The following is a 71,343-nucleotide window of genomic DNA, read 5'->3' on the forward strand; positions in this document are numbered from 1 at the left end:
AAGCTTTCCGGACCTTCATTTGCTGATGTGGCACGGCTCAAAATGAGAAGAAACAGCTGCAAAATCCATTAATAATCTGAACCTGGAATGTACAAAGTATGAATCCAGGAAAATTGGAAACCATCAGAAATTAAATGGAACAAACACATAAACATCAATATCCTAGGCATTAGAAAAAAAAAAATTTTTTTTTTAGGCATTAGTGAGCTGAAATTGACTGGTATTGGCCATTTTGAATGGGACAATCATATGGTCTATTATGCTGGGAACAACAACTTGAAGAGGAATGGTGTTGCATTCATCTTCAAAAAGAACATTTCAAGGTCTATCTTGTACAATGCTGCCAATGATAGGATAATATCCATATGCCTACAAGGAAGAACAGTTAATACGACTATTATTTAAGTTTACACAGCAACCACTGAGGCCAAACATGAAGAAACTGAAGATTTTTACCAACTTCTGCAGTCTGAAATCGATCAAACATGCAATCAGGATGCATTGATAATTACTGGTGATTGCAGTGTGAAAGTTGGAAACAAAGAAGGACCGGCAGTTGGAAAATATAGTCTTGGTGATAGAAACGATGCCAGAGATCACATGATAGAATTTTGCAAGACCAATGACTTCTTCATTGCAATTACCTTTTTTCACCAACATAAATGGTGACTATTTTTTTTTATACACATGGACCTCACCAGATGGAATATACAGGAATCAAATCGACTACATCTATGGCAAGAAACAATGGAAAAGCTCATCATCATCGGTTAGAACAAGGCTGGGGCAAACTGTGGAACAGACAATCAATTGCTCATATGCAAGTTTAAGCTAAAACTGAAGAAAATTAGAAGTCGATGAGAGCCAAAGTACAACCTTTGAGTATATCGTACTTGTATTTTGAGACCATCTCAAGAATAGACTTCACACTTTGAACACTAATAACCAAAGACCAGACAAGTTTTGGAATGACATCAAGGATATCGTACACGACAAAAGCAGGAGGTCATTAAACAGACACGGAAAGAAAGAAAAGACCAAAATGGACGTCAGAAGAGACTCTGAATGTCGAGTAGCTAAAGCAAAAGGAAGAAATGATGAAGTAAAAGAACTGGACAGAAGATTTCAAAGGGTGGCTCTAGAACACAAAGTACAGTATTCTAATGACATGTGCAAACAGTTGGAGATAGAAAACCATAAGGAAAGAACAAGCTCAGCATTTCTAAAGCTGAAAGAACTGAAGAAAAAATTCAAGCCTCAAGTTGCAATAGTGAATGTTTCCATGTGGAAAATATTAAACGACGCAGGAAACATCAAAAGAAGATGGAAGGAATACACAGAGTCATTATACCAAAAAGAATTGGTCGATGTTCAACCATTTCAGGAGATAGCATATGATCAGGAACTGATGGTACTGAAGGAAGAAGTCCAAGCTGCACTGAAGGCATTGGTGAAAAACAAGGCTCCAGGAATTGACTGAATATCAATTGAGATGTTCCAGCAAACGGATGCAGCACTGGAAGTGCTCACTTGGTCTACGCCAAGAAATTTGGAAGACAGCTACCTGGCCAACAGACTGGAAGAGATCCATGTTTATGCCCATCTCAGAGAAAGGTGATCCAACTGAATGCAGAAATTATAGAACAATATCATTAATATCACACTCAAGTAAAATTCTGCTGAAGATCATTCAAAAGCCACTGCAGCATTATATCAACAGGGAACTGCCAGAAATTCAAACTGGATTCAGAAGAGAACTTGGAACCAGGGATATCATTGTTGATGTCAGATGGATCCTGGCTAAAAACAGAGAATACCAGAAAGATGTTTACCTGTGTTTTATTGACTATGCAAAGCATTTGACTGTGTTGATCATAGCAAATTATGGATAACATTACGAAGAATGGGAATTCCAGAACACTTAATTGTGCTCATGAGGAACCTATACACAGATGAAGAGGCAATCATTTGAACAGAACAAAGGAATACTGCATGGTTTAAAGTCAGGAAAGGTATGCCAGGGTTGTATCCTTTTACCATACCTATTCAATCTGTATTAAAAAAAAGTATGCTGAGCAAATAATCTGAGAAAATGGACTCTATGAAGTCTCAGGGGTTCCACCAGTCTCTGTCAGACTAGTAATTCTCGTCTTATGAGTTTGAATTTTGTTCTACACTTCTCTCCCACCCGCTCTGTCCATGACCTACTATTGTGGCCCCAGTCAGAGCAGTTGGTAGTGGTAGCCAGGCACCATCTAGTTCATCTGGTCTCAGGCTAGTGAAGTCCAGTTCATCTGGTCTCAGGCTAGTGAAGTCCATGGTTCATGTGGCCCATTAGTCCTGTAGATTGCTTTGGGTAGTATTGTCATGTGAAGTCTTCCTATCCATGAGCATGGTATATTTCCCCATTTAGGCAAGTCTCTTTTGGTTTCTTTCAGCAGTAGTTCTTTTTTTTTTTTTTTTTTTTATGTTCCTAATTAGGTTTATTCCCCTATAGGTTTATTCCCCTATCTGAGCCGGGTCTTGTTTTTGTTGGGAGTTTTTTTTTTTTTTTTTTTTAATGATCTCTTCAATTTCTTCTTTTCTTCTGGGTCTGTTTAGATTTCCAGTTTGGTTTGTGTTAGTTTAGGTAGGTAGTGTGTTTCTAGAAATTTGTCCATTTCTTCTAAGTTTTCAAATTTGTTGGAGTACAATTTTTCATAATATTCTGTTATGATCTTTTTTTTTAATCTCAGTTGGATCTGTTGTAATATCATCCATCTCATTTATTTTGATTATTTGCACATAGTCATTCTTTTCCTTTGTAATTTGGCCAATAAAATCAATTTTATTGATTTTCTCAAAGAGCCAACTTTTAGTCTTGTTGATTCTTTCTATTGTTTTTCTATTTCATTCATTTCTGTCCTAATCTTTGTTATTTCCTTTTTTTCCTGGTGCCTGTGGGCTTTTACAGCTCCTTTTCTATTTGCTTGAGTTGATTTTGGTCCTTTCTTTTTTTTTTGATGTGTGTGTTTACTGCTGTGAATTCTCCTCTAAGCACTGCTTTTGCTGTGTTCCACAGGTTTTGGTATGTGTGTTTTCATTCTCAGTTTAGTCTAGGAATTTTTTTTTATTTCATTTTTAATTTCTTTTATTACCTTAGTGGTTTTTCAGTAAGGTGTTATTCAGTTTCCATGTATTTGATTTTTTTTTCCCCTGTTCTTCCTGTTGTTCATTTCTAGTTTTATATTGTTGTGGTCAGAGAAGATGCTTTGTATTTTTTTGATGTTTTTGAATTTACTGAGGCTTACTTTGTGGCCTAAGATATGGTCTATTCTGAAGAACGGTCCATGTATATTGGAGAAGAATGTATACTGTGCTGCTCTTGGGTGGAATGTTCTGTGTATGTCTATGAGGTCAAGTTAGTTAATTGTGTTGTTTAGATCTTCTTTATCTTTGTTTAATTTCTTTCTACTTGTTCTGTCCTTCAACAAAAGTGGCATGTTAAAGTCTCCTACTATTATTGTGAAACTGTCAATTTCTCTTTTCTATGCTGTTAGGGTTTGTTTTATATATTTTGGAGCTCTGTCACTGGATGCATAGATATTTATTATGGTTATGTCTTCTTGGTGGATTGTTCCTTTAATCATTATATGATGCCCCTCCTTGTCTCTTAGGATGAATTTTGACTTAAAGTCTACTTTTTCAGAGATTAATGTTGTCACTTCTGCTCTGTTTAGGTTATTGCTGGCTGATGTATTTTTTTCCATCCTTTGATTTTTAACCTATTTATGTCTTTGTGTCTAAGGTGTGTCTCTTAAAGGCAACATATTGATGGGTCATTTTTTTTTTTAAATCCATTCTGCCACTCTCTGGTGATTATTGATAGGGATGAATTTACTGTTGTAATTTTGTTATGCTTTTTGTCATAGTGTTACTGTTTTCTTTGTTCTGCTTAATTTTCTGTGCTGAGTTCTTTTTGTTTATGTATTTTCATTTCCTTCGTTATTGTTGATTTTGTGTTTACAGAGTCCTTATGGTTTTCTTCTTTATTTTGGTGAGTAGGTTTATTAACTTTCTTGGTAATTACTCTGATATTTACCTTTATCTTCCTAAATTTAAAACAGCCTGTCATTTTCTGATATCACCATGACTTCCTCTCTGTATGGAAATTCTGCATAGACACCATTTATTCCCCCTTTTTGTTTTGAGCCTGTTGTCACTTACATACTGACATCTCTGGTTCCCTATTTTTTGCTCTGTAGCTTTATTTTACTTTTGAGATTTCTCTATCTGGGTTGGCATCTTTGTGATGCTGTCTTGTGACTTGCTCTCAGGTTGTTGTCTGATGTCATTGATTCTCTATCCAAAGGACTCCTTTAATATTTCTTGTAAGGATGGTCTAGTTGTTACAAATTTCCTTAATTTCTGTTTATCTGATAATGTCCTATTTTTGCCATCATATTTGAGTGACAATTTTGCTGGGTGTATGATTCTTGTTGGCAATTCTTTTCTTTCAGGGTTTTCTATGTGTCATGTCATTGCCTTCTTGCCTACATGGTTTCTGCTGAGAAATCAGAGTTTAGCCTTACTGGAGTCCTTTTGTAGGTGATATTTCTTTTTTCCTGAACTGCTCTCAGAATTCTCTCTTTATCTTTGAACTTGGAAAATTTGATTATTATATGCCTTGGTAACTTTCTTTTGGGATCTATCCTGTATGGGATTTGTTGAGCGTCTTAGATGGAAATCTTTTTGTCTTTCGTAATACTAGGGAAGCTTTCTTCAAACAGATCTTCAGAAATTCTCTGTGTGCTTTTTTTTTTTTTTTTTTTTGTCTCTTACTGTTCTGGGATTCCAGTCACATGTAAATTATTCCTCTTCATAGTGTCCCACATAACTCTTAGGTTTTTTTCTTCTTCTTCTTCTTCTTTTTCATTCTTTTTTCTGATTGTTCCTAGAAAAAATTGATATCAAGAGACTTGTCATCTATTTCACTCATGCTTTCTTCCATTGTTTCAATTCTGTTTATATATCCTTTAATTATCTACTTCTGATATTTTATTGTTAATCTTCTGGATTTCTAGTTGCTGTTTTTGTGTGATTTCTAATCGTCTATTTAATCTGTCACTTCGTTCTTGTATTGCTTTTCTGGATTCTTCTAGGGTTCTGTCTGTGTTTTTCTTGATCTCTCTGAGGACCCCATATATAAGCCTTTTGAATTCCTTGTTAGGCAGTTCCATTACCATCTCTTCCTCAGGAAGATTTTCTGCCCTTTACTTTGGTCACTTGGTTGAGCCGTCTTGTCTTGTTTCTTTGTATGATTTGATATTGCCTGCTGTCTCTGAGGCATAAAGGTGTTATTTTATTTATTTATGTTTTTTTTGTTTTGTTTTGACATATCAGAATGGGTACTCTCTCCAGTGGGAGAGGGGCAGGTGGATGGCTGCAGTCACACAGGCTCTCTCGCCAGTGGGGTAGGGGTGGGACAGGCAACTGGGTCCATGCAGGTGCTTTCTTCAGCTTGGGAGTAGTGAGGCAAGCAACCAGGGATCATATAGGTGGTCTCTCCAGTGGGGGAGGTGTAGGCGACCAGGGGTCATGCAGGCACTCAGTCTGGCAAGGGAGGGGGTAGGCATACTGCTGGGGGCTGTGCCGGTGCTCTCTCCAGTGGGGAGGGTCAGGGTGGTCAGCTGGGGTGAGGCACAGGCTGTTTCTCCGACCAGGAAGGAGTGACGCAGGTGGCCGAGAGGTGTGCAGGCACTCTCTCAGGCAGGGGAGGAGTGGAGTGGGTGGCCAGGATAGGGGAGAGAAAAAGAAAAAAACAAACAAAAAAGGGGGTGGGGCTGGTCTATCCCACTGTGTTCGCCACCTGCCCTGTTGGTCACTGGAGAGTCTCCCTGTCTCTGGATCTTAACTTCCTCCCTGCTCTGTGTATGCCAAGATCCCTGAAGCTCTTGTCCTCCTTCCTGTACTTTCTCTCCTTAGCTCCAGCTCATGCCCTGTGTACCTTGCTTCATCCCAGGTATGTCTTTGCAGTTTCTCTGTCTCCTATGATGTTGTCTTCATATGTTGCCTTTGTCTCAAAACAGCCCTGCTATGCCGAACCAGCTGGCAGGGCACCTCCACTCCATATCTCTCCCTGTTTGGTGCTGTCATTTAGTTTCTTTCTCCAATTGGTGTTTGATCTAATTCTATACCCTTTCATTTGATGCTCAGGGTTCCAGAGTTGTCATCTGTATCTGTTACAATTTATTTCTTGGGTCTTTGCTATAGAGGGATGGCATGGTGCATCTGACTAGGCCGCCATCTTGAATAAAATCTTACCTTTCTTTCTTGTCGTCTCTTTTAAATGTTGCCATTTCAGGCTGAGGTCATGACTTTCTCACTAAGAGCTCTAATCAAATCCAGAAGGCAACGGGACTGAACAGAGAGTCTTCAGTACCTGGTTCCCAGACTAAGCATGCACAAACAAAGCTGATACTTGGGAATCCAGCCCTCAATGCCTGAGGCTGTGGGGCTGGCTGTGAATTTTAACTGGCTCCAGCCTGATTGTCTTTTTTTGGCGTTTGACATACTTGTCACTGGATTCTGGTAAAGCCAGTCTCCTTCTCTAGCACTGATTTCTATCCTCCCCCCTCCGCCCACCCACCCCACGGAAGGCCTAGAACTGTGGCCCAGGCAGTAGGTACACACTGAGCTGCTGATGTCACTGACTTCAGTGCAGTCCATTGAGTATTTTAGGAATGGCACTGAATCGCTGGCCAGCCTTGAGTGCAACATAAGCTTTATTCCCAGCCTTTTCCAGCTAGATCCACAAAGCACAGTTTCCCCTAACTCTGAATAATGCAATTAAGTTTTTGGAAACTGAACCAGGCTTTCATATTTAAATGTTGACTTTCAACTCCCAGGAAAGGTTGGCCAAATGCTGGAGTAACTAGATGATTCTGGCAAAGACATTAATTGGGATTTTCCATTTCAGAGAAGCTGCATGGGCTAATACACAGGTAATAATCCATCCTTGGGGGTTCCCATGGACCAAAGAGTAGGCGCAGCCTGAAACTGAAATCAATATGCCTCATAGGGAATCATTAGCATTCTTTAAAAAAATGTCAAATAGAGGCAAAATTGAACTGTTTCTACTTTTGAAACACATCACCTACCTCTCAGGGCTATTGTGAGGATGAAACTAGATGGCATATGAAAAGGCTAGCAGAGGGTCTTGCTCAGAGGAGTGTGCAATGAGTGTATTTCAGTTGTTAGTACTATGATGAGGGAAAAGGCACTTGCCTGAAGTCAAACGACACGATATTGAACCTCACTCTGCAGCTAACTAGCCTAAATGGTGCCTGCCCCCTTCTGGGTACCAATGTCCTCATCTTTCAAATTGGAATAATAATCCCTACCTACTTCACAGGGTCACAATGAACAGCAAATTAAAGAATGGCTGAGAAAGTTTTTTGCAAACTAGAAAGCTTTCTGGGTAGAATAAAACATCATTAGTTGTTTGCCCAATCTCTGTCATTGTTTGTTTGTTTTTTAATAACTAATTTTTTGTTGCTGGAAATGTACACAGCAAAACTTACACCAATTCAACAATTTCTACATGTACAATTCAGTGACATTGATTATATCCTTCAAATTGTGCAACTATTCTCAGCCTCTTTTCCAAGTTATTCCCCCACCCTTGACATAGACTCACTGCCCCTAAGTTTCTTCTCTAAACTTTCAAGTTGCTGTTGTCAAATTGATCCCATATAGGTAGTTCTTTAAAAGAGCACAATGCTCAAGGTAGCATGTATCATTTTTTAACTCTTCTTTCTATCTGAAATGACGTCCTTCCCAGCACAACCTCTCCTACCCTGCCTGATGAAGTTCTACCCCACATTCATAAAGCAGTAGAGTGTAATGGTTAACAGCAAAAACTTTAAAGCCAGATTAACCAACGAACCAACAAACCAGTTGCCATCAAGTTAGGTTCAAATCCTAGCTCTGTTAGCTGTTTGACCTTGGGTAATTTACCTAACCTTTCTTTGTTTTAGGTTTCTGTCTATAACATTGGAATAACAACAACAACTATTTTATCAGGTTGTGGTGAGGATTAAATAAGTTAATAAATGTAAAGTACAAAGAACAGTACATATCAAGTACCATATAAATGTTAGCTCTTATTATTTCAAGGATATGCTTATTGTTTTGGTGCCTATTATTTCAAATACATGTTTGTTACTTGATATCATTTTCTTTTTATGTTCAAACCCCACCCCTCCAAGAAACTTTCCTAGGTTATGTTAGTCAGAAGCAATCATGTGTCCATATGCAACCAGTGTATGTTGGTTGTAGGTCAGTAATAGCTCTTGTCATTACTTGTGTGTCTGTTTATATCTCTTTCCAACATGGCTGCAGAGACCCTGAGTGACAGAGACTTCCCCTTTTATCTCTGTAGACATTGTCAGTGAACATTAAATATTTGTTGGATTGAAGGTATGCAATCTATGCACATGAATAAACCTAAGTACGCTGGACAGTAGCTAATAAAGTTCTCTACATAATAACTGCATTCGAAAGAGTAGCTAATAACGTTCTCTACATAATAACTGTACTCTAAAGACTAAACAAAATTGCCACCGTTAGCACCATACTTGACACAATTGGATATGTTGAGTAAATGTGTTTGAGTGGAAAGATGGAAAGATAAAGAAAGGTGTATAAAATCTAATTAAAGGTCCCAGTCTATTCAGTTCCTCTCATTCAAAACATGTATTAGATGGGTAAGTTACTTTTCTTAGATGCTAGATTAAGATACCAAGGAGAAGAAAAAAGAGCTCCTGGCCTTCAGGCACTAACATTCAAGAGGATAGAGAGCCTTATTACTAAATAATTACGAGGGGACATGGGTGTGAAGCTGAGGAGGGTGGAGCTGCACAAGAATGGCCTCCAACAGCTCAGTAATCACTCTAAGACTTGGGCCTCCTTGGTATCAAATTGCCCAGGTGAATACAGGTGGGATACCTGTACCTTCTTTTCTAAAAGTAAGGAACCAGGGAGAATATTCCAAGTTGGCTAATAAAGAGGGGAGCAAGTAAGATATGAGGGTGTGGTGGTTTACATACAGCAGAGAAGAATATAAAATAAGAGAGGTGACACCAGGAGCCACATCTATAGAATTATATCTCACACAGAGGACTTATCAGTCTCAGCCATTCTGATGTCAAATGTCGAAAAAATATTCTAAAATATAAAAAGTACTAACCCAGGAAAACGGAGACCTGGGTCAGAGACCCAGTCTCCCACCAACTCTACTTCCATTAATGACCTCAATTCTTCAAGTCCCAATTTCACTATCAGTTGAGAAATGAGTTTGTACTAGGGCATTTCAAAGGACCATTCCACATTTAATGTTTTACAATTCTATTTTCTAACACCTGGCCTGATACAAAAGTCAATTCTTCATCCTACCTTCAAATACTACCTCTATTTTGATGAATACCAATTTCTCTCTCCAAACCAGACAGCTCTTTTGAATTCAGGTCTTGGATCTCTAACTGCCTGCCTACTTTGATATCTACCTCAGAGACATCTCAAACTTACCGTGTTCAAACTGACCTCTCGATTGCTAACAATTGTGCCCTTTACCCCCAAGATTCCCCTTTGCAATGTTTCTAACTCAGTAAATGGAAATACATCCATCCAGGTGCTCAAACTAGGAACTTGGATTCATTCTTGATACCTCTCTCTCCTTCATCACCTTCTTCCTTCTCAATCCAATCTATCTTTAAATCCTGCCAATTATACTTCCAAAGTACAGCCATGTGCTGCATAATGTTCATTAGAGCAATGTCTGACTGCATATATGTCCAGGTGTGCCATAAAGTAATAATACAGTTCAGAAATCCCAACTGGAGAATGGGACGGAGCAGACGCAACCAGACGTGAACACAACAGCTTCCTGATGGCTATTTAGTACACTACAGCATCCCATGTAGCTTTGCTAAGTACAGGCAGTTCTCGGGTTACAAACGTCTGACTTATGTATGACCCGTAGTTATGAACCTATTATATTAAAAATGTTAGGTACATACAATGGTACATAATAACAAACAGGTGCTACTTTGTGACACACATCAAAACATTATTACTGTATTATTATATTAAAATGTTTCTTTAATGTTTTTATGCACAGAAAGATACACTATATCCTATATATGAATACAAATATTTGAGTAACTGACATTAAACACAAACTGTACCTAACTGTTCTGATTCACATATAAATTTGACTTAAAGATAGGATTAGGAATGGAACTCATTCGTAATCTGGAGACTGGTAGTATATAATACATATTTGCACAATGTCCAATTCACATAACATCATATTTCACAGGACATATCATGGACGTTAATCGGCTCGTGGCTATATGTCTCAAACTTTTCCACATCTCCTCACTTACACCACCATCTCCCTAGTTTAAGCTACCACCAGATCTCCTACAACGGTCTCTTAAAGAATTTGCTATTGCCCCTTTCCAATTTATCATCCACAAGGTGATTTTCTTTCCTTTCCTCCTCTTTGTCTTTGATTTTTTTTTTACAGCTTTATTGAGGTGTAATTCACATACCATACAATTTACCCACTTAAAGTGTACAATTCAATGATTTTTAGTATATTCACAGAGGTATGTACGCAACCCTTACCACAGTCCATTTTATGACATTTTCATCACCGCAAAAATAAACCCCTATCCTTTAGCTACCATCCCCCTATCTTCCCATCCCACCAGCCCTAAGCAACCGTTACTCTGTCTCTATCTATAGATTTGCCCATTCTGGACATTTCATATAAATGGAATCATACACTTTGTGATCTTTTGTGTCTAGCTTCTTTCACTTAGCGTAGTGTTTTCAAAGTGCATCCATGTTGTAGCATGTATCAGTATATCATACATTTCCATGGACAATTATTATTCCATTATATAGACATAACACATTTTGTTTACCCATTCATCAGTTGATGAACGCTTCGGTTGTTTCCAAATTTTGGCTATTGTAAATAGTCATGCTATGAACTGGGGTGGTTTTCTTAAAACTTAAATCTGACCATGTCACTGTTCTACCTAAAAACTTTCAATGACTCTTTCTGCACTTAGAATAAACTCTGAATTCCTGACCATAGTCTAGAAAGGCCTCCTTGATCCCTGACTAACTCTTGAACTTCATCTTCTGCCACCCTCACTCTCTGTGTTCACACCATGCTGGCCTCTTTCACGTCTTTGAACCTCATTTAGGCCATGGTTTTATCTCTCTAGGGTTGTTTGACTTGTGTTCTCTCTGCTTGGCACAATTCCCCCTTATTCTTGGTCTGGCTAACCTATCCTTCTTTTTAAGATTTCATCTTAATGTCTGCTTCACAAAGAACCTTGTACACTTAGGTAAATTATGTCATTCCCCTGTCTCATAAGATCTTACTTATTTCCTGTAGCTCAGTTATTCTAAGTTATAATATATACTTATTTGTCAATTTACTTGTGTAATGCTTGTCTCCTCAACTAGAGTATAAGCTCCCCAGGAACAAAGCTGTATTGTACTTTGCATATGCAAAGTCTGGTCAAGTGCTTAAGTATAGAGCAGATAGGTCATAATTGGTAGCTAAATTTATGACTTCTGTGACTGCACAGTGATAAGACCTGGAAAGATGAACACGTGTGTTTATTCCATGGTAAAAGAAGTGCAATGAAATAGGTGATAAAATAAGGATATACAGCTGACTTTGTCCTGCTTCTCCCCTTTTTTGGCCCATAATCTCTAGACTCTTACAGTACACCTCCATTCTCTTACTGAACCTCCCCAGTTTTGACTTGAAAAGTGAGGTGTCTTGGCATTATGTTTCCATTGTTTTGCTCCCCCCGATGCATTTAGTGTTGTGCAGGAATATGGCTTCTACAAATATGGTCAGGTAAGAGATGTTGGGAACAGGAGGGTGTGAAAGGGAGAAAAAGGGAACCATACGGGGAGGTGTCTGCCCTTGATCATCTTGGACATGACCCAGGGTTCCTGGTTCCAGTCCCAGTTCACCCACTTTGGACTACATTTAAGGTTTCAGTTTTTATGCCACATAAGTCCTGTATTCTCTCCCTACCACCTCTGTGGTTGTTGTTGTGTGCCAGAATCCCAAAATAAAGGAGATATCAATCATAGGCCTGGTGCTAGCAAAACTGGCAAGTATGAGCAGGTTCCTGATTCTAGGAATTCTCTGTTGCTGCCATCAGCTACCACTCTTGGCCCCTTTGGAGGTTCTTAGGCACCTATTCTTCTTGAGTCCACTGAGTATTTCATTCCATTTAGGTATCTATATTTATAGACCACAGGAAGCAGGGTATGGGCTTTCGAGTAGCTTTTTAACTCTCACAAAAGTCTGTTGCTTCATCTGCTTGCTTGTTGTATGTTATTGTTCGCCATTTTGTCATCTGATGTGATTTTCCTGTGCGTTGTAAATCCTGCCTTTATGATGTTAATGAGGTGGGATTAGTGACAGTTATGTTAATAAGGCAGGACTCAGTCTACAAGATTAGGTTGCATTTTAAATCAACCTCTTTTGATTACTACATTACTACAGTGAAGCCCTTACTCCTACTCTGCAGAATTCATATCCGTATTTTCTTCCTTCCTCCTTATCAAGACCAACTTCCCAATAATTCCTGCTTATATTCACCTTGACATCATGGGGTCCATTCTGCATTTGTTGCAGAGATAAGAGAGATAGATTAGGGATTCTTTTAGTAGGATGGAGTTGGCCAGGGACCTTACTGTCATATAAGCCTTTAGTGGCAAGTTATCCTAACTCCTTGTTTTGGTAACTGTCTAGTGGTGCTTGCTGTAACAGAAATACTTCAAGTGGATGGTTTTAACAGAGAAAAATTTATTCTCTCACAGCCTAAGAGGCTAGAAGTCTGAATTCAGGGTGCCAGCTCTATGGAAAGTCTTTCTCTCTCTGTTGGCTCTGGGGGAAGGTCCCTGTCATTAATCTGCCCCTGTTGAGGAGCTTCTCAGAACAGGGACCCCAGGTCCAAAGGACGCACTACTCTCCTGGCTCTTGTTTCTTGGTGGTGTGAGGTCCCCGTGTCTCCCTGCTCACTTCTTTCTTTTATATCTCAAAAGAGGTTGATTTAAAATGCAACCTAATCTTGTAGATTGAGTCCTGCCTTATTAACATAACTGTCGCTAATCCCACCTCATTAACATCATAAAGGTAGGATTTACAACACATAGGAAAATCACATCAGATGACAAAATGGTGAACAATAACATAATAATGGGCATAATAGACTCACCAAGTTTACACATGTTCTTGGAGGACACAACTCAATCCATAACAGTAACTCACCTAGCAATTCAATTGCTAATTGAATCTTTAAAAAAAAAAAAAAAAATAGAGATATCCCCTTGTTGAACCTAGAAAACAATCCTGATAATTTTTTGCTTTCCTTTTATCTTTTTCTCAGACTGAAGTTAGTTCAAAACAACTGATTTTTTCCATTTGGGCGTAGGGGAAGACTGGGGAGGGGCTAAGGTAGAAAGAGGAGGAAGAAAGAGGAAGAAGGTACCAAAAAGGAGGATCTAATACTGGATTTCAGTTCCCACTACTGGGAAATGGTTCATTTCCAATTCTGCATTTCAAGAACAAAAAGGCTTTCTGACAATCTTTTTTATTCTCTTTGGATCGCTATGAATCTTTAGCAGTGACTTATGTCTTCCTGTACTTCAAGGGTTAAAAGATTTTGGGAAGTGAAATAACCATATTTATGGATGATCACAAAGTCAGGTTAAACCAAAAAAAAAAAATTGTAGAGTCGATTTGGACTCATAGCCACCCTATAGGACAGAGTAGAACTGCCCCATAGAGTTTCCAAGGAGCACCTGGCGGATTCCAACTGCCGACCCTTTGGTTAGCAGTTGCAGCACTTAACCACTACGCCACCAGGGTTTCCGAAGTTAGGTTAGGGTACTTCAAATACATTTTTCCCAGATGTAATCTGAGTCTCAGAATCTGTTACCTAATAACTTGATGTGATACCTAAATGTGATCATTCATTCATTGAACTTTCAACAAACATTTTGAACTACACCTTACACTTTTCAAAGGACTTTCAACCTCCATTGTCCTTGATTCTCATAACAATTTGTGATGTAGGTCCTTAACGGAAATCACCATTTTAGAGAACAAGAAACTGAGACCCACAGAAGTTAGTCAGTTGTGGAGCTTTAACTGGAAGCCAGATTCTCAACTTTTACATCTAATTCTTTCGGTTCTACCTGACCTTAATTTAATCAATATTTTCTAAGTAAGCACTATGTGTTGGACACAATTTTAAAAAGACAAAAATGACCATCATTATCATCATCATCCAATCTTTGCAATGTTGTTGTTGTTAGATACCGTCGAGTCGGTTCCGACTCATAGCAACCCTATACACAACAGAACGAAACAGTGCCCGGTCCTGAGCCACCCTTAAAATCGCTGTTATAAAAAAACCCTTAAAACCCTTAAAATCGCTGTTATGCGTGAGCTTATTGTTGCAGCCACTGTGTCAATCCACTTTGTTGAGGGTCTTCCTCTTTTCCGCTGACCCGGTACTCTGCCAAGCATGATGTGCTTCTCCAAGGACTGAGCCCTCCTGACAACATGTCCAAAGTATGTAAGACACAGTCTCGCCATCCTTGCTTCTAAGGAGCATTCAGGTTGTACTTCTCCCAAGACAGATTTGTTCGTTCTTCTGGCAGTCCATGGTATATTCAATATTCTTCACCAACACCACATTTCAAAGGCGTCAGTTCTTCTTCGGTCTTCCTTATTCATTGTCCAGCTTTGAAATATGCCTCCCCAAATTACAGTCTTTATTAATGTCATTATTAATCTTTTTCTGTCCCATTTTCTTTTGAGCATTTTGCTGGCATCTTAGTGACAGTGCTTCTAAAGGGTAAGGCTGGTCTTAACAACTTGATGTTTAAACGCTAAAAGCTGCTGGACTTCCAACTCATTGTAAGAGTGCTAAAATCTTGTCTAGTGGTATTATGCATGGGCCATTTTATCCAGGCTTCCTTGCCTGTCCACAGAAGGGAAGTGGTTATAACTCTCGGCAGATAGGGCCAACCCTGAGGCATTGGTGAGCATTGGTGACTAGGGTGCTGGGGGAATTGTACTGGATGCAGGGCTGGCACCTAGAGATATCACCTGACAGTTTATTACCCAAAGGGCTGGAGTACCCAAAGGGTTGGGGTGAACTTGGGCTTGGTTGAGCCAGCATCAAGATCTATGCCCAGTTCCTGTTAGGTATGCCGTTAGGTTCTGCTGCTCAGGTTGTGGGTATTACTTGAGGCTGTGTGCTTTGGAGTATCATGATGCTGGGTGATATCTTTGTTCATGGTAGAACCTGATGAATAGTAAGCAGAAAGATATCAAAATCAGGGTCCAGGGTCTCCAGGGAGGAGGCTGGAAAGAGCTAGACTTAGGACTGGAGACCAAGACGGAGCTCTAATATCACTGGAGGAATAGGCATGCTTAGCAGCTGTCCTAGTCATCTAGTGCTGCTATGACAGAAATAGCTTAAGTGGACAGGTTTAACAAAGACAAGCTTATTCTCTCACAGTCCACTAGCCTAGAAGTCCAAATTCAGGGCACTGGCTCTAGGAGAAGGCTTCCTCTCTCTGTTGGCTCTGAAGGAAGTTCTTGTAATGCAGTAGCCTTCCCTTGGTCTGGGAGCATCTCAGAGCAGGAACTTAGGTCCAAAGGACGCACTGTGCTCCTGCCGCTCCTTTCTTGGTGGTATGAAGTCCCCATGTCTCTCTGCTCACTTCTCTCTTTTATATCTCAGGAGAGATTGGCTTAAGACACTATCTAATCTTGTAGATCTCATGAATATAACTACTAACTACCGCTATTCCATCTTATTACACCATAGTGATAGGATTTACAACACATAAGGAAATCACATCAGATAATAAAATGGTAAACAGTCATACAATACTGGGAATCATGACCTAGCCAAGTTGACAGATATTATGGGGGGATACGAGTCAATCCATGACAGCAGCTGAGCTCTGGCCTACAGGCTGAGCCAACCTGGTGATGGTGGTGGTGAAGAAAGGTGAGGCTCTGTGTGTGCCTCAGGCTCTGTGGGTCTTCCTGCATGAGGTATTGGGTATTACTGGATGGTACATTGAGGTGGCTGGTGCTGGCAAATATTGGCAAGTATAAGTAGGTTCCCAATTCTAGGAGTTCTCTCTTGCTGCCATCACCAACCTCCCTTGGTCCGTTTGGAGGTTCTTATGTACCTATTCCTATCGAGTCCACTGGGTATTTTATTCCATTTGGTATCTCTACTTGCTCTACTCAAGACTAGATGAAAAACTCCAAGAGGTTGAATCTGCACAGTTAGGGAGTCAATGTCTCCCACTGATCCGGGAGTAGGGGGCTGGAGGCAGCATCTGAGAAGAAGCCATAGAGTTTTACTAGGCTCAGAACAAGGACATTTGTGTACCAGTTCTGGCTCAGGGGCTATTTTTTACATGACCTAAGGTAAGCTTCAGAACCTTTCTGGTTCTGGGCTTTTGTCTCCTCACTAGACTGTGAGCCTCCCAGATTCAGGGTCCCATGGTTTATTCATAATTGCTTCTCTAGCATCTGGCACAGTGTCTTCCCTACAAGGGCAGTCAATGAAATGTGTGTTGTTTGGGTGAGTCAATGAGTGAGCGAATAGAATGAGGTAAGCATGAGGAATTACATCAGTGGTTTAAGGGAAGTGGGACTTATCAGAGCCATGGTCTTTACCCTCACCTCAATAGATTCTGACACCCACCCCCATGCCCTTCTTTGAGAACCAGTGAAGCAAGTAATGGCATAGCTTTCAAAGTTCCTAACAGCTTTGTGGTTCTCTGATGAAAACCGTTGATATAGTTCATTTGTTTATTTTTTCCTCAGCACTTACTTAGCCATTCACATTATATGAATCAAAAACGTATCAGTTAAAGGATCAGAAGTATCCTGAAGAAGGTCTGTCTACCAAGAGAGCTCATGCATGCCCTCACAGAGTCAGCCTAGGAACCAGGAAACCCTTTGACATTTGCAAACGCTATTAAACAACAAACAAGATAATCGCATTAACACTAAGGGGGCGGGAGATAGATCAAAGACCTACAGGATCATCTTAATCTCGTTATGATCAATGTGCTCAGAATGGGTGGTGTTTTGTTAGAGTGGAGACAAAGCGTCTTCTAGAGTGAAGGGTCTTCTCTTGAAATGAGCGGGCAGGTCTCAGTTTTGCTGCAGACCCTAAAGGTGTAGGTGGCTCCAACTTTAAGAAAAATCCGTGTTCACAACGGAATTAGGGGATTAATTGTGTACATTAAAAAAGACTTTGCTTAGGGTTTTTCATGTCTTGAGTGTGTTTGTGAAAGAGATAGAAAGGAAGAAAGAAAAAAAGAGGAAAGAAAGAAATCAAACTAATATGTGAACAAATCAAACTAATACATAAAAATATTATTTTTAAACATAGTTGTGAATATACTACGTATTCATATATAAAACATATATATGTGCATATGCTACATCTTTTTTTCTTTACATGTTAATATAGCAAGTATTTTCTAATTTTTTAAAATTAGTCGTATTATAATTTACCTAACTGATCTTCCCCTAACACCCACCCAGGCATGACAGGACATGTAGATTGTTGGAATTTTTTGTTGTTGGATATAATGCTAAAAAATCAGGGTTCATATATTCACTCAAAGGTTTTTGTTTTTTTTCCCTGTATGCTGAATTATGACTTGAGGACAGATTCCTTGAAATGGAATTACTAGGTCAAAGGGCATGACTCTGTTATGATTCTTGATACATGTGACCAAAGAGATCTTTGAGAGTGTCATGCCAATCAGCTGTCTAGTATGATAGGACTTAGTCTCATTGCATTTCTCCAAGAATTATTTAAGGTCAGCTTCTGTGATGAATATAAGTATTGGTTAAAAGATCTTCCAGCTACTTGGCAGAGAGGATGATAGATGTGGGAAAAGGTGGAGGAGTGAGGGAAGGGACATTTAATACTCGCGTACAGCATTAGAACTAGAAGCCATTGACAAATGATTGGTTAGAAATTAATGAGGCATTTCTGAAACAATAATACAAATAAATGGGATAGCAGTCCTTGTTTTACTAAAGCAGAAACTGTAGCAAAATAAATGACTCAGGATGGACCGGTTGATGGGAAGCAACTCTACCACCAATTGTGGGGTGGTCTTTTGCAAGCCATTTCCCTCTCTGGACCTTCCTCAACTGTACTACTGATGGATTGAAAGGTGTGGAGGGAGGCTTTCAGAATTTAGATTGTGGGGTTATATCCAGATAATGAACACAAACTCATAGAGTTAAGAGGTCCTGTTCGTGGTTCTGCTCTAGAAATCCAGCATTCCAACCGTGGTGAGCTCAACAGTTCTATTGGGACTTGTGCAATAAAACAGCAGGTATTCCTGGGGCTTCTCTAACCTCATAGACAAATGCCCAATTTCTGTATGTTCTATACGGACTGATGGCAAGATCTTTTTTCCACATTGAGTTTCTATAGTAATGTGTTGAACGAGCGGATTGACGATGAGTCTCTTTATCACCATGATGACAATGATCTTTTGTGTATCTCTAGTCTTCTCCTGGAAACCCTGGTGGCATAGCAGTTAAGAGCTACAGCTGCTAACCAGAAGGTCACAGTTCGAATCCACCAGGCATTCCATGGAAACCCTGTGGGGGCAGTTCTACTCTGTCCTATAGGGTCACTATGAATAGGAATCAACTTGATGGCAGTGGGTTGTCTTCTCCTGACAGCTCTTTATCCAAATGGTGGCACCAGATATTAGCTAAATTGCTTTTAATTTAGTAAACTCAAAGAATAAATGCAGCTTCTGCCATTTCCCTGACTCTATTAGGGCATGATTGAGTTGGAAACAGGATCTCCCAGATTTCAGGAGGCCTAGGTCACTTTCATTTTTGGAGGTTTCTGGTGTTGGAAAAAATTAAGATATGCATATATGTATGTATAATTTTTATAACAATTATATATATGCATATAATTTAAGAATAATTATATATACTATCATTCAGATGGAAACCCTGGTGGCTTAGTGGTTAAGTACTATGGCTGCTAACCAAGAGGTCGGCAGTTCAGATCCACCAGGCACTCCCTGGAAACTCTATGGGGCAGTTCTACTCTGTCCTACAGGGTCGCTATGAGTTGGAATTGACTCGACGGCAACAGGTTTGGTTTTTGGCTTTTTAATCATACATATATATATAATTTTAGAATAATTTCAGATATACATAAAAATTGTAACTGTAGTACAGAGAGAATTCTCATATGCCACTAACCCAGTTTCCCTTATTAGTAGCCTTACATCAGTATGGTACATTTATAAAAATTAATGAAACAATATTGATGTATTATTATTAACTACAGTCTATATAGTTCTTTTAGATTTTCTTATTTTCCCTAATGTCCTTTTTCTGTCCTAGGACCCCACCCAGCATACTACATTATATTTAGTTGCCATGTCTCCTTAGGGCATCTTGGATGTGACTATTTCTCACACTTTCCTTGTTTTTAAGGACCTTGACAGTTTTGAGGAGTACTGGCCAAGTATTTTGTAGGAGGCTGCTGTATTGGAATTTGCCTGGTATTTTTCTCATGATTAGAGTGGGGTCATGGGAGGAAGATCACAGAGGTACAGTGACATTTCATCACATCCTATCAAGGGTACATGCTATCAACATGATTTATAAGTATTGATGTTAATCTCAATCACCTGCCTGAGTTAGTGTTGGGTTTCTCCACTGTAATTATTTTTTTCCCCTTTTTTCCATACTATAAGGAGCCCTGGTGGTGCAGTGGTTAAATGCTCGCTTGCTTCTCTTTCCATTTATCTCTTGTAACATAAAAGGTGGTGCAGGCCACACCCCAGGGAAACTGCCTTTATATTGGATCAGGGATGTGACCTTAGTAAGGCTGTTACAATCCCACCATAATCCTCTTTAACATAATCTAATATTGCCTCATTAACCACAGGTGGAGGTTAGAATTTACAACACATAGGAAAATTACAATCACGAAATGGAGAACAACCACACTATACTGGGAATCACGGCCTAACCAAGTTGACACATATTTTTGGGGGGCATAATTCAATCCATGAAACCATTTAATTGTACTATTCATAAGACATCCTTTGTTGTCCCCGTGGCCATCCAGTCTGTAACAACTCATAGTGAGCTATCCTGTGGGAGAGAATAGAACTGCCCCACAGGGTTTCTAGGGCTGGAATCTTTACGGAAGCCGACTGTCATATCTTTCTCCTGTGGAGCAGCTGATGGGGTTGAACCACTAGAAGCCAAGCACTTAACCAGTGCACCACTAGGGCTCCTTCATAAAACATAGATTTATTAATAAGATTAAATCACAATACCCTATGAGCCTGTGGACCTACACTGGAACTCACATGTAAAATTAGTGTGTGATGGTTGTCTTCTTTCAATCCTGTCAGTGTGCCTGTGGACTGATGTATATATCCTTAAAAAACAACAACAACAACAAAAAACCCGTTGTTGTCGATTCTGACTCGTAGTGACCCTATCGAACAGGGTAGAACCGCCTCTTAGGGTTTCCAGGGAGCACCCGGTGGATTCGAACTGCCGACTTGGTTAGCAGCCGTAGGTCTTAACCACTACACCACCAGGGTTTCCATATGTATCTTTAGTAGAGATAATGTCAGAAGTCTAAATCTGAGGCCTTCTCTGAATGAGGCCATAACAAACGGATCTTTCCCAGGGCTGCCCACCCCAACCCTCTTTCCATGATAAGCTGCAGAGAACGCATAGTGGACTTAGAACCACAGCATCAGAGTACGTGGCAGATGCATTCTCTCTGGGCCTCAGTTTCCAGGTATATAAAAGCAGGAGTGTTGGATTGGATAATTGTTATGGACCCTCCCAGTTCTAGCATACTATAACTTTACTTGATTTTACATTGAGGGAATACGGCTCCACCTATCTTCCTATGCAAGGCCTCAACATTCCAGAAAGTCAAAGCCCGTGGAGAGGTGATGGTGGCAGTGGGGAGACCACTGCTGACAAAGAGGAGCCGTGTTATTATTTCCTGAGGATGCCAAGATATATCATTTTGTCTCGACCATCAGGCCTGAGAAAATGTAGAACTTTCTTTTTTAAAAGAATGAAGATCAAAAAAGTGTAGGAAATATTGATGGAAAGTATTCTTTCATTGCTTTCAAGTTTGTTCTGGTAGAGCAAGGCTTTTTTTTTTTTGTAGGAGCAAACTTCTCATTTGTTATTTCCTCTGACTTCAAGTAACTACCTATAATACAGTGATTGTGGAACCATCTCTAAGTTTCTTACCAGGAATCTCTCTCTAGGTTTTTTTTTCTTTCTTTCTTTGTGAGTGTTATGACATATTTTTCACATCCACATGGGGCCTAGTGGCTTAAAGCCTGCCTAGCATACAAGTGTCATCTCCTTCCTATCATTGACTGGGACGGTTTCCAAACAGGAAAAAAAAGAAACAACTATAGGGCAGAGAAACACTTGGGAACTGTCACATCCGATTATGCATGCTAGAGATCAAAGGTACAAGGTCTTAGAACCTGTCTCCTCCAACTCTAACACCGAAAATTTTCAATTGGCTTTTGGACTCACTCAGCATGATCCCAGACTTTGGTCTATAACTGGTTAAAAATTGATAGAAGTGAGGATTCCAGGGCAGCGGCTTTACTTACAAGTTTACATTTTAACCCCTTCCCTCACTCCGGCCACACATACACACAAGGCTTCTTTCCAAGCTCCCCCCACCTTCGAGTTAGGTAAATATGCATTAGGTATAAAGGTACAGACTATAGAGCAGGTAGATATCCTGAGAATCATCTGGGTTATTTTTTTCACACAGTTGAGGAAATCAAGTCCTGACTAGGTCAAGGTCCCATAAGGAGTCCGAGGCAGGGCTGTAATTAGAAACCGCGGTTTTCTTGGCAACAAATCCAGTTTGTTTTTTTTTTCCCCCCCTTCTCCCTTACACGGTGCCCCGTGGAGTTACGTTTGCGTGTGCGTCTCCGCATGTACACGTTCCATAGACACTGACACGCAGGAAGCATGCACCCAGCATCTGTATTCTGACCTCGGGAACAGTTTCATGACTCGAATTTCAGGCAGCTGAAAGGTTTCTGCGGGTGGAGGTTGAAATAAATAAGAAAAGCCACTGAGGAGATGTGAATGGAAAAGTACCGAGAGCCCCCCCCGCCCCGCACATTCTTCCTCTCTCCAGCCTTTGCTGCCATCACGCCAGCTCCAGATAGGCTTCTGCGTGGTCAGGTGTGCAGAGGGCGGCGTGGAGAGGGAAGAAAAAATAATGCAGGCACAACACGCCAATCAAGTTTTTCCACTTCTAGCCTTAGGTAGTAAAGACAGCTAAACGCAGCAGTCAGGCCTTCGGGCGGGCGGGCGGGTGGGCCGGCCACCCTGAGTTTACAAACACTCAAGTACTTCTCTCAGCATTCTCTGTCAAGTCCAGCTGCTGCTTTCCCTCATACTAAAGGTTTCACAGGAAGTGAAAACCCTGCTATTCTGCTGTTCAAAACAGTGATCGAATGCAATCAACAAATGATGACGCCACTCCCCCAATCATCTCGTTATTTGATGCTCCCAAGATTTATTTCCATTTTAAATCAGCGAGAAAAGTGTAGAAAATCAGTGTTGCTTGGGAGGAGTGGGGGAGACTCTCCAGGCTGAAAGGGCTTCTAAAGAAAAAAAAAAAGTCTCAAAATAATACAGGCTTTCAGCCACCTATGGATCGAAATGATACGTTGACACTTCTTCGGGACGTGGTGGCTGAAAATTATCTTCTATTTTTTTTTTTTTTAAGTCTCAAAACTTTCTGCTCAGTGTTTCGAAAACATGTCAAAAAAAAGTCTTCCCTTCTCCAAGGATAATACAAGGAACTTGTTCACAATAGTTCTAAATGATGGATTTGAGATAATACAACTACCTAAAACTTAACATGTCAGGTAGATAACATCACCCATATTCACCAAAAGTAGTGTCAAGTACTGCAAAGCGGGTGACAAACACAACTAAACCCCAATGACAAGCAAAATCAGATACCCATCATGACTTGCTTGGAGTTTGTTCTGAGACCCAGTTCAGAGTTTACACAGAGCTCCACGCAGTCTTGCTTTCTTCCTCAATTCTGCTGGAAAACAAGATACCCACCTTCAAACCTCTAAGAAGGCATGGGACCATACCATTAAATCTCACAGATCCATTTTCAGCTGTGTTCCTGCGGTCACACACACCACTTGTGAAAGGCTAGCCTGTCCTCTTAAAAGAGGGAAGCCTGGAGGAGTTGAGTGATTGATTGGCAAGGTTCCTTCCAGTTCTAAAATCGATAATCTGGTGATGTGATAGCTGAAAGGCCTACCATGGTACCAGAAGCTCCTGATGGGTGAAACCAACTTCCTGTTTTGAGCCCCCTTGGAAAGAGGACAGGACAGTGTTTATTCCAAGGACAGGTTCCTTTTCGGCTATGACTGAATCGTGGGGAAGATTTTGGGAGGGGAACTGGATATGAAATCTGCTCTTTCCTTAAATAGATGTAATATTAGGATCAGGCTATTTTATTTTGTAATAAAGCTTATATTTACCCAGCAGCTGTGATCAGGGACCCACTAATGTTGCAAGAAGGCTGGGCTGGTCATCTATTCTGAGTATTAACAGCCAGTAACTATTAAATCATGGGACTAGTGGATATACAGTCCTCCCAAATCTGCAGGAATCAATCATAAAATGACCCCAAACCTGGAATAACTCTTCAGAGCTTCTTAAGGATGATTTAAAAGATTTTGAGTATATTCAAGCCAGTCCTTTCTTTAATCCTATAAAATAGCATTGCTGGAGTGAAGGAGGACCACAATTGATGTCAACTAGCTACTGATGGGGAGAGAAAAAGAGTGAGAGAAGGAAGGATATTCTGGGAGAAATTCAATTGTCCTAAAATTTGGTAGCAGCCTTGATGGCACAGTGGTTAAGAGCTGGTTAATCAAAAGGTCAGTAGTTTGAATCCATTAGCTGCTCCTTGGAAACCCTATGGGGCAGTTCTACTCTGGAGTACAGGTCTCTGAGTCAAAGTCAACTTGAAGGCAATGGGTTCGGTTGTTTGTTTTTTTTTTTTTTTTAATTTGTTAAGGCTACTTTCTTAGGAATTGAAAAAAAGGTTGAGAGGTAGATATAGTTTTCCTTACATTCATTTAGTGGAGAGAAACGGACCCACCTAAAAGTAAGTCTCATATCTTTAGAATATTTCCAATAATTCCCTTTTTGTCCCCTAAAGGGCTCCTTCTGTTCTGATCAATTTCTTTCAATGTAAACACATTGATTTGGCAAAAAACAGTAGTAGAAATGAGAGACTTTGGCCCTTAGTCCTGGAAATAATGTGCTGAGATGGTCTGAGGTCCCTGGTGGTGGGGTTATTCATCTCTAAACCAGGCCTGGTGGGCTCTCACGCTCCAGGAGCTCTCTGCAGGGAACTCAGAGGGCTGAGGTAGAAAGGGTGAATTTCTTCCCAGCCCCCACCTAGGCTGGCTGTACTGTGAGTGGAAGACGATTTCCCTTTGCTCGGCAGCGCCCCCATGGGGCTCCGACTGGAGTGGCAAAGGGGAAGCAGGAGGAACAGGCTGTGTGTGTGCCTGCGCGGGGGGGGGGGGGGGGGGGGAGGAGATACTATGGCAGCTTTGACAACAACAGTGACCAAAAAATCACAGAAGAAAACACATTATAGGACCAGTTATAGGTCAGAGTCAAACAATTCACTTTCCAAACCATATGGATACACCTGAGAAAACCTAAAGTTCTTATTGCTCACATAAAAGAGAAAACACACACACACACATATCAATACACAACGGAAATCATTTCAGCAAAAAACCAGGGTGTCAGGCTGAACCTCTTGGGATTCACTTACAATTCTTTGAAAGTGAGGGGGAAGGGGACACTCCTGAAAAAGCAGATAGCCGGCCTTCTGGCAAAATGGATCCCAGCATGACAATACCACCAGTCTTTGGGGGGTAAAATAAATGTTCATTTCAACAATAGTGGCAGGATTAGGCCTATGTGTATTTTCCCAAAATCCTTCACCAGACAGGCTTTTCTGCAGAGGCTGCAGTAATCCATCTGTCAATAAGTATTACAATATTCAGATTTCACAGTGACAGACACTTAGGCGTATTTCCTAAGCTCCGGCCCTTGGCGGAAAATAATCAACCCCTTTGGATCGCCCCTGGTTCTCAAACTGGAAACACAGCCTTTTAAACAAGGGGCTGCACCAATAAAAGCATTTTCAGAAAGAGGTCTCAACTTCTTATGGGACTGTCATGAAACAGAGCCCAAATATTCCAGAAAAGAGCCAGTTGTCTGTCATAACTCTGTGCACTCCTCCATTACAACCCCAAATTTGGGGTTGGGAGAGGTCGATTATTTTAGGAGATATCTTTATTGGAAATTAACTTGAGCACAAATTTTGTGGAATCTTTCAGAACTCATTTGTAATTGAATGAGTCGCCTGAAGGACTCCCATAGCCAAGTCTCAGAACAGCCTGACCTTTGAAAGCTGCTTCTGGTCCAAACATTTTGGGTTAATTCTTGAGGAATCTGAAATATTATTTTCCCCTCACACCCTTCTTTTAAAAGAGAGACATAAAAGAAACAAGAGTCTCCCTCATTCAGGGATGAGTAGGAGGGGAAAAAACCCCAACCAACATTTAAATAGGGAAACTGGCAGATCTGAACAAACAAACCAGGGCCCACAGTGAAATGATTCTGCACTACATTTGACTTTAAAAAGGAAAGAAGACAGAAAGGTCTCCCCTCTATTCCCCTTCCCCCAACTCAGCTAGAAAGCTAAGACGGTGCTGCGGGGCTAAGCGTTGTAGTTGTAGCCTAAAAAGTCCGTTCTAAATACACGCAGTATCTGTGATACGGGCACCACAGGCCTTTAGAATTCCCTCCAGCTGATCTCTTAAACACAAACGAAGAGATTTTTTACAACGACCTTGAAACGGGAGGGGGGGGGGCGAAGCATGGACTCAAAACCTTAAGAAAAGGCAAAACACAAACATCTACTGGGCTCACATAATTTTGTAGAACACACACGTACACACACTCAAATACACGTTTCTTGCAATAAGAAATATCCTAAGAGTCAATAATAACAGAAGGAGTAAACCCACCACTTGCTGTCCTGGACAGAAACAAACCAAAACAAATCCTTTGAATATTTTTTTCAAGGGCAGAAGAGCCTCCTTTCAGTAAAAGTCCAAGGGGAAAAAGAAAACTGCACCCACCCCTAAAAAAAAAAAGTGGGGGTTGGGATTGTTACATATGATTGAAAAAAACTGAAGCTTCTTTCAATACTATCAGTATTGAACTAACATATCTTCTTTAAGACGCTTCAGAGATTAGACAGGGAAAAAACGCAAAACAATCCAACGGACGCCGGATCCTATGATTTACATAACACCAGAAACTTGCAAAAGGAAGAATCAGAAGCAAAAATCCGAAAATCATGAAAAGACAACAAGAAGAAATCCCAGGTCACCACACCAAAGGGGGGGGGAACTACCCCAGATAAAAATACAGCAAATGAACCCACCGAAAACTGGCAAATATTTTGCTCGTGGAACTTAATATTCTAGCTGTAAAGAGCTGTTTATTGTCCGCCCCCCCTTACTCGCCTCTCTAGACCTACTATATAAATAACGTACTTTTTCCAGTGGTTCAAACCTCTTGTCTCCTTTTGTGCATTTAGCTCGAGGAGCTGATGGAGAAGAGGTTGAATTTGTGGGCAAGAGAGGAGGAATTAGCCCCAGACCCCGGGAAAGCAAAGCGCACTCCCCCTTCTTATGTCACCGAATAGCAAATTAGTTCTCAGAATTCCAGAGGCCGAGCATCGCTACAGCAAAGATGCCGACGTCACAGAGGAGGGGCCCACGTGACGGTGGCGGAGCAGGCTGTACCATTATTCCAAGCTCGGGGAGGGAGGGCCAGTTTCTGGCCCCTCTAGCCTTGAAAAGAAACCTCCAAATTTGAGACACCTAGCTTGTGAGGACCTCGAAATATACTGAAGGATAGGAAAACATTGTGGCTTTGAGGCCGTTTTAGGGGACAGAGCCGGCAAAAATCCCGGCGAGCTGACACCGAGTCCTCCCCTGCCACTCAGCAGTGGTAAAGTCCGCAGCTCAAATTCCGAGAATTGAGCTCTGTTGATTCTTAGAACTGGGGTTCTTAGAAGTGGTGATGCAAGAAGTTTCTAGGAAAGGCCGGACACCAGGTGATTATTGCTGTTGCTGTCGCCGCTGCTGCTGCTGCTGCTGCCGCCGCCGCTGCTGTTGCCGCTGGTGCCGCTGCCGCCGCCGCTGCTCATGATCATTATTTTACCTTTTAATTCTTTTTTTTTCCTGCTCTTGCCAATTGCTTTGGCTCCAAGTTTCCTATGTGTATCTATTGATATAAATGTATATATTTATTTATTCTAGCTGTCAGGTGTTAAAATAAATGCCGAAGATTAGTCCCACGTCTCTCCCACTCTAGGATATAGATTTTTATATATTTATTATTTTGGGGGGTGGTTGTTGTTGTCTTTGAGTGAATCGGCCGGTTTGGGGAGGCTTTTGCCACCCTCCCTTGTGTTGTTTTGGTTTTTGAAAAGGAGGTGGAGGAGAGGAAGGAGGGGAATTAGGGGACGGCCGGAGGAGAGAGGACGAGACAGGGTTTGGGGGGTGATTCGGGAAAGTCTGGGGGCTGTCTAGCCCCAGACGGCGGAGAGGACGCGCGCTCGCGCTCTAGCTCTTTCTGCTGCTGCTTGCGTACGGCTTGTGATCTCGCTGGATTCGTGCGGCTGTCTTTTTTTTTTTTTCCTTTCCCTCTTTTCTCGCTTGCAAACTGCCTTTCCTGCTCCCTCGCTCCTTCCTTCCCTTCACTCCCTCCCTCCTCCCTTCCCTCGCCGCTCCTTCCTTCCCTCTTCTGTCCTTGGTAACTCCGGGAGGCGAGGAGGGAGGCTGTCCGCTCGCTCGCCCCGCTGGCTCCCTTCCACCAGCCTCAGTCCTTTAGAATCTCTGCCTCTGAGCCGAGATTTGGGAGGAAAAATGCAAGCGAACTCCTCGGGTTTTTTTTTTGTTGTTGTTGTTAAGAACCTAGACAAAGTCTCGTGGCTACTATTTGCTTTCAGAGCTCTGCTCTACCTAACGAGGGACGAGTGTTTTGGTGCCCCGGTCCCCAGTGTTTTGGAGAGGTTTTAGCTTGCATGGGGGCGGAGATGTTGAACACTTAGAAAATTATTCTTTCTTGGTTGCAGTCGCGGGAGTCGGGAACCCCCGCGTGCTCCCTCTCCCCATCCTGAGAACGGCTGATGGCGGGACTGGGATATTGGGGGGGGGGCGGCTTGTGGAAAGGGGTGCGCATTTGCACCTGCGGTGCCGATCAGCCTGTGGGGACTTAGAGAGCCTTGACAGGACAGCCCAGCCGAGCGGGAAGGTGGCGGGATTTCTGGCGGTTGCGGTGTTTGTATTTTGGGCGCTTCGTGACTCGGTGTTGGCTCCCTATGGCTGTTTTCTGCCTTTTCCTAAATTTTATTGTATTTTTTTCCCCCTGGTGCAAGGTCTGTAAAAAGGCAGTTGCGGGCCTGAGGGTAGTCAACGCTGGGCTTCAGATTCCCGAGCTCCTTACACTGGACGACCGGTGAAACAAACAGCCCCAGCCCGGGTTCCTTACGTGGAAGACCGGGGAGCAGAGAAGGGCACTGTGGAGCCCAGACTGGGGGATCGGGCGCGGGAGGAAGGGACGCGGGCGCGAACCGGAGATCTTTGTGAGTGATTTTGCAAAATGGATTGCGAGGTTGGTTGGATTTGCAACCTGTGGCTCTCCTCGAGGGAGTAGGAATGGGGAAGGCAGCGGCGGCGGCAGCCCGGGGCGGGAGTGGGTAGGGAGTTGGAGCCTCGGAAGTCGGCTGCGCTCGAAGGCAGCGGGAGCGAGGGGCCACCCGCTGCCGGATGTAGTGGATGGAGTGACCGTGGCCAGTGTCTTGAGAACTGTGAATTGCGTTGCTTTTATGATACCTTGTTATTGAAACCCTGGCGAAAAATAGAACTAGTGTTGCAGTAATGAGTTTTAAAGCTCCCCCGTAGAAAATAAGAACAGAGCCCAATCGATAATAAGAAAGAAAAAAGACCCTCTCTACTGTGCCCCTTCCTGAAATGGTTAGGACATGGTGTGTTGTGGCGATGTGAGGGTGGGGGTGGGGTAGGGGACAGTCCTGACGGCAGAGCCGGGGAGGGGTGATCCCAAACCCGGTGCTGAAAGCCCAGAGCTGTTGCTTGGTCCCTGACCGCCCCCGAAAGGCCATCATTCCCCCCCTAGGAAACTGATTGAATTTTTTTTACGGATTTTTAAAAATCAGTTTATGGTTTCCAAGAGAAAAATCTTTTAACGCTTTTCTTTTTTTTTTTTTTAAGTGTCAGTAGATGCATTTTCTACTATCCGGAAAAAAAAAAAAAAAAAAGTGGGGCAGGAGAGAGGGAACCAGGGAAAGGGCTGTGTAGAAATACAGTTTGTGGCTCTGAGCCATGCCCGGGCTTCCTCTACGGAGATTGCCAGTTTCCCTTTTTCTTTGTAAGGTGTGTGTGTGGTTTTAATAAATAACTTAAAAAAATAAGAGGGGGGCCGGCAAGATCTATCAGGAGACAGGTATCTATTTTGCTCACTATTTACTACCAAGAGCCCTTGGCACTGGAACAAAACCTCATAAACCTGCAGCCCAAGTTGAAGTTCATCTGGCCCTAGTCCACACGCTATTCCTGGAGGTAGCAAACATGAGTTTAAAGGAGCAAGGTGAAGTCACATTCTAGCCTTTAAAAAAGTTTTTTTTTTTTTTTTTTTAAGAAGAAAAGGTATTTGTTTTGGGGGGAGGGGAGAGAGAGAGAGAGAGAGAGAAACACAGGGCATTCCCTTGCTAAAATGACAGAAGTTGAATCTTCAGGCCAAAATAGGAACCTGTAGATGGGAAATATCCCCCCCCCCCCCAGTTTATAAATAGAAGTTTCTAATATCCTATTTGGAAAACTTTCCAATACTGCAGGTCCAAGCCTTGGCTGATTTTTAGATTTTTTTGTTGATAGTCGTGATAAGGCCAGATGCTATTTGTGAAGACTGGGTGGTTTGAAGGAGCAGAGACAGCCAGAAGAAATGGAAATTCTCCAATTGGCTATTTCCCCTCCTGCTCAGTTTTGAGGGGTTTTGCCCTATCATTTCTTGAAAAGACTCTCCGGGTTATCCTGGGTTTGGTGGACTGGGATAGGACTCTGAACTCTTAGACTGTCGTTTGCTGAAGCCTTGAAGAGTTCCAGCTATTGATTGAGTAAAGAGTAGTCTTGACTAGATGTCAAAACCTTTCCTTCCCCCTGTCCCCTGACACACGCACAATCAACTTTGTTGTGAAAAACTTAAGAGAGTCAGAGGCGGTAGAGAAGCAGCGCCACCCCTCGGTGGGCGAAACTCTATCTGGTAAAGTCAAATATTTGAAAAATATTGTGAGATGACCTGATGAGACATTTTTTGGGGAGACATTTTTTTGGGGAGGAGGGGCTTTAAGGAAAGGATTTTCTAGCTGATCTCTCAAATGGGAAGGAAAGAAATTACTTTCCAACTAGGATGGTGTATGTCATACATAGGCTACGTGGTTCGAGTCATCTTACGGGGGGGGGGGCAGGCAAGGGGTGCCTGGTTGCCTTTAAGCAGGCGCTTTCTCCAAGCGAAGGTAGACCTCCTTCCCCTTCGACTTAACTTCTCAGGGCACCTGAATACCTCTGCCTGTCTGATGCTGAGATCGGAGGAATGTTTTAGTGTAAAAAAAAAAAAAAAAAGTGGCTGCAAAGCTTCGTTTTAGCGGTGGTGGTGGTGTTTGTGGGGGGGGGTGGAGAGGGTCTGGGGGAGTTTGGCAGATGGCGTGGGTTAGTGTTAGGCTGGTTTGTAGCTGGCTTTGGTGTCTTCTGGGAGTCCAAGTTGTGTGCCGCGTGCTGGTTTCCTGCACTGCGCAACAAGTGGGGCCGCCGCGAACCCAGCGAGGGTGCAGTGGGGTGGCAGAGCTGGCGGTTTCCCTTCGCGCCACTGGAAGCCAGGAACGGCTGCCCCCGACTCTCCCCGCCTCCCGAACCGAGACCAGTAGCCCCACCAAAAAACCCACACTTGTGCCTCGAGCCCCCGGCTTTGCTGAGCACAGTGAACCTGGGTGGTGCCTGGCCCCCAGGGCCGCTTTCTTCGTAGTGCGCGGGGATCAGGGGTTTATTTCCGACTCTATTTGCTGGCAGGCTAGTGTTGGCAGGAATCTCTGCTAATATTTCGAGTGCTCTTCTGCTTTTTGAAGACAAGTGCACCCTTTCTTTCCCTTCCCAATACTTCCAGACTTTTGGGCTGGAAAGATCAATGTATGAACGCAGTTCCAGATACCGCGCTGTGATTGCTAGCGGCGTGAGCAACGGGAAGAACGGAATCACATCCACTAAATTAAAAGTTTTCCAGCTTTGACTACGGAGGAACCTCCCCCCACCCCCCGCCTCCAGACAAAAAAGAGGGAGCCGGGTGGATAGCTGTAGTCTCGCTCACGGTGATTCTTGGAAGGGCTGAGTCCGCCACCTAGCGGTGGATTGTGGCCCAGTTCCTCGCTTTGGGCTGTGGGCCAACCTCGGGTCCTAGAGTATCCTGGCTGGTCGTTAAGGAAGCAATAAGTTAGATGCTAGGACTAGCAGAAGGAGGGCACCCTCCAGTAGGGATGCCATCCTACCTCTGAAGTTTTGCAAAACAGCTGCAAATTAGAAAGGCCTCGGATGCTCGCTCAGTCCGCGATTCCTTAGAGGTGTGTATCTGTCTCCACTAAGAGAGCCGTAATACAACCTGCTTTGAATACTGTATCTCCCTGTCGCTGTGGCCCTGCTACGGGGGAAGTCGTTAGTGGAAGGATGCCATCTAGGAGTTCAGAGGCTCCAGGACTTCCAACACCTTTTACAGTTGAGGAAAGAAGCCTGACGAAGGGGCCTGCAATGGAGAGTTAGCGGCGTAACCAACCGGATCATATTTTAAGCTTCCGAATTCCAGGTCAGCGATTTAAAGTCAAAGGAGAGTTTATCTCAGCTCCTTTGAAGTATCTAAGAGAAAGGTGAAGCAGACAGAGCCATGTTTTGACCTCCTTGGTCACCCTAGGGGCTGGATTGCCAGCGCACGTTGGAAAGGTTCCCAGCAGTCTTGGAGGAATTTGTTTATAAGTATGGACTAAGACTTTTGGTAACGGACTTTAAAAAGCTACTGTAGCGCAGGGGGTGGGGGAGGGGAGCATCCCAGAGCTCAAGGGTGTGCGTTTACGTTGGGAGGTGGCTAAGGCCTAGTCCCTAGACCTGCACCGGCTCGCTTCCTTGCAACCTGGGCTCACAGTTGAACCCCCAAATGACTCTCCCCCTCCTTCCATCTTTGCTTAGCGGCCTGCCTACTGGAAGTGGCTAAAGGCCTGGCGAGAGACCACGTGTGTGTGTGTACTGTATGGCTAGGCAGATTGTAATCCTTGCAGAGTTTGTGCCACACTAGCTTCTTAGCAAAGTTTTCTTTCCCTGAGCGCGTGACATAAGATGGCAAACGCGCGTCTGGCGAGCTGGCGGCCCCTAGCGGCGGCTGGCGCGCTCCAACCGCGGGCGACGCAGCCGTCTTCACCACCCAGGTCCGTGGAGATCGAGTTCAGCCTGTCCCACTGCAGGAGCGATCGGGGGCCGTGTTGGAGAAACGCGCCTCTGTTCTGGTTGGAAACGAATCTGGGGACGTGTTTGAAGCGCGGTCAAGTTTGACTCATCGCTTTCCAAGGACAGTTAGTGCCTTTCATCTTCATTAACGTGAATAAAGACCTTGGCTAACTTCTGTCCAGATCGGATTTTTAAAGGCATTGTTAGCTTGGGAGATCATGCCTCTCTCCTCCCCCGCCAGCCTTTTTGTGAAGGCCGAGCCCAGTCCAGCCAGGCTAACCCAGAGATCTCGGCCTGCAGACGTGGTTTGCTGGCATTGTCTGCGGCCCTTCTGGAAGGCTGTCGCGAGCCTGGCGCATGGGGAGCGTCCCTTCTGCAGATCCTCTTCAGATCTTGATGATAAAACACATCCCTCTATTTTATTGCATTTCCTAGAAGCTTGCAGGCTTACAACAGCGCTGTTGGCAGGAAACGTGATAGAAACGAAAGTCAGGACATAATGTCCCCAAACACCTCGGTCACCCAGAGCGGCTGCTGCGGCCACCGCGTTATCAAATTCGCTTTCATCTACTGCCGTCTCCCCACCCTCCCGGCCCCCAGCCAAGAGCGCGAACAGTGTTCCTCCCCCTCCCCCCCCCAGCCGCCCCAGAACAAAAACTACCCGCCGGTTTGACCCCCCACACCCACCCCCCAGTTCTAGAACCCGGGCGGCGAGAGCTGAGCGGCTCGTTTGCTGAGACGCCGCGGGAGCACGAGAGTGCTCTGGAAGGAGCCTTGTGCGGGTTTCACTGCGGCAGCTCCAGCCTTATTAAAATTCCTCCTCCCGGCCCCTAAGTAGTGCTTTACACTTTCAAATTCTCCCTTGGATATTTCAGCGAGTTATTGGAGTTATTAGATTACCAATAATCCTACAGCCGGCTGGGACCGGGCGGGGGGTGGATGGAGGAAGGAGCTTTCCAAATCGGGAGAATAGGTCCAAACTAGGTCAATGGGAAGGAGGGGAGTGGTGAGGAGAATCGGGCGGGGGGGTGGGGGGGGGGGTGGTGGTGTCGGCTTCAAGCCTTGGTGGAGGGCTCTCTCTAGTGTCAGCCAGCGGTAAAAACATGACCAGGCTCGAGCTCCTGGAACAACTGACTCCTAGATTTCCAATAAATGCATTTACTTAATTTTAACTTCGCTTTCCAGATTCTCACCCCCGTCCCGTATTAAATTCCAGCCTGCGCCTCTACCTTTATTACACTGGCCGAAGGCGGCGAGGAAGCCTCAAAGTAGGATTTTAATAAGGCCAAAGAGGCCCAGTCTTCCGGAGCAGACCCCGACCCGGCCCAAAACGGCTGCGGGGCGCAGTGTGACACCAGCCGCCAGTTTTAGGATCAGAGTGCGCTCTTCCAGTTTGGGTCTTTCGCGGTCCCCTACCCCGCGAAAGCGCCTTCAAAAGCCCACTCCTGAGACTAATTAGGAGGAGGGCTCCCAGTGGTTTTAATTCGGTGGAAGGCCATGGGGAGGCGGGGCAACCTTGGAGCGCGCCAGTGTGCGCGCTGGGGTGGGCGCCCCGGCTTCGGCAGCTTCCAAACCACGTCTCTACGGTTTCGGAGAAATCGGATTCGGAAATCCCAAAACCGGGCCAGGTTCGGCCTGGCATCTCCTATTCTAAAGATCTTGGGCGGAAATCGAGCCGAGCTGGGTTCGCCTTCTTGCCAACGTAGGCGGAAGGGGCTTTCGGTTTAGTTTCCCTCCAGGTCGGCTGGGATGCGTAGGATGGAGACCCTTGACCTAGGGTCTTTATCGTGTTGATTTTCACACCTCTCCTAACCAGCCCCCCTTAAAAAAAAAAAAAAAGCAAGCAAAACGAAAAAAAAAAAAAAATGACGCACCAGGCAAACAAACGTCGGAATTGGGCAACTTAAAGTCATGAAATGAGCCTCGGATTGGACCCGGACTCTTGGGTTCTACCCCCGGCTCTGCTATTAACTTGTCTGGCTTTCATATTTACATAATTGTGGTGCCGCAGGGGTTGGGTTAGGTGAACTCTGCAAGGCCTGGAGCTGGCGCGGACAAGGGATTTAGGGGAAAGGGTGCAGTATTCCCTGCGTGCCTCCCCCGCACCTCCCTCCCTCGGTGAATCCCCGTCGGCCCGCGCCGAGCACGCAGCGATCCTGGCGGCCGTCGGGGACCGGCAGCTTCCTGGAAAGTTACTTCTGGTTGGAGCCGGCGATAGGCAGGGAGTGTTCTGTGAAATCCGCTGAGCCGAGATCGACTGCGTTCCGGGAATGAGAGGGCTGTTCCATTCCCCTCGCTGCCCCCTGCCTTGACGGCGTAACAGGAAAAAAAAAAAAAAAAAAAAAATAGGCACACACACAATGTTAGCTACTGAGGTGCATGAAAAGTATTTGAATCTAAGCAAATTAAGGGCTACCACTACGGTCGTTCCCCCGGGCCTCCGCCGGGCCAGCGGGGGCTTGGAGGTGGATGGGCAGCGGTGCCCGCCGAACGCCCGGGTGTGGGCTGTCCCTGGCCGACAGGTACTGGGTCTGGGGGTGGGCGAATGTGCGCCGGCCTTGTCCCGGAACGCAGGGCTCCTGTTTGTGCTCTTATGTATAAGCGAGAGAACGGGGCTTCCTGGTGCCAGCAGAGTAGAAAAGAGGGAGGAGGAAAAGGATGGGGTCTTTGGTATTGGCTCGCTCTTTCTTAACCTCGCCTCTCTCTTTCTTCTTCTCTCCTGTCTCTTTCCCTCTCGCTTCTTCTGTCTTCTCTTCCTCCCTCTCCCTCTTGCTGTTGTTTTTGAGTCCCCCTTTTTTCTTCTCCAGTGCGAAGCTCCTGTAAAGGATTTGCCTTCTCCTCAAGGTGTCTACTTTAAAATACGCGGGGAAAGCGGCAAAGGAGAGTAAGGGTGTGGGCGTGGAGACGATAACCTTTAACTCTTGCTTTGTAGTTACTGGAAACCTTGGTGGCGTAGTGGTTAAGAGTTTGGCTGTTAACCAACAGATCAGCAGTTCGAATCCAGCAGCTGCTCCTTGGTAAACCCTATGGGGCCGTTCTGTTCTGGCTTATAGGATTGCTATGAGTCACAATTGGCTTGGTAGCAACGGATATAATTTTGGTAGTTACTGCTGCGGGGGGAGGGTAGGGAGAAGAAGGAAGAGGGCCCTCCAGGTCTGGGCTTGAGTTGTTAGTTTCTGGTTGATGGTCCTGCCCTCTTGGTGGTGTTTTGTGTGTGGAATGCATCTTGCATGTGGCATTGGTGGTATGGCCAGAGCTAGAAGACCGGGTTTGTCCAGGACTTTGCAAGGGAGTAGCTTTGCAATCTTGGGCAAGGTTTATCTCCTGGAGCCTCAGTGTCCTCTCCGGTAAAGCCAATGGTTGTGAGGATCAAATACAATAATGGATGGGAAGAAAGGGCTGTATGGCCCATAAAAAAAAACAAAACTAAACTAAAACAAATACTGGTGCTCCTTCCATCCGTACTGTATCTAGACGGATGGCAAGGTTACCTCAACCACCTTAACCCACCCCGTCACCACTTGTGAGGGCTGTTAGATTAAAAGGGAGTGGACTGAATAAGGACCTGGGTATCAGTGTGTATGGCATTGTTTTTGGCCTGGCCAGGCCAGGCCAGGCCAGACAGAGGCTTAAGGTAAAAAGTGCCCAGGCCAGGGCCTGGCCCATAGTGGACACAGGGGCGTTGTTTTGTTTGTTTGTTTCGATCTGTATCTGGAGTGAGTCACTGCCACTTGTCAATGTGAAATGGCAAATCTGGGCTTCCTGTGGTTGGAAATCCACAAGTGAGCTGGTGGTTGGAGCTGATCAAAGGACAGCCCAGGTGTTCTAGAAGTGTTTGGGAATCCCTTTCATGATGGAGAGGAGACAATTTATGGATAGATCTCACACGTGCCTTCAGCATTCTTTTTCGAAGGAGGCAATCGTTAAATTTTGAATAGGACCAGTTATAGTCCATCTTATCTCTCTTTAGCCATCTTGAGTTAGGACCTGGAAGAGGAGGAGATAGGTCCTTTCAGCTTTTTATGTCCTCTCCCTTTCCCTGGTTTCCTTCGCCCTGACCCCCCCTTCACTCACATGCATACACTAACCTTGAAGCTGATGAGATTGGGTGACTGGCACTTGAGACCACAGAGAAATGTCAGAGTGTTTGGTTACAGACTCGAGGAAAGCTCTCATTTTAGAGTGCTCATTTGGTAAGACTCAGCTGCCTGGAATGGGGCAAAGTGTTTGTGTGGGAGAAGGAACTTAAAAATGAGATTCACCTACATTAGGGTGCAGTCCTTCGTGTTCTTCAGCACGTAGGCTAATTTGGAGAGGGGGCAGGAATTTAAACCAGAAGACCTGGGGCTGGGCCGCCAACCATCTACGTGGCCCAACGTGACCTCACTGGCTTCAGTTCCTTTACTAGAAAAGTGGCTCTAAAGGGCTATGCGTTTAAAGAAGGGGAAGAAGGAGTTCAAATACTGTGTTGCTTTGCAGCCCACATACCATCATAAATGAGAGTCTTACACCGTTGCTTTTAATTATTTTGCTTTAGAGAGATCAATTCGAGGAGGGTACCTATTTCTTTAAATCTTCTTCTAAGTCGCCTGCTCTCTAGCCAGTTTTCAGCTAAACCACGCAGTTAAATCTTTCACCAGCAGGGGGAGACACAAACTCAGACGTTGTAGATGCCTCGGAAACCCTGGTGGCTTAGTAGTTCAGAGCTACGGCTGCTAACTAAAAGGTCAGCAATTCGAATCCACTAGGCGCTCCTTGGAAACTGTGAGGCAGTTCTACTCTGTCCTGTAGGGTTGCTTGGAGTCAGAATCGACTCGATGGCAACAGGTTTGTTTTTGTTCATCTTAAACCCAGAACCCTAGTGGTGTAGTGGTTAAGAGCTAGGGCTGCCAACAAAAGGTCGGCAGTTCGAATCCACCAGCGACTCCCTGAAAGCCCTATGGGACAGCACTACTTTGCCCTGTAGGGTTACTATGAGTTGGAATTGACTCCGTGGCAATGGGTTTGGATTTTATTTTTGGTCTTAAACTCAGGAGGCGAACGGAAGGGAATGGAGAAGAAACTTTGAAAAAGGCAAAACTTCTCAAGGACAGTTTGTCCAGGTTGTATTCTGTAGATTCCATATTCAGTCTTAAGTATTTCACACAGTCAGGAAATACTGTCTAACTTTGTTTTGAGCAAACCACTTGAACTGCTGAGTCTCAGTTTCGTCACCGGTGAAACAGGCATAATACTGACCTTGTTGGCCTTGCAGAATCATTCTAAAACTTGAAAGATAATATTTTAGCAGGTTTTAAAAAGTGTCCAGTGTTTTTAGGAACCACAGGGTCATTCTCATTAATATCGAAAGAACCACTTTTCTTATTTTTTCTTTCCCATAAACTCAAGTGGCCTTTGGATTGTGTAATATTTTTAGTGGGAGAAAGGAAATACGTGTGTTTCTGTATGTGACATTAACATATACAGTTGTGTACCCAATACTCAGGGGGCAAACTATTATGGCATAACTTCTGGTGCCTGTTGTTTCCGTAAGAGCAGAGCTGGAAAATGTCTGCTCGCGTGTGGTAAAACCGCACCAGCTGGCAGGCTGCAGCTATCAAAGCAGAACTAAATATGTGTGTCCTAAAAATAAGACTATAGTGGACAATCTTACATTCATTGAATCAATGTCTGTTTGCTCTCCTCTCTTCCCTGCAGGTTTTAAGCAAAATTTTGGACCGTGAATCAAGGTACTGGGTAAGTAAATTGAATTATATGTTTTAAAATTTTTGTGGACAAACTTTCTTTCGAATTTGCCAGTGTGTGGGTTTTGGTGAACTCATCACCATTCATTAGGTGAGACAGAGGATAACCCCGTCTTGTATACCTCCACCAGACTATCTGTTGGATAGTCATTCATGCCGCTACTCATTTATTGGCTCAAAACTAGTTTAGCTGCCTACTAAGCACCAGTAATGGGCTTGAAAGTGCTTGAAATACAAAGGGAAACAACTGTGAGGCCCAATAGAGGAAAGAGGTCATGTGGTGGCTGTGATAATGAGATGAGATGCTGATGACAATAGCTCCTGCTTTTAAGAACCTATTTTGGGTCAGGCACTGGCATGGGTTGGGTTCTCTAGAGAACAAAACTGGTGACGTAGGTTTATCTCAAAGAAATGGCTCATGTGGTTGTGGAGGCTGAAAAGTCCCAAAGTCCGTGGGTCAGGTGTGTGGTGGAGGCTTCTCCTGACTCACGTGGCTACAGGCCAGATGGCAGGTCGCTGGTCCACAGGGCTTCGGAAGCTGGCAAATCCCAGAGTTGGCAGATCAGACAATAAGCTGCTGGTTCAGCTCCCAAGGACCGGAGGTCAGATGATAACGAACCAGAAACAAGATCCAGAGCAAGCAATCGAGCTTTGCCAGAATGTCCATGTGTGTGTGTGTATATATATATATATATATGTATTTATTGAGTGTAGGCCATACCCCCAAGGAAACTCCCCTCACAACTGATTGACTGATCACATCAGATCACACTGTGGATATGATTACATTATATTACTTATAAACTTATTACTTATGGAGATCACAAAATGGAGGATAAACATATCAGATCACAAAGTGGAGGATATTTACATCGGATCATGAAATGGAGGATAATTAAGTAATACTGAGAATCATGGCTTAGCCAGTTGTCACATAACATCAACCATGACACGCACATATCTCTAATTTTTGCAGCCATGTAAGTATTACTACTCCCATTTTACAGATGGGAAACCAAGGCCTAGAAACAGGAAACAACCTGTTCCAAGTCACACACTTGGCAAATGGCAAAGCTAGCCTGTTTAACCTTCAAAGCATGGCTTCTCTCCCTTGCAACACACTGCACCTTAGCACTTGACACAGTATTTGGTATTTGGTAAAAATACCCAAAAAACATTTATCCTGTTTCTTTTCCCCCTAAAGGGCTTTCTATCCCAACTTGGGTAAAGATTGTTCTCCCCGTTTTACGGATGTAAAGAGCAAGACCCAGAGATGGGTCACGAATTATTCAGAAACCAAACATAGAGACCTGAGTTTGCATCTCATGCCTCAGCAGGCTGAGCCACCTGTCTGGTGTAGCTGGCAAGCAGGAAACAGATTCTGGAGAACTAATGGAATTTTGCCCTCTCCCTTTTTTTTTCAGGTGAAGACAAAATGGCCTCGCCGGCGGACAGTTGTATCCAGTTCACCCGCCATGCCAGTGATGTTCTTCTCAACCTTAACCGCCTCCGGAGCCGTGACATCTTGACTGATGTTGTCATTGTGGTGAGCCGTGAGCAGTTCAGAGCCCATAAGACAGTCCTGATGGCCTGCAGGTGAGGGGTCTGGAAGGGAAGAGTGGATGAATAAAACGGGGTCGGTGCAGCCAGCAAGGTGGAACATGAGGGTCTCTTGCTGTGTTTGGGATCATCTCTCATTTGTCCCCAGGTCTCCGGCACATGGCCTGACGGTGTAGGTTTCCAGGAAGTGAATAAATAAATGCACTTTTAGAAAAGAAAAAGTTTCTGCTTTGTGGGCATTATGGGGGAAGAAATCACTGACTGCTCCGGGAAAGGATGTGTTTGGAGCAAATGCGGAAAATAATTTCAGTTAACCCATGAAACGAGGAAGAGTGAGGGAGTCTTTGTTTTAAGCAAATTAGTTTGAAATCTTTTGGCTCTATTATCCTGTAACTGTATTTATTGTTTACTTGTAACTGTACTTCCATGGGTGTTTCAGGGTATATGTAAGTGTTCATGAGAGTAAGCCAGCTAATTCTTCATATTTGTCAAGTGTGTCAAGTTTTCACGATAATTTTACATTATATCATCTCTCTTAATTGTCATAATAGCATTCTGGGTTATATGGATGATGCTTTTACTTCCATTTTGTAGATGCAAAAGGAAGACATAGATAGGTGAGATGATGTAGAATCATAGATAGGTGAGATGATGTAGAATCAGGGATCTCTGTTGCTAGTGCAAGCCTGATTTAACATCTACTACAAGCACTTTTTTTTTTTTTTAGTGGAGAGAACAGAGTTTCCTATAGATACCTATAGATATAAAAATAATAGATAATGCTTATTGAGTGCTTACTGTATGCCAGGCATCATTCTATACCCTTTCCATTTTCATTCTTATACCAACTCTGTGAGGTAGGTACTATTGTCCCCCCACCACCCCCCTACTTTACAGATGAAGAAACCAAGGCACAGAGAAGTATCTTACCCAAGGTTATATAGCAAGTGAGTGGTGGAGCTAGGATTCAAACCCAGGAATTCTGGCTCACTTCTGGCGACTCACTCAAAGTAGCGTCAAGACAACAGCCCAGAATTCTGGCCTCCACTTGAATATTCTTTTCACCACCAGACAAGATGGTACCTGGAGGCATGGCTTGAGGTTTGACTTGGGTCTTCTAAGAGTAATTGACCTTCTAATAGTCTGTGGACTTTTAGAGAAACAGCAGATTATAGATGTAGGCATATTTTTATTTATTTATCATCCATACCCAGACTGACTTTAAAAAAATACAATAGAATTTTTTTTTTAAGGATAAGGTGATGGAACAAGAGGGGAAATGCTTATCCTGAAGATACAGACTAAGAAGAGTTACTGCAAATGAGTGCTAAATTTAACTCTGGTAATATATGCGGGTGGAGCCCTGGTGGTGCAACTGTTAAGCATTCAGCTGGTAACCAAAAGGTTGGCAGTTTGAACCCACCCAGTGGCTCTATGGGAGAAAGACCTGGCAGTCTGCTTCCGTAAAGATTATAGCCAAGAAAACCCTATGGAGCAGTTCTGCTCTGTCACGTGGGGACACTATGAGTTGAAATCACTCGATGGCACCCAACAACAACGACAATGCATGCAGTTAAGACTAACAGGAAAACAGCAATTTTGAGAAAAATCACTTAACCTTTCTGGTCTTAGTTGTCCCGTTTGTAAAAGGGGGCAAATAATAGGACTACCTTGCAAGGTTATGAAGAACACATGATAATAAATACAAAGTGCTTAATGACTTTCTGGCATTTAGTAAGCTCTCTATAAATGGCAGCTATTGTTAATTGCGGAGGAAACCCTGGTGGCGTAGTGGTTAAGTGCTACAGCTGCTAGCCAAGGGGTTGGAAGTTCGAATCCACCAGGCACTCCTTGGAAACTCTATGGGGCAGTTCTACTCTGTTCTATAGGGTCGCTATGAGTCGGAACCGACTCGACGGCACTGGGTTTGGTTTTGGGTTTATTGTTAATTGCCATGGAAATTCTGGAGCTAGGCCCAGGGAAGAGGGGCAGGTCGTTGATGTTGAATATAACGGCCCACAGATTTTTGATGTCTGCTCAGGCGAGGCATTCGTTTGTTTTACAGTGGCCTCTTCTACAGCATCTTCACAGACCAGTTGAAATGCAACCTTAGTGTGATCAACCTGGATCCTGAGATCAACCCTGAGGGGTTCTGCATCCTCTTGGACTTCATGTACACATCTCGGCTTAATCTACGGGAGGGCAACATCATGGCTGTGATGGCCACGGCCATGTACCTGCAGATGGAACATGTGGTGGACACTTGCCGAAAGTTTATCAAGGCCAGGTGAGCTTGGAAGCCTTGGAGCCAGAAGGGGTGGTCTCTGCAGAAACCATTGATATCTGCCGTGGGTACAGAAAACATAGTTCTCCATGATCTGCCCAACCCACTTTTCCACCGTTGTTCATGCTTCTCCCCCTCTTGCTTTCACTGCAGCCAGACTTGACTCCACACTGCCACCCAGGTGCTCCTCTTCCTTTCTCCCACTCACGTGATATGCCCTTTCTTCTCACTCTTCTGCATAGCCCAGCTCTTTCAGGAAGCATTTTTGATTACCACTCTTCCTCCCTCAGCTTTCCTCTGTGTCCCAAAGCTTTTTGCCCTTTTTTTTTTTCAGACCTTCCTTCTATTTTAACTATTTGCATATATGTTTTAGTTCTCCTTTAGACTTCTATTGTAACCATTTACATATGGGCCTTAGTTCCGTTACCAGACTGTGGGCTGCTCAGGGTTATCGGGGCTGCCTTACCCATCATATATTACATGGCTCCTACTGGAGAGGTTGTTTGTTGAATTGTGTTCATTGGGTCTAACTCCCTGCCTGAGGGCTGTGAGACATGACCATCACTTAAAAGTGAGGAACCTGAGCTCCAGAGAAGGGAAGAGTTTTGCCTAAGTAGGAGAAGAAGGGCTTCACCTCTCTAATCACCTCTCTAGGACTCTTTAATTCAACTGCTCCAGGGGGCTGGATTCCCTTCTCAAACAGAAGGAGTTTCCAGTATCTGTTTGAACATCTCCAGGGGCCAAGAACTCACTGTTCCCAGAGTCACCCCATCTACCTTGTACAGTCAGAAAGCTCGCCTTTATGGTGAATTGAAATCTGCCTTCTTTAACTTTCACTCATTGATTCTGGCTCTGTTAACTGGGCTCCTGTGGAGCTGGCCTATTTTTTCGCCCACATAATGTTCCTTCAAGTGTATGCATCCAGAGCTCTTTGTCTCCTGTGGGTGATAATGGTGGCAAGATCATCACTGCTTTCATTTAAGAATGCCTTCTGTGGTTCAGGCCTTGTGCTCGGAGCAGCTAAATAACTTGCTTTGGGTCACAGCTGCTGAGTGGCACAGCTGGGCTTGGCAAGCAGGTCTGGCTGCTCCGGGCCCCGGCTTCTCACACTGCCCTAAGCTGCCTGTTCTCTGAAGTGAGATTCCCAGCAACTCCAGTCAGCATACGGAGCAAGTCCTCACCCCATCCTCATTGCTCTTTGATAGAGCACCAGTTTGTCTTATGACCATCTGAAAGTGTGGTGCTGGTACTATATACATTCTTATCTTCCAGAGCCTGCGTTTCTACTTCTGTAAAATGGAAACATAAATGCCCGCCTTTCTCTTCCTTGTAGGATTATGCATGGGCACCATGAGATAAGGGCTCTGAAAGCTTTATGTGAACTATAACATCATAAGAATATATGTTGCTGTTAGGTGCCATCGAGCCGATTCCGACTCGTAGTGACCCTGTGTACAACAGAACGAAGCAATGCCCAGTCCTGCGCCATCCTCACAATTGTTGCTGTGTTTGAGCCCATTGTTGTAGCACTGTCAATCCATCTCGTTGAGGGTCTTCCTGTTTTTCGCTGACCCTCTACTTTACCAAGCATGAGGACCTTCTCCAGGGAATGGTCCCTCCTGATAACATGTCCAAAGTACGTGAGACAAAGCCTTGCCATCTTCGCTTCTCAGGAGCATTCTGGCTGTACTTCTTCCAAGACAGATTTGTTCATTCTTCTGGCAGTCCATAGTGTGTTCAGTATTCTTCACCAACACCACAATTCAAAGACTGCGATTCTTCTTCCATCTTTCTTATTCATTGTCCAGCTTTCATATGCATATGAGGCAATTGAAAACACCATGGGTCGGGTCAGGCATAAGAATATATATATGTCTTAAAAAGGCAAGATTGTGTCTAACCAGGCACAGATTGTGTGGATAACTCACTTTGCTTCTCTGGGTCTCAGTTTCCCATCTGTGAGTTAGGTTGCTAAACTTTACCATGAATGCCTGGTAACTGTAAACATTTCCCCACTCCAGAGCCACATCCCCTTTGTCTAGCTGACCCAGCACAGATGACATATGACAGTATCATCTGTTTAACAGCACTAATTTGGGGTCATCATCTTCTCCTCTTGCTCCCACAGTGAAGCAGAGATGGTTCCTGCCATTAAGCCTCCCCGTGAGGACTTCCTTAGCAGCCGGATGCTGATGCCCCAAGATATCATGGCCTATCGAGGTCGTGAGGTGGTGGACAACAATTTGCCACTGAGGAATGCCCCTGGGTGTGAGAGCAGAGCCTTTGCCCCCAGTCTGTACAGTGGCCTGTCCACCCCACCAGCCTCCTATCCCATGTACAGCCACCTCCCGGTCAGCAGCTTCCTCTTCTCCGACGAGGAGCTGCGAGATGCCCGCATGCCCATGGCCAACCCCTTCCCTAAGGAGCGGGCCCTGCCCTGTGACAGTGCCAGGCCAGTTCCCAGCGAGTACAGCCGGCCGGCCATGGAGATGTCCCTCAATGTGTGCCATAGCAACATCTACTCGCCCAAGGAGGCAGTTCCTGAGGACACACGGAGTGACATGCACTACAGTGTGGCTGAGGGCCCCAAGCCTGCTGCCCCCTCGGCCCGGAACCCCCCGTACTTCCCGTGTGACAAGGCCAGCAAGGAGGAAGAGAGGCCCTCCTCAGAGGACGAGATTGCCCTGCATTTCGAGCCCCCCAATGCGCCCCTGAACCGGAAGGGTCTGGTGAGTCCGCAGAGCCCACAGAAGTCCGACTGCCAGCCCAACTCGCCCACAGAGTCCTGCAGCAGCAAGAATGCCTGCATCCTTCAGACCTCTGGCTCCCCTCCAGCCAAGAGCCCTACCGACCCCAAAGCCTGCAACTGGAAGAAATACAAGTTCATTGTGCTCAACAGCCTGAACCAGAATGCCAAACCCGAGGGCCCTGAGCAGGGGGAGCTGGGCCGCCTTTCCCCTCGAGCCTACACTGCACCCCCTGCTTGCCAGCCACCCATGGAGCCCGACAGCCTTGACCTCCAGTCTCCCACCAAGCTCAGCATTGGCGGGGAGGACTCCACCATCCCACAGGCCAGCCGGCTCAATAACATTGTCAACAGGTAATTTCAGAGGCATCCTAGTCCCAGGTTCAGAGTCACCTGGGTAGGACTCTGGGGTCATTTCTCCTTCCTACCCCTTCAGGTGCAGGGGCCGTGTTCTTCCCCTGCTTGAAATGCCGAGCATAGGAGCAAAACCCATGGCCATCAAGTCAATTCTGACTCATAGCGACCCTATAGAAAAGAGTAGAACTGCCGAATTAGGTTTCCAAGGAGCGCCTGGTGGATTCCAACTGCTGACCTTTTGGTTAGCACCCGTAGCTGTTAACGACTATGCCACCAGGGTTTCCATCTGAGCATAGGAGAGGTGTGGAATCAGTGCTTGGTGATTGGATTAGCTTAAGTCAGGAAGTCGACGCTTGAGTGTATTTTTTAACAAGAGAGGTGATTCCCCTTTGTGGTAGGACAGCCTTCCGTGAATCCCAAAGGCAACTCTTGTCTTAGTGTGGTGGAGGATCCTCATACTTCCCTTGGATTGAGTGAGGATGTGGGTCACCCTGGTCCAGGTGCTAAGGTTCTTGTTACCTCTACCCACAGGTCCCTGACCGGCTCCCCCCGAAGCAGCAGCGATAGCCACTCACCGCTGTACACGCACCCGCCCAAGTGTACCTCCTGCGGCTCTCAGTCCCCGCAGCATGCGGAGATGTGCCTCCACACCGCCGGCCCCACATTCCCAGAGGAGCTGGGGGAGACCCAGTCTGAGTACTCGGATTCCAGCTGTGGTGAGTCCTTTGGCTGTCCTTCAGTTGCCAGGAAGAAGGAAGCTTCCTGCCTCTGGTCTACAGGCTTGGAGTTGCCATTTTATTGATGCTGTTGTCTCTGGTTGGGAGAAGCCCCCCACTGGAAGTCTGCCCATGGGCACTTATAATCACAGCCAGTCACTCTGTTCTTGACTTTTTAGGGAGCAGGGTCTACCAAAGCAAGGGATGGGGTGTTGGGGTTAGTCTGGAATCATCAGGACTGAGCAAACAGCCTTTCAGCTCCATTCCAGCAGAGGTGGTTTGCAGAGCTGACTATGGCTCCCCGAGCTTTCTGGCTCCCTGCGCTCCAGAACTACTGGAGCTGATCTGTGTGCATTATTTCCCCCGTGTTGGGCTGTGGTAGATGTTCTAGGGAGAAGCCTCTGACCTTATCCATACTGCATCCCCTACGGGTCCTAGCAAGTACCTATCATGGAGTTGGCATTCAGTAGATGCCGGCTGAATTAAATTAGCTGAGCGGGATCATTAAATTTGAAGTCTCTGGGAGTCTGTGATTTTACCAGATAATAAAGTGGAACTGTACACTCAGCTTTGGCTGTGAAACTATAGCCCAGTGATCCCTAATCAGGGTTAAACTACAACAGCATGGCCTTTTCAGATGGTTATAACAGAAGGAAAAAAAAAATTAGTTGCTTACATTGTGAGGCTTGGCACAGGCCTTGGACCTATATAGTTGAGAGAGCTGGGACTGTCCCCTCCTGTCCCCCTGGCCATTCACCTTTGCTCTGCGCTCCAAGTTCCTTCTCCCTGAGCCTCTGTTTCCACTTTCGCCGTTGTCTTTGCCCCCCTTCCCCCCTAAGCTGACAGAAGCACTTGGGAGACATGACATCCAGAGAGGCGCAGAGACAACCACAGACTACCCCCATTGTCAATAATTCTTCCCTCATTGACCTCCAAGTATAATTGAACTTGATTTATGCCTCACATTCCTGTAATGCTTTGTGTTTCATTGTGTGTTATCCATATGCCCTTGTGAGGTTGGGGCTTATTACTGTGATTTTGGAGATAGATAGAGACACAAAGGGAGGGTCAGAGAGAGATGAAGAGTCTTGCCTGAGGGCTTCTGTGTGTGAATGTCAATAAAACTATCAACCAATTAGAAAAGTCAGCCCTCAGAGCTCTTGAGCGAGGACGGAAAAGCTCTGCTGAGCCTTCCTCATGCCGGTGCAGCAGTACGGGTACTGTTGGTTTGAGCTTCCCTTCTGTGCCTGTCTTCTTTCTCTTCCATGGCTGAGACTCTAAATGCTAAGAAAAGTAAAATCCCCCAGGTCCTTTGCTCTGGGCCCCCACATGTTGGGTGGGCAGGGGGCTTGGAGCCCTTCAGTTTGGCCTTGGTGCCCTCCTCCTTCCCCCCGTATGCTGACTTCGGTGTCCCTCTCCTGTCCCTGACAGAGAATGGGGCCTTCTTCTGCAATGAGTGTGACTGCCGCTTCTCTGAGGAGGCCTCGCTCAAGAGGCACACCCTGCAGACCCACAGTGACAAACCCTACAAGTGTGACCGCTGCCAGGCCTCCTTCCGCTACAAGGGCAACCTTGCCAGCCACAAGACCGTCCATACGGGTATGGCCCTGCCCTACCCCACCTACGCTCTCCAGGATTATTGGGGTGGGACAGGGAGAGGATCCTGGAGACAGCTGTGTGGGTTCTTGGTCCTTGTCCTGGCCTGAGTGAGGGGTATCATCCCGTCTTGTCCTTGCTTAGTGACTGGTTCTCCTCCTGTATCCTTTGTCTTTTCTCTGAGATATCTGTCCTGCTTCTCTGCCTTTGCTTGGGTCAGAAGTACATTTCCCATTGTACAGGTGAGGAAACTGAGGCTGATAAAGGCAAAGTGGTTTAGGTTTTCATAGCTTCAGAAAAAATTAAAGGCCTCTTGATTTCCCCTAAGGACTTGCTCTTGTCAACTCACATTCGTTTATCGGGCAGTTTCTCATAACCTGATTGTTCTCCAAAGTTTACTCTCTCTCAGTACTTTAAATACTCTTTTATCCCAAAAACTTTCCATGAGGGAAGGCTTTCAGTCCTTCTATTGGTTTCTTCCAGCTGAGAATCTCCTCAAAGTCAGGCCCCACCCCTCTTGCAAATAGAATCCAGCTGTAGTTGCCACAAGCAGGAAAAGTGTGTTTGTTCTAAAAGAAAGAAACTGGAGCAGACTGATTGTATCTCCCTGGTGTGTGGGTTGATTATTGAATCAGTCTTATCCAAGAGAACAGCTAGAACAGCCTTCCTAGACCATCAACATTAGCTCCTCAAGTTCCAGAGAGGGGAAACTGAGGCCCAGAGGAGGAGAGTGACTTGTCCAAATCCCCCAACCAGATCATCGTAATGACAAAGCTGGTTCCAACTCCAGGCTTCCTGGAACCCCTCTTCCTTCCTGTCCCAATCCCGGCATTGTTACCCGTGTCACGTGCCACTGCTTGCTTCTTGACCCTGGTCTCCTGCAAGACGTGCGTGCGTGTGTGTGTGTGTGTGTGTGTGTGTGAAAGGGACAGTGGACCAGGTGGCAGGTCTGGATTCTCTGACATCATCTAAGGGCAAGGAAGGTGGAAGCAGCCCCATGGAGGAGCTTTGAAATCCAGGGGCCAGCGACTGTGGAAACCTTCCCATTGAATATGGCTTTTCTCTCCTTTTTCTGTTTCTCTTGGCAATAGGTGAGAAGCCCTATCGTTGCAACATCTGTGGGGCCCAGTTCAACCGGCCAGCCAACCTGAAAACCCATACTCGAATTCACTCTGGAGAGAAGCCCTACAAATGCGAAACCTGTGGAGCCAGATTTGTACAGGTGAGCAGGGTTGGCATGGCGTAACAAATGCCCTCAGCCTGTGTGTCCTGATGTGGCGGGAGGGGGGAGGGGGTACCAGGAAGCTCTGCAGCCCAGCCCAACAGAGCCTCTCACACTTTGCTTCTGCATCCAGGTGGCCCATCTCCGTGCCCATGTGCTCATCCACACTGGCGAGAAGCCCTATCCCTGTGAAATCTGTGGCACTCGTTTCCGGCACCTCCAGACTCTGAAGAGCCACCTGCGAATTCACACGGGGGAGAAACCTTACCATGTACGTGAGCCCCTTGGGGCACTGGCTGGCCTGGGAGGGGTGGGGAGATGAATGGTGGGATGGCAGAAGTGTTTGCTCCAGCCTCAAGCACATAGTGGGATGACCACTGAACTAACAGTTGGAAGACGTGGATCTAGGCCTGACTGTCAAAGACACCCTGCTTGAACTTGGCCTGGGCCTATTTGCACATCTTTAAAAAGGAGGTATTGGGCTACGTGATCTGAGCCTTAGGAAGAAAGGTCTGGACAATGGATACATAGATTCTAGAGTCATTCATTTATTCCACAGATACTTATTGCAAACCTACAACATGCCCCTACTGGCCTAGATGTATATTTAAAAAGGGCTAAGGTGTTTGAGAAGGAGCCGTTAAAGAAGTAGGAAGAGAACTAGAATGTAGTATTATGAGAAAAAGATATTTCAAGGTGGAGGAGGTGGCCAGCTGTGTAGCACATTGCCAAGAATGTTGTTGTTGTGTATGCCATTGAGTCAATTCCAACTCCTGGCCACCCGATATGACAGAGTAGATTTGCCCCATAGGGTTTCCAAGGAGTGGCTGGTGGATTCGAACTGCCGACCTTTTGGTTAGCAGCTGTAGCTCCTAACCACTGCACCACCAGGGCTCCATTGCCATGAATAGGCCACTGCAGTTGTATTGTTCTAGAGCAGGGCCTGGTGGTGCAATGATTAAGAGCTCGTCTGCTAACCAAAAGGTCGGTAGTTCGAATCTACCAGCCACTCCTTGGAAACTCTATAGGGCAGTTCTAGTCTGTCATATGTAGGCTCGCTATGAGTTGGAATTGACTCAATGGCAGTGGGTTTGGTTTTTTTTTAGAGCAGGGCTTGGTGAACTATGGCCTAGAGACCAATTTTTATACGGTCTGTGAGCTAAAAACTTTTATTTTTAAATGGTTGAAAAACTCAAAAGAAGAATAATATTTTGTGACATGTGCAGATTATAGGAAAACCAGATTTCTGAGTCCATAAATAAAATTTTTATTAGACTACAGCCACACTCATTTGTTTATGTCTCTGGCTGCATTCACGCTGCAAGGGCGAAGTTGAGTAGTTGTGATCAATAACGTATGGTTCACAAAGCCTATTATTTACTGTCTAGTCCTTCACAGAAAAAGCTTGCCAACCTCTGCTTTAGAGGGGAAAGATATTGGCCGGGCAGCTGAGATTTTTGAGTCTATATTCTGACTCTGACAACAACCCTTTTTGGATCCTTGGACAAGCCCTTTCCTGTACGGGCCCTAAGCCTCCTGCCCCCGTGGCCCATCTCTTTTGTTCTAAAATGACGGGGTTGCTCTGGATGAGCAGTTTTCAAACTCTTTCAATCATAGAGGTTCTGCAACCCTGTAGGACCGTTCTGGACTGGGACTAGAGCCTCTTTTACCTTTCAGATTTCCACACGAGTTTTCATCTGAGTCGTGTGGCCTGCAAGTGTGAATCACTGTTAAAGGTGATGCCCTGGCCTCTGGTTTGACTTTAATGCATCCAGGTGGTGATGGGCACAAGAGCTGGAAACTGTCAGTGAACAGTTAACCCATATCACAAGTATTAACCCGCAAAATGTGGTGGTTTTCATTCACTCATTTATCAAGCCTTGAGTGAATATCTTCTTACTTGTAGTTTCTTCTTGGGCAGATTAGTTATCTTCTCAGCACCTTAATTTCCTTATCTGCAAAATAAGCTTGATAGTACGTCAAGTAATTCATTACAGTGTCCAGAAGAGTAATTGGGACATGGTAAGCGCACAATAAATTACTCGATGTTATTATTATTTGCTAGAATTTTAGATGCATAGGATATCAGAATTGAAAGCGACTGTCAAAATACATTGACTCAGCCCCTGACAGAAGGGGGAGCCAAGGCACAGAGAGAGAAATGACTTGCTGAGGACCCACAGCAGTAGGAAGCTTAGATATGGTGGACCCCGTGTCTCATTTCCAGCCAGGGCTCTTTCTACCCACTGTCCTACCCACTTTACTTATTTTTTATAAATCAATTTCTGCTGTTAAAACATATTCTGTCTATAAGGATTTTTTAAAAAAACTTTTTATTCTAAAATAGTTTTAGATTTATAGAAAAGTTGCAAAGATAATACAGAAAGTTCCTATATACTACCTTGCCTAGTTTCCCATATTGTTAATGTCTTACATTAGTATGATACATTTTCCACAACTTATGAACCAATCCTGATACATTATTATCAATTCAAGCCTATCCTTTATTTGGATTTCCTTAGTTTTTAACCTAATGTCCTTGTTTGTCCCAGGATCTCATCCAGGTTACCACCTTACATTTAGTTATCAATTTTACTTTTAAGTAACTTTTTTCACTAAAATTATTAGCATCCATTCATTAATCAGAGCAAGACTCATAGCAACTCTATAGGACAAAGTAGAACTACCCCATAGAGTTTCTGAGGAGTGCCTGGTGGATTTGAACTGCTGACCTTTGGGTTAGCAGCCGTAGCTCTAACTACTATACCACCAGGGTTTCCAAGAAAGAATATAACTGCATTAAAAAAAAAAAAATGTATCCCAGAATCGAGAATTTCCATTGATCTAGTCTGTTTGTCCAGATGTGTCCAGATGCTTGTATGATTGCCTAAAAGGTATATTCTGCTAGGCACTAGGAGGATTGTAAAGTTGAGTAGGAAGTAGTCATTGCCCTCCAAGAGTTCCCTACTTGACGAGGGCGCTAAAGCACAAGAATGGCTATGTGGCAGGAGGCTCAAAGGAACGGTGCGTTATTTTCATCCTGGAAAGTTTCAGGAAAAACCTTATTAATTAAGGGAACTAAAAATTAAAAAAAAATTTTTTTTTTTTTTTTTATATAGGGTCTCTATGAGTCGGAATTGACTCGACGGCACTGGGTTTGGTTTTTATACCTGAGCTGCATTTTTGGACAAGATTTGGGTTTGTGAAATTTAGGCAGGGGAAGGCATATCAAGAAGGGGAAAAGCATTGAGCAACATTTTAGAAATCAGGGAAGGGACATTTGTATAACATGGATGTTCCAGTCCACCCAGAGGTGCCTCGGAAGAAAGACCTGGTGATCTACTTGCAAAAAATCAGCCGTTGAAAACCCTTTGGGGAGTTTGCCCTTCAGCCAAAGATTGGACAGGCCCATAAAACACAACGAGACTAGAGGGGTGCACCAGCCAGGGGGCAAGGACTAGAAGGCAGGAGGGGACAGGAGAGCTGGTCATAGGGAACCCAAGGTTGAGAAGGGAGAGTGCTGACATGTCATGGGGTTGTTAACCAGTGTCATGAAACAATGTGTGTACTAACTGTTTAATGAGGAGGTAGTTTGTTCTGTAAACCTTCATCTAAAGTACAATTAAAAAAAAAAAGGTTAAAAAAAATAAAACCCTGTGGAGCACTGCTGAACTCTGGCACACATGGGGTCGCCATGAGTCAAGAGGCAACTCAGTGGCAACTGGTTTTATTTACCTGTCCCTTAGCAGAAGCCAGGGTTCATCTGGGTTCTTGGCCTTTGAGAGGGAAGGGCTGCCCCAGTCCCTCCTAGGGAGAATCGCCTTCTCTGAGTCTTTGAGCAATGCCAAGCTTCTTAGGTTGATGACAGCTAACCATTTGCCTTTGGTTTTCCCCCAGTGTGAGAAGTGTAACCTGCATTTCCGTCATAAAAGCCAGCTGCGTCTTCACTTGCGTCAGAAGCATGGCGCCATCACCAACACCAAGGTGCAGTACCGCGTGTCCGCCACTGACCTGCCTCCGGAGCTCCCCAAAGCCTGCTGAAGCATGGAGTGTTGATGCTTTCCTCTTGAGCCCCTTCTCAGAATCTACCCAAAGGATACTGTAACACTTTACAATGTTCATCCCATGACGTAGTGCCTCTTTCATCCACTAGTGCAAATCATAGCTGGGGGGAGGGGGAGGGCCGGGGTAGGGGCAGGAGGGGCTGGGAGCAAAGATAGCTCCCCTTCCCCCATTGCCGTAAAACATTAAGAAAATAATATTGCTTCTTCTCCTATGTGTAAGGCAAACCATGTCAGCAAAAAGCAAACTGATTTTCTCTATCAAAGTGGGGGAGTATGCAAGAGTTCTGACTTGACCTAGTCTGCAAAATGAGGAATGTATATGTTTGTGGGAACAGATTTTTTTTTTTTTGTATGTAAATGTGCATTCTTTTAAAAGACGAGACTTCAGTATGTTATCAAAGAGAGGGCTTTAATTTTTTTAACCAAAGGTGAAGGAATATATGGCAGAGTTGTAAATATATAAATATATATATATATATAAAATAAATATATATAAACCTAAAAAAAAGATATATTAAAAATATAAAGTTGCGTTAAAGGCTCGATTTTGTATCTGCAGGCAGACACGGATCTGAGAATCTTTATTGAGAAAGAGCACTTAAGAGAATATTTTAAGTATTGCATCTGTATAAGTAAGAAAATATTTTGTCTAAAATGCCTCAGTGTATTTGTATTTTTTTGCAAGTGAAGGTTTACAATTTACAAAGTGTGTATGAAAAAGAAAAAGAACAACAAAAAAAAAAGCTCCAGAAGGAAAAAAAATGTGTAATTTTGTTCTAGTTTTCAGTTTGTATATACCTGTACAACGTGTCCTCATGGTGCCTTTTTTCATGGAAGTTTTCGATGATGGATGAACGCACGCCATCCCTTTTTGAAGTGTGGGCAGACACAGGAACTTGAAGTTGTCACTGACTAAGCTCTCTTTGGGAACGTTTGTCTCATCACATCCTTCGTCATGCTTGTGTTATAACTACTCCGGAGACAGGGTTTGGCTGCGTCTAAACTGCATTACTGCGTTGTAAAATATAGCTGTACAAATACAAGAATAAAATATTGAAAAGTCAAGTTGGCTTCTTCCAGAGGTCTTGTGTTTGAGTCAAGATTTGCGTGGGTGGGTGGATGGTTCCCTTGGGGGTCCCTGGGTAGTGTAAATGGTTAATGCACTCAGCTGCTAACAGAAAGGTTGGAAGCTGGAGTCTACCCAGAGGCCCCTCAGAAGAAATGCCTTGCAATCCACTTCTGAAAGATCACAGCCATTGAAAACCCTATGGAGCACAGTTCTATTCTGACACACATAGGGTCACCATGAGTTATGATCGATTCCATGGCAACTGGCTTTTTGGTAAGGTTCTCTCAGCAATTAACCCAATGGGAAGAGCTCACAGAGAGGGCTCTTTGGACCTCATCCTTCTGCAATTATTGTTGTAAGGACTATTGCAACAGGAAGAATGCACAACAGAAGGAAACACTGCCCGGTCTTTCGCCATCCCTGTGTCAGCTGAGGCTTGGACTGTAGTGGTCTGCAGGGTTTTCATTGGCTGATTTTCTGAATTGGCTGGGGATTGAACCTGGGTCTCCTACATGGCGGGTGAGAATTCTACCACCGAGCAACCACTGACCCACCACCTCTGCCTTTTGTATCTTGAGCCATCTACTTCTCCCGCTAGGGCCCATTCCCAACCTGTAGAAGAGAGGATTGGATTAACCAGATCATTTATGATTTCATAATTCAGACATAAATTCAATCTCATTGACTTTGGCACTAAGCTTTCACTGACCTCAAAAACCCCAAGGATGAAGTTTTGGTTGACGGGAGTTAAGAATGCTGAGGACAACTGTGGTTCTGGCCATTGGCCCTAGGGAGGAAGTCGGCCCCCCCTCCTCTTTTCCTGTTCCTGGGTGGCAGGGGGCGGGGCGTGAAGTCGAGCCTTTTCCTTGGCTGGCAGACAGACCCCTGGCTGGCCGGTGGTGGGCCTTGGCAGTGCCTCTGGAGCAGGCTCTGAGCACGTGCTGGGAAGCCTACGGGAGCTGACCACCCAAAGCCCCAGGGACAGTGTCTGAAAGTCACACCGCCCTCTGCCAGCTGCATGGCTTTTCAGCTCAGATTTCCTTTGAAAATGACTTTAAAGGATCTGCCAGCTAGAGGCCTCAACTCACCCTTCTCTTTGAAAAGGGAGAAAATGATCCCTTGCTCTCATGGAAACTTGGCTGAAGAACTTACAAAACAGATGGGTTCAGGAATGCCAATTCGCAGGCCCCAGGGGGGCTGGCTGCTGGGCCCTTTGCTCCCCAAGAACCCCAGAGTTTGCTTACCTATCATTACTGTTTCTTGACGGCACTGGGCTGGGTTTACTGTTTAATAGAGAGAATAGGGTGGGGGGAGGGGAGGGGAGGGGACAGGGAGACAGGGTGGGTGGCATTCAAATAAAAGGGAAGATCAAAGAGTGAGCAACTACAGCCAACTGAGGATCAATAATAAGTAAAAAGAAAAGTCTCTTAACAGATAGGGCAAAGGGAATACAGAATTTTTTATTACAAAAGAAAAACTTTCTGGAGATGCGTATCTTATAAAAGAGACGGTGTGTGTTGCTCTTTATACTGTGAGATTTTTAGAGGAAAGGTTTTGGAGGACCAAGTGGATGGGGATAGGGGAGTCAGTCCAGAGAGGCTGGGAGTTTAGAATCAAATAGAGTTATTTAGGAAGTTGGAAAGGACAGGACGGTAGAGGTCACCTAGTTCTAATCCCTCATCCAACCCATGGAGGGTCTGGAGCACAAGGGGTGAAAAAACTTGTCTGATGTCACCCAGCTCACCGGGGTGGAGAGAGGAGAGCAAGGCTCCTGCTCCTTACCCCTGCTCCAAGGGAAGGAAAACCAGATAAAAATGTTCCCATTTTAGAGACGAGGAAACTGAGACAGGGTCACAGCTGTGAAGGTGGTCGACTAGTCTGAGTTCACAAAACTTGTTGATTGCACTTCAATTTGTTCGGTTCAAGCATTAAGCCTCAGATTTCTTAGGAGAGACCGGCTATTCCCTTTGGAATTTGGGTTCGCACTCTCTCTGTGTCACTCATAGTAAAAATTTTATTAGACAGTGAAAATAATCTTACATTTGTGTGGAACCTAAGATTTTTGAAGCACTTTTGTGTCAGTGATCACATTCGATTCTCACAGCCACCCCTCAGGGCAGAGGTTACTCTCCACATTTTACATGAGATGAGGGTCACAGGGTTTGGAAACCATGAATCTATCTCAGAAATTCCAGGATAGTGGTAGTGCCGCAGGAGTTCCAAAGGAACCAGGGACCTGTAATAACATGTCCAATTGTACCGGCCCACAGAATTTTCTTGGAGAAACTGCTTTGGGTCAGACCTTCAGCAATCATATTCTATATCACGTACCCTACCTCTCCGGTCACTGATTTGTCCAGGGATTTGTATTGGACCCAAGGGCAAGCAACCCACAGGTAGCCTATTATGGTGTATGAAACCCTGCCTAAATAGGGAGATGGTAATGAGAGTCGGGTCACTAATATTCTATATCCTGGGAATTTGACAGTGAAATGCCAGTACAGTGTTTCTCAATCTTCAGTCGTCTGCGATTCACCTTCACAATTTTTGCTGTATATTTACTTACTGGAAACCCTGGTGGCGTAGCGGTTAAGTGCTATGGCTGGTAACCAAAGAGTCGGCAGTTCGAATCCGCCAGGCGCTCCTTGGAAACCCTACGGGGCAGTTCTACTCTGTCCTAGAGGGTCGCTATGAGTCAGAATCGACTCGACAGCAATGGGTTTGTTTTGGTTTTTGGTTTCATTTACTTACTATTTTTCTGTAAGTCGACTCACTTTCAGATATGTGTTTTTACCAAATATATATTAAAATAAATACTTAGCATTCAGAATAAAAATGCTCCTTCATGTATCTTCTAAAAGTTGTCTCATATTCTACCAGAGACATGCTTTGGAAAGCCCTAAGAGAATTAGAACAGAGAAGAGAAGCAGAGAGAGGTAGAGAGAAGAAGACTCATGAAGCATAGCTGGATTGCATTAATGGTGGAGCACCAGGCGAGATTCCAGAGGAAACATGGAGACTTCCAGTACCAGCACCAGGTTCCATGAAGTTTGTCATTATTGGGAGTTCCTGGTCCTAGATTTTTAGGCAATCTCATCCCTCTTGTAGCCACTTTATAATAGAGTCCCTTCCTTCACCCCTACACCACCTGCCATTATTTGGACTGGTCTGTTTCCTGGATCCAAAAAAGCATAACTTATGCATATACCCAGGTCTTTGGCTTCTGGGATGTCTGCCATTAGGAAGGCCCTTAAATGCTCTTTGGTCCACGTTTCTCAACAGCAAAGTTTGAGAAATGCTGTGATCCCTCCAAGGTGACACACAAAAAGTGGCCTGCCCAAAACACTGTAACCAGTTGGAAAGACAGTGTTGTTCCAGGTTCCCAAAGCAGCAACATGAGTCTTTCAAAGGCACACAGGAGCCCACACTTGCCAAGGGTGTGGTGCCCAGCATAGGCAATACAGTATCCAGGGCCATGTACCTTCTTCACCAAGGAAGGAGGAAACTTCAGTGATCACTGGGAGGGGCCTTGTAGAATGGCAAGCATTGAGGCAGAAGGGGACCCAGTGAGGTTTGAAACCCTGGGGTATTAAATTGTTCCCATCAAGTCCTTGGGGTTTAGCTCCCTTATGAAATAAGTCTGACTCATTTAACCCCAAACAGCTGGCTTCTTGGCACATCAAGCTTATGGAAAGGTTTCTCCTTCCCTTTTGCACCCCAAAGCAAGCAGGTTGGTTAAATAACAAACATGTACGGAGTCAGACTGCCATTCCTCTGTCAGTTTGTGGTGGCCTCAGTTGCTGTGATGCTGGAAGCTATCCCACCGGTATTTCAAATACCAGCAGGGTCAATCATGGTGGACAGGTTTCAGTGGAGCTTCCAGGCTAAGACAGATTAGGAAGAAGGACTTGGCAATCTACTTTTTAAAAAATTGGTCAGTGAAAACCTTATGAATATCAGTGGAACATTGACTGATATAGCTTTGGAAGATCAGCCCCTCAGGTTGGAAGGCACTCAAAATATGACTGAGAAAGAGCTTCCTCCTCAAAGTAGAGTCCACTTTAAAGACACGGATGGAGCAAAGCTTTCCGGACCTTCATTTGCTGACGTGCCATGACTCAAAGTGAGAAGAAACAGCTACTCTGCCAGGAATGACAAATTGAAGAGGAAAGGTGTCGCATTCATCATCAAAAAGAACATTTCAAGATCTATCATGAATTACTGCACTGTCAGTGATAGGATAATATCCATATGCCTACAAGTGAGAGGAGTTAATGTAACCATTCAAATTTGCTCACCAATTGCTAATGTTAAAGATGAAGAAATTGAAGATTTTACCAACTTCTGCAGCCTGATATTGAATAAACATACAATCAAGAGGCATTGATAATTACTGGTGATTGGAATTCGAAAGCTGGAAACAAGAAGTTGGGAAATACGGCCTTGGTAATAGAAACAATGCTGGATATCAAGTGGCAGAATTTTGCAAGGCCAACAACTTCTTCATTGCAAATACCTTTTTGCAACAACATAAATGGCAACTGTACATGTGGACCTCACCAGATGGAATGCACAGAAATCAAATCGACTACACCTGCAGAGGGAGACAATGGAGAAGTTCAATACCATCAATCAGAACAAGGCTAGGGGCCAACTGCAGAACAGACCATTAATTGCTTATATGCAGGTTCAAGTTGAAGCTGAAGAAAACTAAAACGAGTCCATGAGAGCCAAAATAAGATCTGGAGAATATCCCACCTGAATTTGGAGGCCATCTCAAGAATAGATTTGATGCATTAAACACTAATGAATGAAGACCAGACAAGTTGTGGGATGATGTCAAGGACATCATACACAAAGAAAGCAAAAGGTCATTAAAAAGGCAGGAAAGACAGAAAAGACCAAAATGGATGTCAGAAGAGGCTCTGATACTTGCTCTTGAATGTAGAGTAGCTAAAGTGAATAGAAGAAACGATGACATAGAAGAGCTGAACAGATTTCAAAGTACAGCTCAAGAAGACAAAATAAGATATTACTTTACAACTGCAATATGCAGATGACACAACTTTGCTTGCTGAAAGTGAAGAGGACTTGAAGCACTTACTGATGAAGATTGAAGACTACAGCCTTCAATGGCCTATACCTCAACATAATAAAACAAAAATCCTCACAACTGAACCAATAAGCAACATCATGACAAATGAAGAAAAGATTGAAATTGTCAAGGATTTAATTTATTGCATCCACAATCAATGCCCACAGAAGCAGCAGTCAAGAAATCAAACGATGTATTACACTGGGAAAATCTCCTGCAAAAGATCTCTTTAAAGTGTTAAAAAAAAACAAAGACATCACTTTGTGGACTAAGGTATGCCTGGCCCAAGCCATGGTATTTTTAATCACCTCACATGCATGCAAAGCTGAACAATGAATAAGGAAGGCTGAAGAAGAATTGATATCTTTGGATTATGCTGTTGATGAAGAATATTGAATATACCATGAGCTGCCAGAATAACAAACAAATCTGTCCTGAAACAGGTACAGTCAGAATGCTCCTTAGAAGCAAGGATGGTGAGACTCCGTCTCATATACTTTGGACCTGTTATCAGGAGAGACCAGTCCCTGGAGAAGGACATCATGCTTTGTAAAGTAGAGGGTCAGCAAAAAAGAGGAAGACCCTTGATGAGATGGATTGACACGGTGGCTGCAACAATGAGCTCAAACATAGCAACGATTGTGAAGATAGATGGTGCAGGACCAGGCAGTGTTTCGTTCTGTTGTTCATAGGGTGGCTATGAGTTGGAACTGAATTGACAGCACCTAACAACAACATGGAGTCAGAATCACAGAATATCGTATCAGGAGGGACCTTAGAGATGAAGGAACTGTAGAGACTCCATCTATAGACAAGGAAACCAAGGCTCAGAGAGGAAATGTGACTGCCTAAGCTAGCACCAAGGTTCTTACCAGAGAGAGATCTCCTGACTCTCGTTAGGTTTGTAACGTGGCCCCAGCATTAAAAGGCATTTGCAATTGAATTGGGAAAACAATTAAGTTGGACAAATATGGAGGAGGAATTATTAAGAAACTCCAAGAGATCTAAAATCGTGGCTAATAAATGAAGTTCCTAAGGATTCAGGGACCCTGCACAGGATGATGCTCAGAATGTCAAGTTGTTCTTTCAGGAAGGTACGCAGTGGACAGCCTAGCCAAACCAGTGGCCTGCGGAGAAGAGTCTCAGGGCTTCCAAATGTCTCCCACTCTTTCTGTAGAGCTGCAGTGCCTCCTTCTGTCTGGACAGAGCTGTCCTCCCTGATATCACCCACCATCTCTAGGGTGCTCATGGGAGGAGGGATGGTGGAATGCATTCAGAAGTGGCACTGTCCTCACCGTTTGTTGGCACTTTCTCCTGGTTGCTGAATGCCAAGGGAGTTGAGGTTGGGAAGGCCTTATTGGTGTCAGGGGGAGCCCTGGTGGCACAGTGGTTAAGAGCTCATCTGCTAACCAAAAAGTCAGCAGTTTGAATCCACCAGCTACTCTTTGGAAACCCTGTGGGGCAGTTTGACTCTGTCCTATAGGGTCAATATGAGTTGGAATTGACTCAACAGCAATGGGTTATTGGTGTCAGGTGCAAGGCTGTACACGTATGGCCTCAGTCACCCTCACAACAACCAACTGAACAACCCACCTGACAGGGGAAACTGCACCTCTGCTTCTCTTCCCATTCTAAGTCTTTTAGGATACTCCAAAGCATGCCTCTGGTGGAACATGGAACATGTGAATGAATATTTTTATTTTGAAGGTGAAGTAGTTAACTTATATTTGGGGAACATGCCTACTGAAAAACGTGTGTTGATTTAAAGAAAAATAGTAAATAGGTAAATATTCAAGGTATATTGCTGTAGTGTAAAGGTGGGTCACAAAAGTAAAGAGATGCCAAGAGGCCGCGCCACTTAGCTGAGGTCACACAGTGCGTTTCCTCTTCCCTTTCCAACAGGTTTTGTCTGTTAGATCTTTGGTGGGTCTCACCCTGAAAGAGCACTAGAGGACCAAATTATTATGCTCAGTGTGACAGCACGCTTTGGTTAGGCAGATGGTAGAGAAACATCGATCCAGGTGGGTCTCCATGGCATAGGAACCACCAAGAACTTGTGTACCAGACCATTCCAGGCTTGGTGTAAAAACCCCTTAACAACAACTGGAGACTTTTAGAGTGAATTGAATGTTTAAAAATCATGGAGTGTTTGAACTTATCCTTGTGATCATCTAATCTAGCAGTTTTTTGTTTTGTTTTCTTTTACCACTGGGAGGTTTTAAAAATGCTGCTGTCTGTGCCCCAGGTGATTCTAATGTGCAGCCAGGGCTGAGAACCCTTAATCTAATCCAATCCACTCATCATACAGAACAAGGAAGCCAAGTGATAGTAAGCAGAGAAATTCTGTAAGGACTAGGATAAAAACAAACAAACAAACCCCAAAAAACAAACCAAACCTGTTGCCTTTGAGTTGATTCCAACTCACAGTGACCCTAAAGGACAGAGTAGAACTGCCCCATAGGGTTTCAAAGGAGCACCTGGTGGATTTGAACTGCTGACCTTTTGGTTAGCAGTGGTAGCACTTAACCTCTACGCCACCAGGATTCCTGGGACTAGGATAAAAAACCCACCCCTCCAAATATTTAGGCCAGTGTTCTTCTCTCTAAAAGCAGAGCTTTACACATCCACGCTTTTCTATTTCCAGGAACCCTAGCACAGCCCCTAAATGATTGCCTTCTTCAAATAGCTGATGAAAGGAATTAAACTTCTTTGATGTGACCCTAGCGGGACGAAACTTGGACCAATAAGTGGGAATTACAAGAAGGCAGAACTCAGCTCAGTAGGATGAAGGATTTCCTAGCAGACATCTAAGGGTGGAATGGGCTTTGGGTAGGCTGGAAAACTCATCACTGGAGCTGATTAAGAGGAAGGCGCATGAGGGGTTGGCAGGGACGTTGAATTAAGGGGAAGGGCAGAGCTAAATGATCTCTAAGGTCCCTTTCAACCTTGAGTTTCTATAAGATCTTATCTCATTTAGAGACTGCTTTGATCATAGGAGGAGATCATGGTCCCCTGCTATGAGTCTCAAGAAAAAAAGAGTATAATCAAAGGGGTCTGGGGCCATTTTTCTTAGGCTTGGACAGTTCCCTTACCCCTGAGCTGAGCTGTGTTCCTGGAATGGGCTGTGTCCATCTGCTTTTTTCCAGCACAGCCTGGCTTAGGGTTCCATAGACATCATTTCCCGTTGTGGGATTGTACCTCATCTCCCACTGTATCTACCTGGGGCACCCGGTACTCTAGCCACGAGGGGAAACTCACTATTCCCCAGGGATTCCAGGATTCAGTGTCTTTGCATATTCACCTCTTCCCTTTCGCCCTTCCCACTCTTTCAAGGCCAGTCATTTGTGAATCCCCTGAGGCTGGAAAGCCTTGAGCACCGGTATAGGTTTGTTGAGTGATGGGCTGAGTGTGTGAGTGATTAACGATTCCAATTGGTTTAACGACTCTAACACCTGGATTTTATGAGGCAATTCTACTAGTGCAGTCTAGCCAATAACCACTAGGTGGCAGAGTAGACCAAGCAGCGAAGTTTGCAGACGCTGCGTTTTTGTGTGTGTGTGGGCTCCTGGGAAGTTGTTGTTGTGTGCTCTGGAGTCAATTCCAACTCATAGTGACCCTATAGCGCGGAGTAGAACTGCCCCATAGGGGTTCCTAGGCTGGGAGCAAATCGCCAGGTCTTTTTTCCCCCGCGGAGCTGCTGGTGGGTTCAAATTACCAACCTTTTTATTAGTGGAATCGACTCGATGGTACTGGGGTTGAGCTCTTTAACCACTGTGCCACCAGGTTCTGGGACTAGTGTTATTTATTTATTTTTCTAGTTTATGCCTTAGTAACTGTTGCCTTCTTGTGACCATCTCCCCTCAACAGAGCCACCTAACAGAGTTGGCTGGCAGTCTACAGAATGATGTGATTTGAAATTCCTTAGACCTGAAATATGTTCAGAGACCCAGCTGGGTGCACAGATTTCAGCTCTGAGTCATTCCTTTGAGTTTCAGGCACCCAGTTCTCCTTGGAAATGAGGGGTTTGTATCTCAATTCTCAGGCAAAAGAAGGGAATCCCAAAGAGAACTTACACAATGGCAACAACAAAAAGTATATCTAACTCTGCAGATCATAAGGGGCCTTCATATCCAAGGACACACTTAATTCCCACCACATTCTTGCCTGTTAAGGAAGAAAAATAATCCCATTTGGCAGAGGAAGAAACTGAGGTTCGGAGAAGACAGCCTAAGGATCCACGGCTAGAGAGTGGCAGGGCTGGAAATGGACTGTCTTCTGTGATCAGAAAATTTCTGTGTCTTTGGCTCAGAAAATAATTGTGTGTCTCCCCACTTGGTGGATGAATTAACAGAAGGGTGCCTCTATCTTTGTGTGCCCTTTCCAGCCTTTCCAGCTGCACAGCACAGCCTAAGAAGGGAATTTAGGATTTCAGAACTGGAATTCACTTTACACCCAAATCCCCAATTCTATGTGTAGACAGAGAGACATCGGCACCCACATCACAGTGTTACCCTGTACCTAGGCTGTAGCCTGGGTATACCTGAGCCCCTCACTTCGATGCTGAGGGCATTGCTTTCCTGGTCATACTTAGTGGGCCTGAGTAGTCATGGGGGCAGGGAGATTGTACAAAACCTGCCGGCCTGGGCCCACGCCACAGTGAGGTCCGGGGCAAACAGCTCTGGCTTTGGAGGCTCTGCTGCTGACCAGCTACTGGCCATGTTCAGGAAACATCTCTCTGGGCCTCAGCTGCTGACTACGAATTAAAAGACTGGACAGGGCGATCTCCAAGGCCTCTTCTGGACACCAGGACACTGATCTTTTCAGCCTAAATTATGGGGAGACCGAGAGGGGTAGTCCTGGGAATATAAGCTACAGGTAGTCCCCGATTTATGAGGGTCTTTTTTTTTTTTTATATATATCTTATCATTAGTAATATGTACTATATGAAAGTTTGTACCACATGACTTGCTGATGTTATTATTCTTATGCCAACCCCCAAAGACAAATAAAGGTTGGATTTATAAAGATACTGATAATAACCAAAAACCAAAACCAATCCTGTTGCTGGCGAGTCGACTCAGACTCAGAGTGACCCCATAGGACAGTAGGACTGCCCCACAGGGTTTCCAAGGAACGTCTGGTGGATTTGAACTGCTGACCTTTTGGTTAGCAGCCAAGCTCTTAGCCAGGGCTCCACTGATAATAAAATGCGATAATGAAAACTTAAAAAAAAAGAAGAGGTATTTGACTTATATCAGAACAGATTTATGGAGTCCTCTAAGCGAAACCCCTTTGTAGCTCATTGAGAGCACAGAGTTCTAATTGCCAGAGGCTAGCTTTTTGTCATCTGTGGTTCCTATCTTTTGTTTCCTACATCCCCACAGAGAAGAATCCTTAGGCCAACATTCAAATCGTAGAGGATTCACTCCGCCTGACATTTTTACAATTCAAAAGAGGCTTTGAAGTGGCACTAGTCATCAAAAGCTTTGACTTTACAGTCCACAAATGGCTCCTTCTTCATTTATATTTTAATAATTTGTAACTTTCAGAGGCACACTTGTTCTTTGTAAAATAGCATTTATTGTTGTCCATTTCAAAATTAATACAGGTTAAATGCAGAAAAACTTGGAAAACAACTATAGTAACAATTAACAAGCATAATAATAGTAAATAATGTTTATTGAGCACCCACTGTGTGCCAGAGACTTTTTTAAAACTTTCTAAATTTTTAAATAATTATAGATTCACAAGAAGTTGCAAAAACAGTACAGAGAGATCCTGTACCCTTCACTTACTTTCCCCGATGGAAACGTCTGATGTAAGTAGAGTCCAGCATCAAAACCAAGAAGTTGACGTTGGTACGTATCACAGACCTTACTCGCCATTCACCTGTGTGTGCAGAGGTTCCTGGGTGGTATAAACGATTTGTGCTCGTCTATTAACCTGAAGGCTGGTGGCTCAAACCCACCCAACAGCACCGTGGAAGAAAGGCCTGGTGATCTGCTTTCCTAAAGATTACAGCCAAGAAAACCCTATGAAGCAGTTCTACTCTGCACATGTGGGGCTGCCATGGTTGGAACTGTCTCAACGGAACAAGTTCATGTGTGTGTATAGTCTATGCAATGTTATCACGTGAGGATTTGTGTAACCACCACTACAATCAAGGATACAGGACTGTGCCATCACCACAAAGATTTCTTATGCTACCCATTTGTAGCCAACCCCTTCTGCTCCCCCCAGTCCCTAACTCCTGGCAACCACTAACCTTCTCTCCATCTCTACAATTTTGTCATTTGAGGAATATTTTATAAACGGAATATGATAATAATAATATAATGGAATAGCAATACAAAACCACCTTTATTGAGCACTTAGTACATGCCAGGAGCTATTTTAAGTGCAGTACGAGAATTTCCTTACTCGATCCTCTCAACAACCCAATGCAATAGGCTTCATTATTATCCCCACTTTACTGATGTGCATACTGAGGTAATCAACCAATTTTGTGCAACCCCTGAGAGCTGAGATTAAAACTCAGACATGGCAACAGAGTCTGAGTTTTTTTTTTTTTTTAATATATATATATACTAGGAAACTCCTTGGAAACTAGGGTCACCATGAGTCGGAATCGACTTGATGGCACTGGGTTGGCAATGGGTTATATACTAGGAAACCCTGGTGGCATAGTGGTTAAGAGCTATGGCTGCTAACCAAAGTGTTGGCAGTTTGAATCTGCTAGGTGCTCCTTGAAAACTCTATGGGGCAGTTCTACTCTGTCCTGTAGGGTTGCTAGGAGTCGGAAACGACTCGATGGCACTGGGTTGCGTTTTTGTGTATATTATACTATCTAAATAGATTCTGTATAAGTTAAAAATAATAATAAATATAGAAAAGTAAAATAAAGAATCACCAGTAGGTAAAACTGATAATTCTGGTATATGTCCTCCCTCTTTGCCGTGAATATTATTTATGTAGATATATTTTTTCCTTAAAAAAGGTGAGAGTGATTCTATTCTTTTATCTTGATTTTTAAATTTGTCCTACTTTTGTAATAACTCATGGACTTTTTGATTTTTAAAAGTAATTTACTCACTGTAAAAAACTCAAAGAATATAAAAATATGTTAGCTCATAAATGAAAGTTCTACCTTCTCTTCACCCCACCTCTCCTTGCCCTTCGTTCTTTTTGATCGAGTTATTGTTGTTAAAAATTTAGAATTTGTTTATAATATATAAATTATATTTGGTTAAAAAACGGGTCAAAATATTTTATAATAGCTATAACTTTAAAAGGTGCCCTGGTGGTACAGTGGTTACGAGCTCAGGCTGCTAACCAAAATGTCGGCGGTTCAAATCCACCAGCCACTCCTCAGAAACCCCATGGTGCAGTTCTACTCTGTCCTGTAGGGTTGCTATGAGTTGGAATTGACTCGACGGTAACGAGTTTGAGTTTTTTGTTTTTAATAATTTTAAAATGTTGTATAACATTGATATCCTTCTAACTCGATACCTAACGGTTGATGAGACAGATTTGAACCTCGTTTGCGGACCTGTGTTAGCCGATGGGTGCTCAGTGCCTGTCTGAAGCAGTGTTAAAATCTCACCATTGCCAGCTCATTGTGGCTCACGTGTTCTACTGCAAAGGCAGTCACTTGGAAGTTATGAAAATGCTGTCTCTGCGTAAAAGGAAAAAAAAAATTATCAAAAGAGATTAGATTTTATTAGAAGCTGAAAAAGTAGTTAACTTGTATGTGAGGACACATAGGCAATCCATGGTTCTCTCTTTTCAGCAAAAGTCAGAAAGCCTTTGCAAACCTTTCTGTGTATGTGATTTGGGGATTCTTGGAAGTCTAGGCAAATATTCTCTGGCAATGCCAAGGGTCTACTCTGTTGACATAAAGCTCTCCCTGTTGGCAGTCAGGAGATGTAGGTTCTTGCTTCAAACTTGTAATCACCCTGGATAAATCACTTTCGTTGCCTGAGCTTTAATTTTCTGTTTGCAAATTTCACAGGTGCTGACCTCTCTAAAGCTCTACTCACTGCTAGAATTCTGGGTGTCCAAAGGCACTGTTATGGGTTGAATTGTGACCCCTTCAAAACACGTGTTGGAATCCTAATCCGGTGTATGTGATCCTGTTTGGAAATAGGGTTGCTTTTTATGTTAAGGCCATAGCAGTGCAAGGTGTGCCCTAAATCTACTCACTTCTGAGTCATAAAAAGAGCAGATTAGAGCAAATGCACTGGCTCGGAGGAAGACAGATGCCATGTGAGGATTGCCAAGGCACCAAGGGATGCCTGGGGCTCTCGACAAGGAAGGAATCCACATGGAAAAAAATGAATATTGTCTTTAATTAATATTTGCATAGTGCCTAGTTCAAAATATACTGAAAACAAAACAAAAAAACCCAAACCCATTGCTGTCGAGTCAATTCCAACTCATAGCAACCCCCTAGGACAGAACAGAGGTGCCCCATAGGGTTTCCAAGGAGTGGCTTGTGGATTCGAACTGCAGAACTTTTGGTGAGCAGCTGAGCTCTTAACCACTGTACCACAAGGGCTCCAAGGTATGGTTAGGTCTCTCTTTTCTAGCACAGGACTTAACACATCAAACTTCCCTACCCATCATGACCCTTCAAGTCAGCCACTATGCCTAATTATTTTTATGGTCCTGGAATTTAGGAGAAGCCAGGAACAAAATAGAGCAGAGTAGATGTAATTTAAAGGAGCCTTGGTGGCCCAACAGTTGGTGCTGGGTTGCTATCCAAAAGGTTGGCAGTTCGAATCCACCAGTGGCTCTGTGGGGAAAAAACCTGGTAATCTGCTCCCATAAAGATTACAGCCTAGAAAACCCCATAGGGCAGTTCTACTCTGTCACACAGCGTCACCATGTGTCGAAATTGGCTTGACTTGGCACCTAACAATAACAACAACAACAAAGGTGTAATTTGGGTTAATGAGTGAAAGCTGAAGGAATACAGCTAGGTAACTATGGGCTACATTCCTTGTATCCAGGAGTGATACCGATCGCCTGCTGTCTTCTTCATCAGGTGTTTTGCAAACACCTGCCAAACAGTAATCAGTGCCAGCCACATTTGCTTACTCGATGGGGAAAGTCAGCGCAAAGATACAGAAGAGGCTTATAGAGCACAGCCTTCTTGAAACAACCACAATTCAGATGTAGTTACAGAATACATACCGAAACAAAAAAATATATATGCAGAAAAAAAAAGAAGTATCTCCTGGCAGGTCACACATAACATGCTGGAGAATAAATATTCATTCCACAATACAGAGACAATGGTACCTGAACACTGGGTTAATCTCACCCGAAGTGTCTACAAGTGTTCTCTTCTAAATGCCTTGTCCACTGATCTAGCAGGCAATCTTTGAATATTTCCCAGACATCTCTGTTTCCAGGTTTCTAAAAATCCAACTCTCCTCTCTGTCTCTGGGTATTGGTCTGAAGTCCAGCTGTCATCCAGATATTCGTGGGCGTCTCTGCCCTCTGGGCAAAATGCTGTGATCCTTGCCCAGTATCTGAGCTGAGTCTCAATATGTGTTATGTAGCTCAAACAGCCTTATTTAATTCTTCATTTTTGGGAGGCTGGGCTCCCATACCAAATTTAAACTAACCAACTCACTAGCCTTATGAAACTGGGAATCTTATTACACCTTGGTTTCCTCTTCATAAATGTGGACAATTGTAGTACCTTTCTCATAGGTTGTTATTAAGAGAAAATTAGACAAAATTGCTGGCGTAAGTCTGCACTTTCTTCCCTTCTAGCTTGGGGATATCACAGTACAAGAAATAGGCACAGGGTTGTTCTTAGGTGGGAGGGGATGGAAGTTTGCTGTAGGGAAATTTGGGTCCATTCCGCCAGTCAACTATTCTGATTAAGCAGTTACTTTGTGCCAGGAGGAGGGCATGGTAGTGCATGGTTAAGATGCATAGCTGCCAGCTGAAAGATTAGAGGTTCAAGAACACCCAGAGGTGCCTTGGAAGAAAGGCCTGGCAATCTACTTCTGAAAAATCAGCCATTGAAGCCCTGTGGAACACAGCTTTGCTCTGACACACATGAGGTTGCCATGAGTCAGGGTCAACTCAACAGCAACTAGTTTTATGCCAGGTACTGGGGATGGAAAGATGAAAAACAACTGCCAGTGATGGGCAGACACACATGCAAACAAGCAATGAAGATACAATATGAAAGTGTGGTAGCAGAGTGTCTTAGTCATCTAGCGCTGCCATAACAGAAATACCACGAGTGGATGGCTTTAACAAAGAAATTTATTTTCTCACAGTCTAGTAGGTTACAAGTCCAAATTCAGGGCATTCGCTCCAGGGGAAGGTTTCCTCTGTCATCTCTGGAGGAAGGTCCTTGCCGTCAATCTTCCCCTGGTCAAGGAGCTTCTCAGGTGCAGATACCCCGGGTCCGAAGGACGCGATCTGCTCCTGGTGCTGCTTTCTTGGTGGTATGAGGTCCCCAACTCTCTGCTTGCTTCCCTTTCATCTCTTGAGAGATAAAAGTGGTGCTGGCCACACTCCAGGGAAACTCCCTTTACATTGGATCAGGGAGGTGACCTGAGTAAGGGTGGTGTTACAATCTCACCCTGATCCTCTTTAACCACAGACAGAGATTATGATTTATGATACGTAGGAAAATCACAAAATGGAGGACAACCACACATGGCCTAACCAAGTTGACATATATTTTTGGGGGACACAATTCAATCCATTACACAAAGTTTCCCCCAACATGGCGAGAGCCTAATGCTGCCTGGGGCTATGAGAGAAGGCTTCTCAGGGGACTGAATGCTCACACACGCTGAGACTGTAGGAGCCCCTTTTGAAAAGTAGGTGAGGAAGGCGTTTCTGGCGAGTGAACATCAGAGATGATTGGCTTGGTCCAAGAGGCAGGCTAGCACAGTGATTGAGAGCTCAAATTCTGGGGTCAGCAAGGTTTTGGATTTCAATTTCAGCACTGCGATTGACTAACCAGGTCACCAGGAACCGGTTCCTTTAACCTCTCTAAGTCTGAGCCATAAAATGGAGATAATAGTAGTACCTGCCTCAAAGGGTTGTTTTCAGAATTGAGAGGATGCACACAAAACACCTGGCACAGCGCCTCGCAGGCGGTAAACAACGATAATAGCCAACCTTTACTGAGCTCCTTCTCAGTGAAGTTATGTGTTATTACTATCTGGGAAATGAGATATACCTTGTTAATGAGACTAAATTTGATTCGTTAGCAGGAGGGAGCCCTGGAAGAGTTTAAGCGGGAGAAGGAGATGATCATACCAGTTTATTAGAAACCTGGCCTGGGACAGAGGCAGAGTGGAGGATAGATTGTAGGGAGATGCTCCAGGCACAGAGATCATTAAGGAAGCTACCGAGGCAAGAGACACAAAAAGACTGAGTTCAGGCAGCAGTAACTAGGAAAAAAGGAAAGGAGAACAACGCTGGAGGTACTTGGGAGGAGCAATCAACAGGACATGGGGACCGATGAGTGTGGCATGGGGCAGGGCAATAAGCGAGCCTCAGGGGTAACTTCAGTTTTCTGAAAAGTAGAGCAAGTTTGGAAAGTGTCTTAGTCTCCTTGTGCTGCTGTGACAAAAAGACCACAAGTGGGCAGTTTTAAAGAAGAAAAATTTATTTTCTCACAGTTCAGGAAGCTAGGCGTCTGAATTCAGGGCTCTAGGGAAAAGCTCTCTCTGTGGCTCTGGGGGAAGGTCCTTGTCTCCTGTTCTTCCTCAGTTCCTTGGTGATCCTCAGATGATGTCTATCTTATCTTCCCCCATTTGTGCTTGCTCCTGTGTCTCATCTGCTGTTTTTACAACTTAGACAGGATTAGGTTGGGGACAACTTCTATAATGATATGGCCTCATTAATATAACAAAGAAAGTCCTATTCCCAGATGGGATCACATTCAAAGGTATAAACCCAAACAAACAAACTCTACCTGGTCTAGTCGATTCAGTTAGCAACCCTATAGGAGAGAGAAGAACTGGCCCATAGGGTTTCCAAGGAGCAGCTGGTAGATTTGAACTGC

General features: G+C 44.2%; 1 protein-coding gene and 1 long non-coding RNA gene across 11 annotated transcripts; one reads left to right on the forward strand and one right to left on the reverse strand.

Annotated features, from left to right (window-relative positions):
- Positions 1-15,410: 15,410 nt before the first annotated feature.
- Positions 15,411-26,999, reverse strand: LOC126063574 (uncharacterized). 2 transcript variants are annotated; one of them, XR_007514403.1, is made up of 3 exons: positions 26,830-26,999; positions 23,177-23,264; positions 15,411-22,239 (listed from the first exon to the last, which is right to left on the reverse strand). It is a non-coding gene; the product is annotated as an uncharacterized LOC126063574 (long non-coding RNA). The 2 variants fall into 2 exon arrangements; XR_007514442.1 differs by having other exon boundaries at positions 23,177-23,261; positions 26,830-26,998.
- A 345-nt stretch (positions 27,000-27,344) lies between these two features.
- On the forward strand, positions 27,345-54,209 carry BCL6 (BCL6 transcription repressor). 9 transcript variants are annotated; one of them, XM_049895381.1, is made up of 11 exons: positions 33,899-37,034; positions 37,482-37,567; positions 38,539-38,577; positions 40,010-40,181; positions 42,211-42,432; positions 44,558-45,529; positions 46,064-46,248; positions 47,680-47,847; positions 48,936-49,066; positions 49,200-49,337; positions 52,964-54,209. In XM_049895381.1, exons 4-11 carry the CDS (start codon positions 40,021-40,023, stop codon positions 53,105-53,107), a joined length of 2,121 nt encoding a protein of 706 aa, XP_049751338.1. In that variant the 5' UTR covers positions 33,899-37,034; positions 37,482-37,567; positions 38,539-38,577; positions 40,010-40,020; the 3' UTR covers positions 53,108-54,209. The 9 variants fall into 9 exon arrangements, with proteins under 9 accessions (XP_049750586.1, XP_049751338.1, XP_049752198.1 ...); XM_049894629.1 differs by lacking the exons at positions 33,899-37,034; positions 37,482-37,567 and adding an exon at positions 27,345-27,395; XM_049896241.1 differs by lacking the exon at positions 37,482-37,567.
- Positions 54,210-71,343: the final 17,134 nt, after the last annotated feature.

Source organism: Elephas maximus, chromosome 1 (genome assembly GCF_024166365.1).
Source record: "Elephas maximus indicus isolate mEleMax1 chromosome 1, mEleMax1 primary haplotype, whole genome shotgun sequence".
In the NCBI taxonomy this organism is placed as follows: domain Eukaryota; kingdom Metazoa; phylum Chordata; class Mammalia; order Proboscidea; family Elephantidae; genus Elephas; species Elephas maximus.

What these genes read in the sequence shown, in the direction of transcription:
- BCL6 (XM_049894629.1), top strand. Translation starts at nt 40,021, where the DNA reads ATGGCCTCGCCGGCGGACAGTTGTATCCAGTTCACCCGCCATGCCAGT. An exon ending in CTCAATAACATTGTCAACAG is followed by an intron (nt 45,530 to 46,063) that starts GTAATTTCAGAG and finishes CTCTACCCACAG; the next exon opens with GTCCCTGACCGGCTCCCCCC. An exon ending in CCACAAGACCGTCCATACGG is followed by an intron (nt 47,848 to 48,935) that starts GTATGGCCCTGC and finishes TCTTGGCAATAG; the next exon opens with GTGAGAAGCCCTATCGTTGC.